This window comes from Bidens hawaiensis, unplaced genomic scaffold (assembly GCF_021521415.1).
Source record: "Bidens hawaiensis isolate Kalapana, Puna unplaced genomic scaffold, B.hawaiensis_p1.1 tig00001206_1, whole genome shotgun sequence".
NCBI classification, from domain to species: Eukaryota; Viridiplantae; Streptophyta; class Magnoliopsida; order Asterales; family Asteraceae; genus Bidens; species Bidens hawaiensis.
Genome location: NW_027491069.1, coordinates 1,370,655 through 1,431,750, shown reverse-complemented (window position 1 = coordinate 1,431,750; position 61,096 = coordinate 1,370,655). Strand labels below are relative to the sequence as shown.

Genomic DNA, 61,096 nt, shown 5'->3' with positions numbered 1-61,096 from the left:
ATTAAACTTTAACACATGGTACAATGGCCTATTATGTGTTCATCTAATCATTAAGGCTACTAATGATTGTGTAAGGCCCCGAACCCGGTGACCCTACTTTAGCGTCGGATTTACTCATAAACACAGTTCTTCAAATCAGAGTTTATTAAAACTTTTCGCGGAATATAAAACATCAATCATTTGTTACAAAACATTAAATCTTTTCCTTGATACCATAACACAAAACTTTATATTTAAAACATCTATACTTCTTTCTTCAGATGCCAGCCGTTCAATCCATGCTGTGTGTCATCCTCATGCTAACTCTATAATCAGCTCACCTGCGTGCATACTAAAAGTCAGCTACGCTGAGTGAGTTCTAGTTAATCGAACGCCATACAATACATACACATACATACATATCTGTAGATACATATCCATACTTCACTAGTTACCCTTCTGTTCTACATACATACTTGCTACCATACATACATACATATCTACAATCACTAACCTCAGTCTACCGAGAGTACGTTCATAGTTCACCGTCTATACCTGTACTCAAGGTCGTGAACACGTACAAGGTTCGCAGTCCTTACCTATGTTCACCATTTATGGTACGTACAAGGATCGCGGTCCTTCCCTATACCATAGTACATCCACAACACGTACAAGGTTCGCAGTCCTTCCCTATGTTGCAACCTAATTCATAGCACGTACGAGGTTCGCAGTCCTCCCCTATGCTACAAAATCAGCACGTATAAGGTTCACAGTCCTTTCCTATGCTGAAATACATCCACAACACGTACAAGGTTCGCAGTCCTTCCCTATGTTGCAACCTAATTCATAGCACGTACAAGGTTCGCAGTCCTCCCCTATGCTACAAATACAGCACGTATAAGGTTCACAGTCCTTTCCTATGCTGACGCCTATCTACATTACGTATAAGGTTCGCAGTCCTTATCTACGTTTACATATATCATCTACTTCACGTATAAGGCTCGCAGTCCTTAACTAAGCCATCACCAGCCGAGTCTATGTCCGACAGAAGCTAGAGGGATTTGCCATCCTAACTTACTATGTCGAACGTAGAACTCACATGTCATTCGTGTACCTAAATACACATACTTACGTTATAACATAAGAACACTCTAGGCATTCTTTACCTCATTCATTTAACAACCATACCCCTTGTCGTTACGTGCAATATCCGAAGATCGTTCACGCCCCGACAAGTATTCATTTGAAATATTCATACATCTACGATATATAATATTCGTACCATTATTTTTAACCGGACAGTACGCGCAATATCCGAAGATCGTTCGCGTACCGACAAACAATCATTCATATCTATCACACATATCACATATGACATACACTTATCACTTAGGATAAATGTATTAACAACACATCGAGTATGCACACAGCCCCGAAAACATAACAAGGAATGGGGCTAGAAACTCACCTGAACACGGTTACGTTCACCGTTAATCGTAATCACTTTCTTCAGCTGTGCACGGCTGACTGTATAACAAGTACACGTATCAAACAACTATCACTACTCATATCATCTTTCCAGTCTTAACTACTACCCACAACGAACGGGGGTCCGGGGGCAGCGCCCCTGGCAGCGGGGTCTAGGGGCGGCAGCCCCTAGCAGGGTCCAAGGGGCAGAGCCCCTGGCTGGGGTCGAGCTGTCTTAACACATTTTCCATTAGGTTTTTAATTTATTTTCTAAGCGAACTTAACTTTAGGCGAAGTTAAACCTTAAGGGAACTTAGCTTTAGGCGAAGTTAAACCTTAGGCGAACTTAGCTTTAGGCGAAGTTAAACCATAGGCGAACTTAGCTTTAGGCGAAGTTAAACCTTAGGCGAACTTAGCTTTAGGCGAAGTTAAACCTTAGGCGAACTTAGCTTTAGGCGAAGTTCATCAGGCGAACTTAGCTTGCAGGCGAAGTTCATCAGGCGAACTTAGCTTGCAGGCGAAGTTGTCGTCTGCAGGTTCTGTTCGCTCTTAAATCCTTCGTTCCTTAACCAAATAACTCGATTTGGGTACCCATGGAATCGTCTGACCAGCGCCTACAAACCCCAACTATCAAATCGACCTAACATCGATGTTTAGAGGGTGCGATTTAGGCATATAGGTTACGGGTCCTTTTTATCAATCGATTAACCCATCAAATCATAACCATTTTCAGTAAGTTTAGCTTTGTTGGATTCGTTTTTACCATACAAACTCAGATCTACCATTTCTCAAATCAAACCGAACCTATACGAACAATTTCTAACCATAAACGTACCTTGAACGAGTCGAACTTACGAACACGAGCTGGTCTTGTTGCTTTGGTTCGTCACGACGATCTAGCACCAACTAACGTTTACTCTCTCTCGGATCCTGCTCGTTTATGGTGTGTGTGTTTTGAATGTGTAGAGATTAGAATGGAAAGAGATGAGGTTTAGGGTTTTATGGTGGTTTAGGGGATATTTATATCCCTTAAAGCCCATGGACCTAAGGCCCATTCTCATTTAACCCATCTCAATTAATCTAACACTAGCCCGACTCATACCAACTCCTACTCTATTATTTATTTCCCGAACCCGAGTCAACTTTCCCTCTATTATTAAGTAATATAATTAATATCATTTTGGAAATTTCGGGATGTTACAGATTGTCTTTTAATTTCTCATTTCTTTTAACCTTTATATCAGTTTATCATGTTAACTAAACCCTAACACAAGTTCATTCCTCAAACTCAATTGACAACTTAATCAAACTTAGAATTTGGGTTCTTCGGTTCTTCATGCGTATGTCTGAACCGTTGCTCATAAAAAATAACATTCAGTAGGGTCTTACGTGTGACGAAAGAAGCAAAGTTCTGAGTTCAATTGAGTTTGAGCATTGATTAAGTTGTTGATTGAGTTTGAGGAATGAATTTGTGTTATGATTTTAGTTAACATGATAAACTGATATAAAGGGTTAAAAGAAATGAGAAACTAAAAAAATAATTACAAAATGATCGTTTTATCACTGACTTAATGACAAATTAGACGAGGTTAGCGAAAAGTACGAAAATTGCATGATTCTTGAAACGTCAAGTGTTCAATAGCAAAAAAAGATTAAAAAATATGCCAAAGTTGCGTAGTCAATCATGCCTCAAGTATGAAAATGACAGTTAACTCCAGGATTAAAAATGAGAAACTAAAAAAAAATACAAAATGACCGTTTTACCGCTGACTTAACGGACAAAATAGAAAGACGTTAGAAAAAGGTACTAAAACGGCGTTTTTTTGAAACGTGAATTATCAAGTTGCAATGAATTCGAAAACAGTACTAAAGTTGCGTAATTGAAAACCATATGTATGAAAATGACATTTAACTCTAATTTAAACTTATATGATATCAATATATCAAAAGTAGGGTCCTCAATGACAATAATAAGTTAAATAACAAGTTCATTTTCTTTGGTTTATTCGACCAGATATATGTGTGTGTGGTTCATTAAAATAAGACCCCATAATGATTCAGTACACCTCTGCCTAGTGCCACCAAATGAGGGAGTTCCATGTTCACTACTGCCACCCATGCTAGTCTTACCTTCTCATTCATTCGTGTGCCATCATGTGTCATATACACATAATCAAACCAATTTACTAGCACGTTTCATATAATTAAACAAAAAGCATACCATATGCACCCAATGCCAATAAATCACTCTACGTTAGAGATGGTCAAAAAAACCGGTTGGGGAACCGGTTTGCCGGTTTAAACCGGAAACCGGTTTTTACGAAAACCGGTTTTTTAAAAACCGGTTTGACCGGTTTACAAACTGCCGGTTCGTATTTCGGTTACAAGTTTTAGATCCAAAACCAGTTAACAAACCGGTTAATGAAAAAACCGGTTTTTTTTAATAACCGGTTATGGAAAAACCGGTTAACCGGTTTATAAAAAAACCGGTTTTTGACCGTTGTGGAAAAACCGGTTAACCGGTTTCTCCATAACCGGTTAACCGGTTAAAAACCGGTTTTTGACCGTTGTATAACGGCTATATGGCCGTTTTTTTTTTGACCGTTTTTTTTTTTTACCATTTTACCCCCACAAACATCTATATATAGTTTAGGTTGGGTATTGGTTAGATCACACTCGATTATACAACTCCAAACGCTCTAAACGTTTATTTCATACGCGATTATTTTGTTATCTCACGCTCAATTATACCACATTATCACTCCATACGCTCTTATTTTGTGTAGAAGCTAATTGTCAATGGTTGGGGCCAAATTGGGATTGTCCAACAAGATGGAACTCGACTTGTGATATGTTTGAGAAAGCCATCCAACAAAAAGAATCATTAATTGCGTTTCATCAAATTTTGTCAAGTAGGGGTAAATGTGCACCGTACGATCCTAGAAACTGGTTATTGATTGAGATCGTTACGGAGGTCCTTCAAATTTTTAAATCTTGCACAACTAGTTTATTCGGGGTTTACTATCCAACAAGCCCCATTGCATTACCAAAAATTGCTGTCATGTGCACAAAGTTGAGTGAACTTCATTGCAGGGGTGCACCTTATTTTGATATGGGTGTAAAAATGAAAGAAAAATTTAGAAAATATTTTCAAGAACTACCCGCTGTTTTGACATGTGCTGCTGCGTTAAACCCTTGCATCAATGTTGGTGGTGTTGAAGCTTTAATAGAAAAAATTTGTGATGAGCTAGAGTTAAACGACGATCAAAACCCCTATTATAGCCAAACTTTAAAGAATGCTTTCAACACCACCTTGTCAAACATGTATGATGTTTACCTTACAAAATACGGGTCGTCTTCCCAAATTCATGACTCGTTAAGAGCTGTTGCCCAATCCCAATCCCAAACCGACCTTGAAATGGGGATGTACTACATGATTTGGGAAGACGCCGGTAAACGTCAAAAGGTAAACACCCCAAGCAGTGAACTTGGAAGGTATGGTGGTACTAACTTTGTGAAACACATGACTCCGGATGAATTTAGAAGTCTTGATTTGCTGGCTTGGTGGAGAGGTAAGGAGGATGAGTTTCCGATCCTCGCCGCCATGGCCAAAGATTTACTAACGGTCCAAGCTTCCACGGTAGCTTTGGAGTCTGCTTTTTCTGTTTCTGGCAGGGTTATATCGATTAGGAGGACTCGACTCACTCCACCAGCTATAGAGATGTCGATTTGCTACAAGGATTACTTGGACTATTTAGATAGGGCACAACATCAACGCTCACTCGAGGGGGAAATGGAGTATGAGGCGGGCTTGTATGAAGACGAGGTCAATCAAGGACACACTCAACCAATGACCGATGAAGAAGCCGCGTACGACGATTACCTAAGGAATAGCTCGGGATCGGGTAGCGAAGAAAATTAGTTAAAGAAACAGCAAACATGGAGGCAAATAATGAGTAAGAAACAGCAAGTTGTTCATGTAATCGTGTCTAAGCATTCTTTAATGTTTGTATTTTTGAGTTACGAATATGCGATAACGATTTAATGTTTGTATTTTTAATGTAAAAACTATAAATGAAAGTTATGTGTTTTTAATCTTCCAAGCAAAGAACCCTAACAACGAAAGCAAAGAATGGCTTCGGTCAGTCCGTTTTGCCTTGTAGTTACCGGTTTGCCTTGTAGTTACCGGTTTGTTTATACTGTGAAAAAATAATGGTTATTTAAAAAAAAAAAAAAAAAAAAAAAAACCGGTTATTAAAAAACCGGTTAATAAAAAACCGGTTTATTAACCGGTTCTAACCGGTTTCTAAACCGGTCCTAACCGGTTAGACCGGTTAGGGTTTTGACATACAAAAACCGGTTATTAACCGGTCCGGTTATTAACCGAACCGGTTTTTTTCCGGGCAAAAAAAAACCGGTCCAGTTAATAACCGAACCGGTTTTTTTAAAAAAACCGATTTGTGCACCTCTACTGTACGTCACAACATGCACACAGTGTTCAAAAAGCATTAAAGACCGGGGACACGGTTTCTACTCACTGGAACTAGAGTTCTGGTAGTGGCTACAGTGATGGCAGCTACGATTAAAATTGAGAGAGGCAATGGTGAGATGTCAGACAACGGTGGTGGTGCGAGTGGCGATGGCAATATTTACGATTAAGAGACATTATGGAGAGTTTGTGGTGGTATTCATGAGAGAGACGAGAGTGGCGATTGAAAGAGACAATGGAGGGTTTGTAGTGGAGGTGGAGGTGCTACATTGAATCGTTGGTGGAGGGTGATGTTAAGAGAGGAGTGATTGAAAGAGAATGGGCCGGAGTGAATTTAAAGGAAAGAGTGATCGCGCTTCAATTTATTTTTTACCTAAAGTTATTGATTTGATACTGACGACAAAAGTTATCTGTAAAAAAAGTTACTTTATTCGTCTAGTGTTTGTCAATAAATGGCATAAGATTAGCAACAACTTCATATTGTTGTTGGTAAACTACGACAGATTATCTACTATGCTACACAAACTCATTAGTGGCGAAGCTTGGACTAAGACATCGGGGGGGCCGGACTCAAAATGTATACAAAAATTCACAAATGATGGGGGGCCGGACTCAAATTTTCGGCCGGAAACGCCTAAATTTACACTACGCATAAAAAATTTCGGACGAAAACAGATAAATTTACACTACTACGCGAAAAAACTGGAGGGGGGGGGGGGGCTCCCCTGGCCCCAATAAAGCTTCGTCAATGAAACTCATACCGGGCTACAACAATTCAATGAGTAATTTGAGAGGACATTTGGGGAATTTTTTTAAGAAGGGGACATTTCATTTCTTTGTTTCTATGGTAAAGACACCATTTAAGGATTATTTGATTTGTTTCTCAATTTTAACATCCTAGAACTTTCAAAACATAAACTGAAGTGGACAAGATCAATGATTGCTGAATTCTGACAGAAGAACCTTGAACTTTTTAGTTGGACACTTATCTTAAATAATTTCCTTTTGACAACTTTGACCCACGCCTTTTCTTTTTCTGGGTCGGGTCACGTTTCCTACCTCTTGTTCAAAATCTTTTTAACTTTACATTTAGTAAGGGGGGCCCTTGACATTTGAAAAATGTTACGAAATGACATGGAACTACTAAATAAACGGGGTCACCTAGTTTTTGCCATTTATATGATTCTGGTATATAAATACTATCATATCCTTTAGTTCACTTCTAATTAAATTATTTTAGATGCCTAGATGGAAGGTAGACTAAGTCTTAAAAATGGAAATACAATAAGATGGTTTTCATATTTAATTTACAACTTTTTAAGAACGTCTTCCACCAATCATCCTGCTTATCATAAGTCATAATTATTTTTAATTTTTAAAAGAAAATTTGGATTTTAATAATTCAGACTATTAACCATTGGTCATTAATAATCCTACCTAATAATGCAACTGGTGATATTCCCAACTTGTAATGTTGTTGTCAATAACAATCTCAGTTTAACAAATCATTAACTCTGTTAATTATTTTCTATTAGATTAGTGTGAAATAACCTAAATACCCCTGCTGACAAATAAATAATACACTTAATAAAAAAAAAACAACACAACAATCCTCCCTTCTTCCTCGTTGAGTGCCTAAGGCATTTTCAGTCGGCTTCAACCGCCGACGATAAATCTGAATGCCGCCCCGCCCGTCTCAAATTCGAATCACAAAAACCATATCAAATGTCTAAACACCGCACACGTCCTCCATTACCACCGAAGATAGTCGCCACCGCCCCTTGTTTTTCCAACCACGACAGAGCCGCACTCTAACGACCACATCGGGCGACGATTCCCCTCACTCACGGTCTCCTCCGCCCATGAACCAACATCCCCACCCCATCAAACCATAGCGCCCATGTATGCATCGTCTTTTCGACAAGAATCTAGAAAGCAACACAAAACATGATGGATGGGGAGACAGAGAGATCTGAGCGGTGGTGTAAAGTAAATTGTTGGCGACCGTCTGTTTCTAAACCCAACAAACCTTAGTGGTGGTGAGGTGTAAAGCTCGAGCACAGCCGCCAAGAGGGGATAGAAAAATAAGGGTGCTTGTGTTTGGTGGTGGTGCTCGTACCTTCACTTGCTGGAAAAGAAGAGTGGTGGTGGCCGGTAAAGACATCGCTAAATGCCATTGATCTAGGGTGTTGTTCCTAAATTAATATTGATCTACGGTCTCTCTATTTAGAATATCATATTATTATTTTTAGGTTTTTTATTATCTAAATTATTTATTTGCTAGTAAGGGTATTTCAATCATTTAATACTAGTTTAAAAATAATAACTAATGGTAACTAATGGTTTGTTAGACTAGGATTGCTATTAGTAAAAACATTGAAAGTTGGGATTGCCACTACTCACATTGTTAGTTGTTAGTTAAGATTATTGATGACCAATGATTAATAATAGTTTAGATTATTAAAATTCAAATTTTCTTTTTAAAATAAAAAATATATATAAAAAGTTGGTTGCATTTCATACAAGTAACAGAGGATACCTACTTTAAGATTTGGTAATGTGTTTTGGTGTACACTCAGTTTTTAGATCTGATCGGTTAGGTCACACCCGTCAAACCCATAATGATTTGGTCAAAGTCTATCTTATAAAGATTAAAGAGGAACACAAGTACATACTCTCCCACTACGGCACTATTTCTACATGCACTTGTAACCGCAACTCTCCCCATTACACGTACTTGTAATGCCAACTCTCTATTTTCCATCAACATACATATATTTATCTAGCTAGGATTGACAATTTTGGGTTGATGTATTCAATCAATTTTGAAAAAGTTGTGTACGGATTTATCTACTTAATTAAATGGGTTATGTAATGTTGAAGTTTGTTGATATGTTGACCTTTTAGTTAAATATGTCGATCACTAACCTGCTTTATCTTCTTTTTACAGCCCACGGCCCGTTAATACACTTACAACTTGAATGTTATTCACTAACCAGATATATAAACAGGTTAACTGAATCATGTTCTTGTTACACGATTTTATGCTTGTTCTTGTTACATGATATTAAGTGTGTGGTAGGATTAATGTTTTTATCAAAAATAAAGATACGGGTCAAATTTAGATTGAACAATGTCAGCGTACATGTTGGATATGCGCATAAGTTATACGCGTATAACATATGCTTATATATATTGTTTACTTGTTTCTTATAATTGTAATTTTTCATTATGTGAAATAAAATCTTCTTTCTCTGCTTTTTTTCTTTTCTTTCCATGTCATCGTTTTTCAACGATTACATGGTAGCAGAGCAGTGTTCTTAATTCTGCTCTTCGTTTCAACCGGTTTTTTTCGTTTCACCGGTTTTCTCTTTTTGCCCACTGTCTGTTCTTGATCTTTTGATCGTTTTCTTTCATCGTTCATGTGTTTTTTCGGACATTCATCTCGTTATCTTCTTGAAAAACTTCAAATTCATCTCTTTTCTACCTATTTTCATCATTCCAGGAGATTCAACCGTTCAAATCTCACCAAAAGTTCACAATATGTCATATTCTTGTTTTTAAACAGTTTCTCCAAATGTCAGATCGTTTCATCTTCATTTTCACACAAAATCTTGTCAAAATCTCCTTGCTCATCTTATACGCCATATAAGTTTACTGTATAACATATGCACATATCCAACATATACGCTGACAAACAATTTTAACCTGCTAATATAATATAATCGACATCGCTATATCTGCGTTGTCCACATTACATTAGTAGTACACATACATGTATTAAAAGAGCATGTGTAAAGAAACCAGTTATTCATTTTTAAATTAAATAAACAAATAGCATAATGGAAGGTTGTCTTCTATGTCTGAGAACATCTACCAAGTATGAGAGCATTCTTAGCCCGTTTTCTACCCTATATTCATATATATCGTATAATTACATTAAAAAACATTATATTTTCTCTCTCCTACTTAATTAAATAATAATTTTTATACATTTATCATCATATTTTTTCTCTCTTTTACTCACAACTAGTTTATGAAAATATTAAAAAATTATACAGTATCTACAGTAAAACCTAAAATTTAACTTTCTCATATAAATTTTCTCTCTATTCTACTCACAATCACTCATAACCATACAATATAATTTGCAAATTCCCCTCAAATAATTTTAGGAACGGATTGAGAATGCTCTGAAGAAACTAATTTGATAACATTAGAGTTCAAGTAGGGATGGCAATGAAACCCGAACTCGATGGGAAAACCCGAAACCCGACATAAATGGGGCGGGTAACACCCGACCCGTTAGGGTTTGGGATGGGTTTGGGATTAGTTTTTAATTTTTTCGCGGGTTTTGGACGGGTTTGGGATTTCTAATATACCCGATTACCCGATAACATAAACTCATTTACCCGATTATATAACCGATGTACCCGATATAACTTATTATATTATATATATATACTATATTCCAAATATATTATTTGTCGAAACTTGTTTATGTCAATTATTTAAGATATTTTACCTATATGGTAACCATCTTTGTAATCGATTAGTTATATTTTGTTTAAACCCCAGTAGAAACCCGATGGATTTTGAGCCGGGTGTACCCAACGGGTATATTGTCAAAACCCGATAGAAAACCCGAAACCCAACGGGTTATCCGATTAAAACCCGACGGGTTTGGGACGGACTTTTATAACTGGGTATGGATTTGGAAATACCTAAACCCGACCCAAACCCGATCCATTGCCATCCCTGAGGTCAAGGGGCTGAAACTAGAAATTAACTCGTTCTATTTTAAAATTGTTTGGGCGGAGCACCGAATGTGACGATTCACATCGAACGTACAACATACACCACTCTTGTTTAGCATCCAATCAGATGTCTCCACGTCAACGGTCAATCCTAGGTGATTAACGACCTCCAAAAAGGTGCACATGGCGTCATATGCAAGTGCCTTTTGGCATGTCTGTCCTATCATTTTCTTGTTCAATTTTTCTACTGAATGTAAATCTCGCCTGCTTATTTTTTTAGTGAAAACTCCTAATCTTATAATACTATTTTGGATAACATTATAAGATCATGAATGGTAATTGAAATAGAAATATTATAAATCAAACAGCAAACTTTGCAGGCTAATCATATACTTTCGGTAAATTCTGTTTTGGATGTTTGTTATTATTGATAATTCATGTTAGGATGCAAACTAACCAACTTGAACTTAGAAAAAAAAAAAAAAGACCGATCACCAAATCAAATATGTGATCAGCTCTATCATTTTAAATCAGGCTACAAACATATGTGCATGTTATATAAATGTGTTCATCTTTTTGCTTCTGGGTTATCTTGCTTATTCATTTTGGGTTATTCAGAATGTAGCCAAGCCGAATTCAATAAGATTCAAATGAAACTGAGTAATCATATTCGATTTTGTTCCGATTTACAATTTTGCTCAAATAAAATGAATTAAGTTTTTTTATTTTCAATTTTGTTTTTTAGCATTATTTATAAGTAAATTACAACAATCATGCCCAATAAAAATCTCATTAATAGCAAGACCACTGGTGGCCTAGTAGGGTCCGTAATGTGTGGATTGTTAGTGAATTAGGTTGTAATAATAAGATTGATTTTCTTAGAGGCCATTTAGTTGAGAGAATTGGACGGAGCTGAAAATACAAACCACAACAACAATCATACCCAGTAAATCTCACACATAGCAAAACTATTAGTAGGGTCTGGGAAGGATGGGATGTAGGCAAACCTTACTTCTATCCCTGGAGAATAGAGAGGCTGCTTCCAAGGGGCCCCCGGCTCCAAAAACAAACAACATAATAGTAGAATAGTAAATAACGTATAAAATAGACTATTGGGAAAGTGTAATATTTAGTACTAACGAGAAAAAAAAGTAGATAGAATAATTATAATAAATAGCAGTATTAGTAGGTCTCGAAATCGGATCTGACAACGAACGGCTTTGTTCTTGATAAGTGCTCGAGACGGGTGCGGTAAATCAAACGACCGAACATAAATAATATAAAGATAAAATACATAGCGATCTCGTTGTCGTTTAAAGATTTGATATATGATAAACGAACCGACCCACCCAAGGTGAGCTTTCTTTGGGTGGATGATTTACACCATGGAAAACACACACACAAACTAACAATAAAGTCTCTATTTATAGCCAAACAAAAAACATTCTGGAAGCTTTCCCGTTGAAGTTAAACGCGTGTCGAAGCTCTCGTCTCGTGTTCGGTTTTGCTCGCCGACATTAAATATTATCTTGACCATAAATACATAACGGGTTTCGTCATTTGATATCGCAAGTCACTTAAATTGGCCTTACAAGCAGTAAGATAAACAATAATAGTAACAAAAACAAATTATACTAAGGAGGTAAGGTTATGACTCTAAAACATATTTCCAAAAACAAACTATATCATCTCCCTAGAAGTCGCTAGGCAGACCCTAGCCGGCTTGGAAGTTGGGTATACTTGGAGTATTCAGAGGGTACTCGGATATGATAAATATAAAGAAAATTAATTTTTGGATATTATAAATATATCAAATATCATAAGTTTACTAATATTTATAACAAAATATGTGAATATCAATATAAATAAAAGAAATGCGTTTTTAAATAATATTCTAAAATTTTTAATTAAAAAATGATATCGTTCTTTAATATTATAGAAATATGAAGTATATTTTATTTTGTTTAAGTCAAAATCGGCTAAAGTTCACTGACTAGATGTGATTCTGGCTGAGGTTGACCACATTTGATCGATTCTTAGTAACTAGACGGAGTTAAAGAAACTCTCATCAACGACATACCTTGTAACGAGTACTCAGGAATACTCGACCTTATAAACCTACTTTTACAACATTGCCCTAAATTAATTCCATCGAAAAGTATGTTTGATTGATCATTAAATTAGAACTGGAAATTTTTGTTTTTCATACCATCAAAAAAATTCACGTTCGTGTACACTAATGATGAAATTATAAACACCGCATTAGAATGCTTGAAACAAGTGCTACTTTCATCGTTGCTGGTACACGACAAAGCTATTGCTAGAAACAAGTCGGCCGGCGAAAATATAAGAAGAAATTCAGCCCTTTAAAGGAAAAATCATTTGCTTTAGTAGATAATTTATTTTCATGAACGCCGCTATATAGCCATTCACTTTTCGCAGACCTAACAATACCTTATAAAATACTTTGCTAACCCTTGTGAATTTCTATAGCAAAATTGATCAACGAAACTCTTGAAAAGTTTTATTAATTCATATAGATTTCAATTATTTTACGAAACATTCCAGGAATAACATTCCAGTTCGGATATTCAAATTTGAACAAATGATTTTAGATGTTACTAGTAAGAATTTATAGCTACATTTTATTTAATCGTGGCTTCTGCTAATAATATATTATGAAGCTCGTTTGTAATAAATTATTAAATAATTTAAAGTGATTGCAAAAGTGAACGATTATTTGACTTTTGAAGATTGGTCTGCCGTGCCAGTTGAATTCGTTGGGACCTTGTCAACAGGATGTTTATGCCAACGAATGCCACCACCACTTATGCTTGCTTTAAAATATGCTTTTTATTTTTTTATAAAAAAAAATATAATCCTAAACAATCTCAAAATAAGATATCTTTTAACTTTATGCATTTATTTATTAAATACTAGGTTAGAACACGTGTGATACATGAGTTGATAAATACAAAATTAAACAAACATGTACTTGATTTTACAGAATTTATATATAATTTCAAACATTTTCGATTCATAAACTAAAATTAAGAAATACATAAAAATGGGGAAAAAAACCATATAACATTATGAATTTAGAAACATTATCATTCAAGTGCATGTTGATCATGTTGAATATTGAATCGCAAATCTTTTGATACAAGCTCTATTGAACCAATAACAAAGAAAATTTGTTATTTATAATATTAGGGGTAACAACAATATGAAAACGGCAAAACAAAAGAATGGAAATGCATACCACTTTGGGATAGTACAAAACCCGATAATATTGTTCTTGACCTGAAGAAAGAGCAGGCAGGTTAAAACTGAGATCATAAATACCAGTTAAGCTCACCGAAAACTAGTCAATAACTTTGTTGAGACTTAAGAGTTGGGTAAAACACTAAATTTATCATTTGAAAGAAAGAGAAAAGGAAATTTAAAAGTTGTTTGGAGTAAAAAAATATTTTTCACCATAATTTTCATGATATGCAAATTGAAACTCAAATAACTTCCATCATTGTCTCTAATACCCATCTTTGTAAGATTGAAAAATTTAGTGTAACTTACATGACAGACTTTACAATCTTCAAAAAACAGTCAAGTTTTAAGACTGAAAAGTCAACATAATATGCCTTTTTCAATCCAATAAAACCAAATGGTTTTATTGTGTATTATTTTGCTTGAAGCAAACTGTTAGATTATACTGTAAATTACATAACACACAAAAGTCATTGACTTTGACTTTTTTTTACAACTATCTAAAAATAGAAGCATTTATATGGCTAAGTTCAAGTCAAATGAATCTCTCCCCTACCTTGAGTATCGATGTACCATGATTGAAAAGCAAATTGTTAATAAAAATATAAATAACTAAAACATTTTCTATTCATACCATAAAATTGCATATATAACTATTGATACAACACATCTAGAAGAAGAAGAAGAAGAAGAAGAGGAAGAGGAAGAGGAAGAGGAAGAGGAAGAAGAGGAAGAAGAAGAAGAAGAAGAAGAAGAGGAAGAGGAAGAGGAGGAGGAAGAAGAAGAAGAAGAAGAAGAAGAAGAAGAGGAAGAAGAAGAAGAAGAAGAGGAAGAAGAAGAAGAAGAAGAAGAAGAAGAAGAGGAAGAAGAAGAAGAAGAAGAAGAAGAAGAAGAAGAAGAAGAGGAAGAAGAAGAAGAAGAAGAAGAAGAATGTTTGTCTTGCCTAAGCCAAAAAAGCTTAAAAATCTCCTTTTCGTGTAACGTAATGGTATCTGCACCAAATTACAAAACCCCATTAATCCTAAATCTCTATTTTCTAAAATAAACTCTTTTCTTTTTCTGAATACCATTAAAGGATAGATAATGTGAAAAGAATGCATATAAATAAAATAACTCACTTACGAATCAACATGATGTACTTTAGACACTTAACTCTATCAACCATTTGGTTCCATCTTTATAAGCTTCATCGATTCATCATCATCATCATCATCGTACTCAGTATATCCCACCAATAGCAGAGCTTCATCGATTGATGAATACTAATCAAGCCTCACCCCGTGAACCAAATATATGCTTTCTAATGATCAAAGTTAGTGTTCAAAAAGAATCATACTCATGATAAAAGTTTTAATGGAGATATGGAAAAGGGTTTATAATTATGATATCGAGTACCTTTTGCACGTGATCAAACCTGATAATATCATATAATCCAAGATGAATATTTCATAGAGTCCTGTTATCTTATGATGCATCTTTTCTTCTTTACATAACAAACCGTGTCATATGAAAAGTCTACCCAACCATACTCATTATAGTTTAAAAAGAAGATTCTTAAGAATATTGTTTTTGGTTACAGAAGAGGTTGATTACCTTTCCTTAAACATTCAAGAATTACGGTTTCCGTATATCGAAGGATGATTTATCTTCCATAAATTTAAGTATTTAGGCTTCCATCAATTAAGCCTCATTGAACCTGAAATAAGAATATGTATACTCAAACTCAAATTGAATCTGTAAATTGATTATGTATAATCGAATCGTTTAATGAATCTGTAAATTGAATATGTATAGACCAATCAGATTACATCAAATAATTATGATTAACGATTGTCATCATAGAATTAGCGTTGAGGATTACATATCGATTCAGATTGTCATCGGAGAATTAGGGTTGAGGATTACCTTTAATGTTGAAGACGGATCGATTATAGATGAATTCGATTGAGAAAAGAATCGATTGATAGAGCCTGAAGGATGGAAGAGTTTGACAGAGTCCGGTGGTTTGGGGAACTGTTATCTATTAATTGAATTTTAATTTGAATGAATAAAAAGAAAAAAGAAAAAAGAAATTAAAAATTTTTGCCATATGACAATTTGAAGAGGTTTGAAGGGAATTGGTGAAAATCCTATTGTTTTATTAGATAGGAAGATTGGGGGTTCGTTCTTGAATATGCATGCATTTTCGTTTCTTATCAATTATCATAAACGTGACATACTGACATCATAAGACTAGATTAATAAAAATTCTATCTGAATTATATGTGTCAATGATCTCTAGTCTAGGAATCTAGACTCAGAAACAGATTCATCTACACGATAAACTCTAAAACATGAGCCTAGTTGAGAATCAAGATCGTAGCCATTGGATGAAGGTTATTTATGTTATATGTGTGCCAGTCTCCTTAAGTCTCCAATAAAGGTTGTTTATATACTCAAAATCTTCAGGATCACATATTAGCAGCTCTAAGCTTGTTTTTGTTTGCAAGCCCAATTCCATTAGCTCCAAATCCAACTCCATGTGCAAGTCCAAGCCCAATAACAACATGACAAAAAAATAGAAATTACAATCATGAGACAAGAAACATTTTTAACAAATATATGTTTGGTATTGAATTGTACTATATATTTTAACAAAGTTTCAAGCTTTTAAGTTTGGAGAAAAAACTTTATATTTAAATGCTAGCGTATGAGAGAAAGAAGGTTTTACAATTGAATTTACAAGTTTAGTACTTGAACTTTTATCAAAATTTTTTAATTTATATAATAGTTACATATTTTACCCTTATTCAAAACTAACTACCCCCATGATTCTTTAAAAGACCATAGCTTTTTCACACGTTAATATTTTTTTAAACAAATTACATCATAAAAAAGAGCATTTTATTCTCTTTAATTTGAGTATGATATTGCTATACTTCTTTAACTTTAAAAAATTAGTATACTATGTGATTACCGGCTATGATTGGCAACAAGTCGAGTCAGACGAGCTTGGGTCATGTGTAAGACCAAATTAGGGTCGGAACGAGTCGATACAAAAAGGGTTAATTTTGTTTGGTTCGTGTCGGTACGGTTTTGAGTTGAAAGGGGCTAGGTCAGAACATGTTTCAGATTAAAACGGTGACGGGTCGAAAAGGGTTTCAGATCAAAAGAGGTTGGTTTAAAAAATTATCTATTTGAAATTAATGTATATTTCAGCTCTGTTTCTTGATTTTCGCCACCGGTTACACGCTTACGGTCTTTGCACGAATTGCACGTCTGCATTCGGGTTATGTGTGCACTATTATCAAGTGAATCACGTACCGACGCTGATTATGCGGATAATGTCAGGTTGGGCGCGCACTCGGCCGTACTGCACGGGCACCCAACTAGTTTTATTAAAAGCTTCAGCTACTGTGCCAAACACCTAAATATCTAAAAAGTTACAGCTAACAGCTACAAACTTCCAGCTACCATCCACCAGTTTCCATCTAACAGCCACTAGTTAGTTTTACCAAACATACCCTTAGTAAAAAAGTTTGAGCTGAAGCTGTTATATATTAGTAAGCATGATTAGGCTCACTAAAGTAAAAGAGACTATTAGTTACATAAACAAAATAATTTATAGATATACTTATTATTATTAATAACTTTTATATAACCTAATCAGCTTGAACAAATTAATAAGATGAACAAATAATAGGAGGCTTATGTTTACTACAAATGAATATGCAAATTGCACTGCTTCCCAAACCTATCAATATCATGTGTTGAATGATACTTATATGGCTGTTACTTAGGGTTTCATGAAAAGTGATGTGATGATAAACTTAATGTCCGATCGAAACATTTAGTAAACTTGGATTGATTTTTTTTTAAACGGCAAATTCGCACACCCCTAACCTAGTCTAGATTTACACAACTTTGCCCATAATGTTACTTGAACACTCAACGTTGGGGAACACTCAACCTTAACACCTTTAAACCATTGGGCTTCAAGTCCTTCGGTAAACACAGATTTGATGCATATTTTGGTTTCAAGCTCCAATCCCAGCTAAACAATCTCTTGCGCTATAAACTGTTTTAAGAATAATAACACTACTAGTGAACTTCTTTCTCTTATCTTTAATTGCTGATGTTGATGGTAATTTTCTTATTGAACTTGTGGTTGCATGTATGATGATGAGTTGTTTTATAGATGATAATGATGATGATGATGTTGATGTGGTGAGCTGATTGCATGTAGTAAGACGCATGTATGACTTGGTTGTAGTTGATGGTATCTTATTGAATTTAACTAAGGCAATTTCAAGATGAGTGAGTGAGTGAGGAGTTTGAATGTCCTTTAGGATTGACAAACACACAATGGTCAGTTGCTAGTAACTAAATGTCGAACCAAGTGTCAAAACGAGGTAGCAACTTTGGATTCTTTTAGCTTTCATTGTTTCTTATCATAAAGAAAGGGATTTGAAGTGAATTCATTCCTTGGATTCTCCGTATTCTGTCCTTGATACACGGTACGCTTTAGATCCGTTTGGGTATTTTCATCAATATGCCCTTAGTTGGGGTGTTTAAATTAATAAAAATCAAGGCCAATATTATATAAAGCAAAAATAAGGGACCACTCACAAGAAGCAAGAAGTACAAGATTACAAGAAATAAAAGGAATCAACCAACTAACAACTAACAATCCAAACCATCAACTCATAAAGAACAATTAACGAAATTAAAACGGCTTCACTTTTCTCATTCTAGTCCCAATCTCTTGTTCCGTTGGCTCACCCAAAGAAACAACATAGTTTCTTGATGTCGGTTATTACGTTAACAATCGGGGAAACTTTGTTGTTAAAAATAATATCATTCCTAATTAACCAAATCGTCTAACATGTTACCAACAAAAAAGCTTGAAGCCTTGAATTACCTCTGCTTCCTCCCTTTTATTTATGATCTTTAATGGATACTCAAGAATCTCCCTCACGGATTTAAGTTGATGAGGACCTGGAAGTTTCACCCAAGCGAGAATAATGGTCCAAACCCACCGCACCACCCAAAAATGAACCATCAAGTGTATTGACGATTCCGGTGCCGTTTTGCACAAAGCACACATTGTATCTATCACATTTATACGCCTTATTGATAACGCTAATTTTGTAGCTATTCGATCCAAAAGAATTCTTCACATAAAATAATTCACCTTGATTGACAAATATTTCACCCAAATAGATATTTCACCTTTCTTTCTTTTTTATATATGTATCAAATAGACAGTAAAAATGATTACATCCAATTAAAATATAACACTTTGTATCAAAATAGCTAAATTTTTGCCCAAAAATACGAATTTTACACCAATTATGACACTTGTAAATGTGTGATTGGTTTTTAGTAACGTAAAAGGAGTGGACTTTTACATAAATGTCTAAATAGTGCAAAAGACTATTATATAAATGTCTAAATAGTTGCCAAGTTGTGCGCAAAATTGGTACATGTTTCCAATGTATTGATAAAGAGTATTTAATTAAAAGATTTAGTGAAAGTCAAACTTGATCAATTTTCACAAAATGCCAATGGCTATTTTGAATATTTCATAATATATTTAGTCAACATGCCTATTCACATGATTTCCCCTTTAAGTCAAGCATTAATATGAGTAGGTAATGACCATAATTGATTAATAAGTGGCATCCAATCAATCATAACTAACTTTAGCATAAACTTCTTATTTTCAATTGTTAGGATCACATTTGTGGTTTTTGTTAAATAGACCCAAACCTTAACACACTGTCTTAGGTAATCAGGTATACATCTTTCATGAAGCAATTGTTAGGAGGGTAGGCTCATAACAAAGCTATAAGATAAATGAATGGATAAAACATATATCAAACATAAATACACAAATCAAAATTATATTTACAATGTGAATACATGCTATCAAATACACAAAAATAATCAAACATATCATTCAAATTAAACAAACATATCATTCAAAAATAATCAAACATTTAACATAAACAAACATATCATTCAAATTAAACAAACACGGACGCAAAAATAATCAAAATTTAAAATATCTGTTTAAAACACTAAACTGTCATGTATAAAATCCACATATATATGTCTCACACATAATTACAACCAAACAACTATGACCAATCCTAGTAACATAGAGATGGTTACCTTTTACTCTCTCTATTTCACAAATCAACATGAGAAGCATGGTGAATACACATGAACCATTGACCATCAATCCTCTCAAACACATTGGTTGCAAATTGACTTCCCCAGTTTTTACCAGTAGTCCTCACCATTTCAACACACGTGACATACCCGACATCACCTCTAACATGAACTTGAACATCTTTAACCTCAATACTCAATGGGAACTCATAATCTGCCCAAACATATTCCCAGCTTCCCATTACAAGCTCATAACCACTTATCCCACTCACGCCTGGATGCACAACACAAACATTATCACTTTTCGACCATAATGCTTGCATTGTGGCTAAATCACCGTTCCTAAACGAGTTGTAAAACCGAGTATTTGCAGCTAAAACTGCAGCCTTGCTATCTTCATGAAGGTGTTTGAGGTTATCCCTGATTTTTGCAGCTTGTGCGTAATTCTCCTCCTGGATTGCAATCTGCAATTCTTTCTTCAAGGTTTGTTCATCTAATACCATACTTTCACTGCTTATTGTTCCTTCTGAATCATTCATCTTCACTTGACACGGTTTTAACAAACTGTATTGTTTCCTAGACTGTAATAAAGGTTTACCGATCTTTCTGAAACCAGCTATACAAGAAAACTGCATGCTATGAAGATGCCTGTTGTTATGCAAGCTTCCCTGAGAAATAAAACACCGTCATAAGGAGGAATGTAAGAATGTAAACGAACCGAACCAAACCGAAAAAGGCCTTGTTCATGCTTGTTTGTTAAGCTTTTATCAAACAAGCGAACGATTCACGAACACCAAACCGAACGGAATTTCTTGTTCGTTCATCAAGGAAATGAATTTGCTCGTGAATGGTTAACGAACACAAACGGTGTTTTATTTGATTTGGCTCTCCAAGTATGGCCAGTGTCAACGGTTTGGTCCGGATACGAAGTTTATGCTAGTGTTTTTGTAACATTCATATTCATATATTAATTTACTTATTTACATATAAATTATCACATAATACTCATATATATTTTTGTTTCAAAGTAATAATTTTGCTTAATTAGTAAAGTCTTTAAAAAAATTAAAAACCTTTAATGAACTAAACAGATGAAAATGAACACATTGTTGAATGTTCACGAACACAATTGAACAAAGATGGCCTATGTTCATGTTCGTTCATTTATTAAACGAACGAACTTCCTGCCGAATAGTTCAATTCATTGACAGCCCTAATAATGAGTTATAACCTAAAGAGTAAAATGTAACCTAATGACTAAATCAGCAAATATGTGTTTGTGTTAATAACTAAACTATCAATCACATATACACATCATAAATCTATAATTTTATCATACAAATCTCAAACTCTGTTAGTCACATTGAAAGTCAAGATCTCCATAAACTGAGACGTAATAATTAGTTGCAGATCGTGACTAAGATCTAAAACAATTTCAGCAAACGCATAATTATTATAACAAGCAGAACAGAAATGAATCGATGGATCAATCAATATCTAGTATTTGGACTCACATTGGTAATGAAAAGGGGCGGTCGGATCGGGCGGTGCGCAGTGGACGTAATTGTCGAGAGCTCCATCAATATCATTGTAAGTAAGTTCAGGGAATCAACAGCATAGCAGTAGCAGAATGGATGAATGGCGATTTCTAGGGTTTGGATGTGCTTGATTTGAAATATAATATAATATAATATAATATAATATAATATAATATAATATAATAGGTTTGTTTGTTTGTTGATAAACCAGTCAGTCCCGTTGAAAATTCACAGCAGCAGACTTTTTTATTTTTATTACAAAGTGAAATTAAATAGACACCTTCGAGTATCACTCAAATGATAAATTTACTCCTCATAATTACGGTAAATGTAATTGAAAGTAAACTCTTTTGTTCGGAGAACACTGACGAATGTTTTTTTTAATGCTAGAGTAGAGGCTGGCTGATGTATGTTGTCAAACACACGACTCCATTTCTTGGATCATAGGGCATAGCTACTAAAGTAGTGGCATACAAATTTTAAGTGAATTACTGAATCCAATCCATCATACGTCAATCAAAGCCATCATTTTTGTAACATGTGTAATTTGAAAGGGTAACAAATTAACAATCTTTTCACGTCGCGATTATTATCTTTTAAAACTAATATTACCATAGAATTATTACTGTGCGCCGCCATATGACGACACGTTTTCAAAAGAAAAAAATATAGCATCAGTAACAGTAACTACGTTTTGGTCATTCTAACTCCAGGAAACGGATTGATACAAATGCCTGATTTACGACAAACAAAGTAGCTATTGTTTTCCATTGCTCAAACTTGTGGTATGATCTCTCATTTTGGGTTTCGCAAATATTAACTCACAATATGGCGCATCTATTTACCCCAAGAGACTTGAGTAGATTCACACCACCCGTCCACAACCGTGAAAAAGATCCCATACGCGCAGCTGCAGGAGCCGGTGGTGCATCTTCATCCCCACCCTCCCGTTCCTGGCTAGAAATCAGCGGCTCCTGTGCCTCTTCAATCCTAGCCTCGTTGTCTCTATTATCTACTCCAACTTCTGATATCTCTCCAGGCTTCTTGTCAAATAGTCCTTTAAATTGCTTACGCGCTTTCTTCTCAACTTCCTGGTATAAGCAGTGATCATAGTGTATAACACCTACTAACGTATTATTGTAACTTTGTTATTCGATATATTATTAAGTATTAACTAACCAACCTGCTCGGTCTGCTTCAGTTTAAGAAGAGCTGCTTTTGCATTGGCTTCAGATGACTTGTCTATGGTTATCATCTATTTTTTAAAATATTAAAAACAACTATCAAAACATTATATGTTCTAATTCTAAATCAAACCGACTTCATTTTTAAAATTACCTTCTTGAAATCTGCTCTTGCTTCATCAAACTCACCAAGCTCCATGTAAGCCATTCCTCTTCGGTAAAGTGCTTTCACATGAACAGGATTAGCATCTAATACCTGAAAAAAAAGAAAAAAAAAGAAAAAAAAAATCATTACTATTCATTAATATCAGCAATTAATATATTCTGATAATCTGATCATAGAAAAAACATGACTTTAAAACAAAGGAACTTACTTTATTACACATCTCAATTGCCTTTCGACAATCCCCCATCTTCAAGTAGCATGCAGCCACATTCAGATTCAACAGATTCTTTTGCACCAAAAACATTAAAATTAAATTTTAAAAACTACATAAATCACTCACGAACACTCGTAAAAATATAATGAATCCTCATACTCGTGTATTTGCAAACTCTTTTCCCTCCTCGTCATCTTGAGGATTGACGTGATTGAATTCACGTAGAACCTGCAACAAAATGCATAATCATGTCATATTACAGTCAAAAAATCACACCTTGATAAGACCATACTTTCATATTTACATAAAATGCTTTCAAAGTCGGTAGTTATAATTTATAATGCAACAGTGGTGAGAGTTTGTACCTTCTCGTATTTAGTTTTGGCAAGTGCATATTTTCCTTCTTTAAATAGCCTGTTACCCTGAATAAAAAAACAGAGACCCTGTGAATAACTTATTACTTACTCTATGATATCAGTATATTTACAACATTCCCAGTTTTATTCTTTAAAAAACAGGAATATCCACATAAGCATCGAGTATAAATGTATATTTGAATATATGTAACAGATTAACAATAGTGATTTTTTTATATTCTATACTTCAAATACTGAACTGGATAACAAGATGAGATTCAAAAATTACAGAATATATACCGTGCCTTTGGTCTTCTCAACATCGTCCATGATAGCTCGAAAATTCATGCCGGTCCAGTCCTGTAGAAGAACACATTAATGTAAGTTAGCATTTTCTCACTTTTATGGTTTGAAAGAAATGAAATACCATAAACTTGTTTACCTTTAGCATTTCAAACCCAAGAAGCTCAATAACCCATTGAACGTGAGCACCTTCAGGAACATTAGCAGGCCTATAGTCACAATAAAGAAAAAAAACAGACAAATTAAAACATCAAGATCAGAAAATCTAACAACTGTATGTAAAGCTATATGATAAGATGATAACAGAGCTGAATGAAAGCAAAATAAAACAAACCTGGTAAACTTGTCATATGCATAATCAGGGGGGCAGGTAACAATTGATACCTCTTCAGGCAACATTAACCGAACACACATCTCAAAACCTTCAGGTACCTAAATTGGTGACATGTGTCAATTGGTAAATTAACTTACTAAATCCAACTTCTTGAATTACATGTGTCATTCAAGGTTAGGGTTAACTTACAAGGCCTTCCCCTGAGGAAAACTCCAAAGGTTGGCCATTATTATCAACTCGTGTATCATAGAAAACTGTCTTTTCTTCATTAAGAAGCATGCCCTTGTAATGCACACGCAACCGACTGTCTTGAAGAGGGCAATCCATAGGAAATTCACCTGATTGTTTCAAATAAACAAGGAGCACAAATAACATCATCACATGCTAAAATGGCCACTAAATTTAGATTGCTCATGTAACTATATAATATCAAATATGTTGCAAAAGGTTAAACTTAAGGACTGAAACAGCACCTTTGCCATCTCTTACGCGCCGTTTTATAAGGCGACCATCTCCTAGCACATCACGTACCTGCATAATGATATACAGGTGGACATATTATCTCTGTTTTAAAGACCGTGGTAGGGAATAGAATGCATATCCCTTTGCATATAAATGAAAAGAAATATACTTTAAACTAAGGAAGGAAAACACATTTGCATACCTGAATAAAATGGATAAGATCCACTTCAAAGTGAACTTCTTCAATACCTTCTACCGAAGGTATTAAAGGGCTTTGACTTAAGTACTGACTTGTAACGTAAATCACTGCTTTCTCTCCACGTGACATTGTTCCTATACCCATTTCAAGACCTTTAGGTACCTAACATAAAAATACAATGAACACCATTAAGTATACAGAAATCTTATTTTGTGCATAGCTGCATTTAATGCAACAACCGTCATGTAAAATAAACAATAACTAAAACTAAGATTAGAAAACTAATTTGACCAATAAGAATATATGCCAACAAACCTCAGATTTTCCAAAAGTAAACATAATTGGTTCGCTGGTTGTAGCTAATTGAAGTGGTTGTCCATTTCCCAACTTGGCTGAAACCCTATAAAATCAGCCACATACCACAAGTATATTTATATCGTAGTCGTTTCTAAAATAATTAGATTTCCTTCAAATGTGTGTTTGTGTGTGCGCGCGTGTTTGTGTGTGTGTGAGAGAGAGAGATGACAACATATGAACCTGGCTTTTATTTCATAAAGATCTCTCGGATTTTCCCAACTCTGTGCCTCTATTATAACCTGTCCGGTGAATGACATATTGCCTTTAGAACTTTCACATTGAAACATATTACCAATTCCTAAATTCAACTCTTTTTATCTAGAAAAGAAATGCAAACAAAAGACTGAATATTACATATACTATTGTTATAAAAAAAATAAAGAGAACAAAAATGCATACCTTCTTCAAGATTCCCAAATCTTCAGTTACAACCTGAAGAACATCAGTCACAAACCAAAAAAATTTGAGTTATGATATCAAGTACTATAAATAAGAATTCCTAAACCTAAGCAACTATGTCAATTTAGTGCTAAAAAACCAATTGCAGCTCTTGCCTTGACTTTAGAAAACTCAATCAGCTCAATCTCAAAATTAAGTTCAGCATCCTTCGGAAAGCTATCTGAAACAGAAACTGGACAGTCCTCCTCGCCATAGTGCAATTCAGGCTTCATTTTTAACTGAAACAGTTAACACAAAAGCACGTGTTAAAGATCAATCTCAAATAACAATCCAGCAAGACAATTACAACACCAACTACTAAATAAACTATGATCACCACCCAATACTGAGTTACCGACCACTGCAATTTCGCCCTTCAACATTGTCGGAATTCCTTCTAGCAGCCCTAATATTATCTTGCTCTTACCCAAAACCTGCCTCGTTGGGATGCCTTTGCCTATAAGAAACAAATATCACGAGATTAACAGAGTCATTGAATAATAAGCCATAAAAAATTAATGATAAGCGAAGCATAAAGTCACGCGCACCGCCAAATTCTGAGCGAGTAGACTGGACAACCACTCCATCTAGAGTTCGAACAGTGCAATGATATATGATCTGCACAATAAGCATACTTAAAGTTCATAAGGTATAAAAAAATAGCTCAATTACTGTCACATATTATTGTGCTAGTACTAAGCACATATATTCATCATCATTAATAAGCTATTAATTAAGAGTTAACTAAACTATCAACACACTAAACCCAAATAGCAAAATGATAGAGTCAATTACTGAATTGAATACCTGATTACCATCAGAAGGCATGGCATCACCACCTCCAGGTCTAATCATGGCCTTCATCAAGCCTCCAGGAACCATCTTCTTCCTCCTAAACAAACAATACTTGATTAACACACAAACCCAATTGAGAAAACACAAATTCAAATTGAAGCTGAAATTAGACCTCTTATCGTCCTCATCGGAAGTGGGTTTCTTCTTGGTCGGCTTGTATTCTTGTTCCGCGTCTTTCACCACCGCCATCGAAGATTATGTTGTGTTTGTAATTGCTGAAGTTGAAATTTGAAGAGTGGGTAGATAAATCTTGGGTGTGATTTGAGGTGCCGATGAGTTTAGGTGAGCGAACAAGATTATTGATTATTGACGGAGAGTCAGCGTTATTAACGAGATAAATGATTTCAGTTAAGCACACAAGTTGTGACCTGGAGTGTAAAGTTTTATCATTTATGACAAGTTTAGGATAACCTTTTCTTTTCATTTTTAACAGCTTTCGAAATTATCTTTCCCAACACCATCTTTCCTAGGGTATTCTTCGGGTTATTTATTCAGATTTTGGATTATTTGGGTTAGGTTGTTCGGGTTTAAGCTCAAACAAATTGACCCAAGAATCGATCCAAATAAGTTTGGTTTGTTCGGGTTAAACGGGTCGGGTTTAACAAATTAAAAAAAAATCACCTTTAACAATATCATAAATTAAAAAACACTATATTCCAAGCCGTTATAAAACCATAATATACAGCCATATTCAACAATAACATATATTATTTAGCAAAACATAAAATTTATCATACAAGAATGCATTATACGGGATGGAGTGTTGTAGCATGTGGATCAAGACCTGTACGGATTGAAGAAACATGCTCAATACATATTGGTTTAATTACTGGGTCAAGTTATTACACAAAGGGAGACAACAATGAGAATAATGAGAAGGATTTATAGCCACACAAAAAAACCCTTAAAAAAATTAAAAAATAAATAAATAAAAAATCATAACTCAAAATTTAATAAAAAAACAAAAAAAGGGGGAAATTCCCAAAATAGGTATTTATAAAAAACAAATTTCTATTTTAGGTATTATTTGTAAAAAATTCTAGAAATAGCCCGGTATTATAAATTAGTAGTGGCGAGTAGTTTGTAGAAACCAATTAGAGCTTGCCACGTGTTCTTAAACTAACTGTAACGAGCATGCTCACTAATAATCACTCGTCACGACTAAATAAGTTTCATGTCTCGTAATCAACGTCCACGAGTAATTCATAAGGCATTTAGTCACGACGAGTAGATTATAAGGTTAAACTAGTCGTGATGAGTTAACTACTAATAACTACTCGTGTAGGGAATGTAAACCGGGTAAACTAGTCGCGACTAAAGGACGTATGAATTACTCGTGGGCGTTGATTACGAGGTATGAAACTTATTTAGTCGTGATGAGTAAATGATTAGTGAACGTGCTCGTTACGGTTAGTTTAAGGACACGCAGTAAGTTGTTATTGGTTCTACAAACTACTCGTCACAACTAGTTTATAATACCTATTTCTGGAATTTTTTGCAAATGATACCTAAAACAAGAAATTTGCTTTCACAAATACTTACTTTGGGAATTTTCCCAAAAGAAAATTAAAAACACAAAAATGCTTCCACTGTCTTTCTCATTCTAAAAAAAACCACAATGTTGAGAGAAAAAGGTCATTGCGTCTTTTTGTTTATTATTGTGTTTTATATTCATTTTCGCCATTGATTGTGTCCTTTTTACTTGACATTGTGTCTTTTTTTCTTAATATTGTGTTATATTATTCAACATTGTGTTATATTTTGTTCGGTATTGTTTTATATTTTGCGATTATTGTGTCTTTTTTTAGTTATAATTGTGTCTTTTGTTCATTTTCGTCATTGTGTCTTTTGTCTCTGCATTGTGTGTTTTCGGGGGGTTTTTTCTTTTTTTTTTGAACGAGAATGACGAGGGAAATATTTTTGTTTTTATAATTATTTCATTTTTTATTTATATTTTGAGTTATGATTTTTTTTTTTAAAAATTTTATGAGTTTTTTGTGTGACCACAAATTCTTCTCATACTTCTTATTTTTGTCTCACTTTGTATTTTAAATTTTCCCTTAAATACTATACTATTTAAGTTTTTGAATTGAAAATAAATTCTCAGCATGCTTTATGGTAATTAATGCATTGGGATGTGATAGATACAGTATTAATTAGAGTCTTGAGAACAGCCGAACAAGAATACATAAGGACACTGTGTTACTTCACTGCTAAAGTACCCTATAAGAATTAGGGATACATCCATCGATGTATTATACTTCAGGTTATTCGGGTCAACCCGAATCTTGGTATTTCAACCCGAGTATTTTATCTCGGGTTCGAGTTAGGAGTTTAATCGGTTAGAGTGAATTCGGGTCGGGTTATTTGGGTCTCGGGTCGCTTCGGGTCGGGTTTGTTATTCAGGTATGGTTAAAAAACACACCCCTAATATAGGATAGCCATCACTATGACAAAACGTCATTGAATCAGGTTTGATTCCAAAACCATAACAAAGATCTCAAACCTCACCATCACTCCCATTTAATTGGACCAAAATACGAATTGAAAATTTAGGAAATCAAATATTACATTTTAAGCAGTTTAGCTATCTGTTGGGTTTCAGTGGTGATCAGTTAAAATTTTGTTTATTAAATCCGGTTCAATAAACGTGACAAATAATAATTAATCATATTAATTAATAATTATACGAAGCAGAATATACAATTAATCAGCACAGAAAACTAAACCCGACAGCAGTGGCGGACCCAGGATTTTTCGACAATGGGGTCCCAATTTTTCGTGTTCAAAATTTTCGGGTGGGTCGTTCGGGTCAGATCAAGGCGAAGAACATAATAAAAAAACAATATCATAATAAAACACACAAAATACAATATATCCCATGGAAGGTATTCCAAATCAATTTTCTTAAGAGTATTACTTGAAGAAGATGATGGCTCAAAACTTTCTTTTAAATAATCCTCACATAATTAGCCCTAAAATCCAAGTTTTAATGAAACTAAATCACAATCTAACAACAATTTGATAATACAAGTATACAACATACAATTACCAATATAAAATCAATCAATATTATATTAGCCCTAAAATTACCTTTTGTTTTCACTTTTGAGAAAAATTTAGAGGAGAGCTGAGAGGAGTGAAGCTGGGAGGCAGGCTGAAAGGAACATAGGATGGCCGAGTGGCCGGAGAGGGCGCGGTGGCTGGCCGGAGATTCAGAGAGAGGAGGCATGCCTGCATGAATGGGAGTGTTGGGAAGCACTGTCTGCTGTGATGTTGAGAGTTGGAATGGCTGCATATGAGTTTAAACTTTAAAACCCTACTAAACTAATATTAAAAATGATTTAAAACTAAAAAAGGGGAAAAAAAACAACTAAACCAGCAGCTAGTAAGGGTCGAACTCGGGAACTTTCATCAAAAAACAGGGAACTTTCCACCAGACCAGCTCAATACTATATGTATGGGTTCCAAGTTTTAATTTTTATGGGGTCCTTCCAAAATTTAATATACCGCTTCTACTTAATTTTTAATACTCCGGTTACAGACAATACGAGTACGAGTCAAAACATTAAATATATAATTATAAACTAACAATATATTTAAGTTTACCTCGGTTAATAAATAACCGGTTGAGACACCGAAGGCTAACGAACCGAGCTAGGTGACACAACGAGATCAACGACCAACGGTGGCGGTGCACGACAGCAACGGCAGCGGTGGAGGTGTATGGCAGCGGCTGTAGGCGGCGGCAGGCTGTGGACAAGCGGTGGCACCGGCAGGCGGTGGCAGACAGATGGCGGTGACTGGTCAGGCGTTAGCAGTGATGGCGGCGGTGAAGCAGGTGGTCGGCTGTTGGATGGAGGAAGGATGAGATGGACTTGTTAGGATTAGTTGTCAGGTTATTAAAACATCATATATTTATATAGCGTCCTATTAGGTTTAACTAATCTCATTAGTTATAAACCTAATGGGCCAACAAGTCCAATTCTTACTCCAAAGCCCGCTCCATGTAATTTTTATCTCATTAAAGTGTCTAACCCGGTTAACTAACTTAAGCGGGTTAATAGTTCGTTACCTCACGGTGTAACTCTCACGGGTCATAACCCGGTTGGCCGTATTGACTTAACCGAACCGGTCCATAATTCCAACAGTCTCCCACTTGGACGGTTTCTGGTTAAGTTACTCAATACTGACAGCCAGCGGTGCTCTAGCTACACATAGCTGCCCCCAACGGGTTATAACATTTTAAATTCATTAACCAAAATAATCTTGGAACACTATTGCAAGATAACGAATTTATGGTAATCGTTGTCATCTATCCTTTCTGTATAAGACATCAATTGAAAAATGAGACATGGATTAGGTTCAATCTCATATGGTGTTCAATCATTATAGTTCTCGATCAAGAATCAAAGTGGTCCAATCAAACACACAGTTAGTTTGGGTGAGGCATCACACTTTACCAGTTTGAATCAACGAGGGCGCCAAGATGTCTAACTATTACATATCATGTAAGAGTACCGAATCCCATCTTGAATACATACAACTCCCACTGAACTTCAGATCATTCCCAACCAATGTCTTTATAGCTGGCAGTTACGCAACAGCGGTTGACACTGATCAAAGAATAACCTTTAGTAAACGAAAGTTCTAATATGTATCTTAGGTCTAAGGATACTAAATGAGTATACCAGTATCAAAACATCTTATGACTAAGATCCATGAAGATGATTTGATGCGAGTTACATCCAACGTCATTCATAATGAGGTCTGTGAGTTTGGAAGTCAACTCCTTGAGTCCAAAGTCAGAATAGTCTTAATTCAGAGTCGTTCCCACGAGTCTGGCCGACTACGGATAATTTAGAAGACAATATTCACGGATTAAACGTATTAAAACCGAACACAGTTATATTATTCAACATTTGCATTTAACCATTAATTCAAAAGAGAACTTAAAGTATAACTGTTTGAGATGTTCACACATCTAAATACTAAATCAAAACAAACTACTAGCTAATCTGAGACCGATAGCATCTTTGCGATGATCATGCTTGTCCTAAGTCATTGTTTAGTGAACGGGTCAACTAGGTTTTGATCTGTGTCTTCTTTGCTTATTATGATGTCTCCTCGTTCCAGTATATCTCGTATATAGTGGAACTTACTTAGAATGTGCTTGGCCCTGTGATGAGATCTGAGTTCTTTGGCTTGAGCAATGGCTCCTGTGTTATCACGGATTACGTCGATCGGTTTCCAAAAGCTTGGAACCAGATCGAGGTGGGCTATGAACTTCATCCAAGCAGATTGTGAGAGAGAATCATATCGGTCAGTCTGGAAGCTATCATCAGTGTAACACCTTACAGTGAGCTCTTCTTCGTCTTTCGTCCTTTTCAGGTACCTCAGAATGTTCTTCACAGCAGTCCAGTGGGCAATGCCAGGGTTCTGCTGAAAACGACTAGTCATGCTCAGTGCATACGAGACGTCAGGTCTAGTAGATAACATAGCATACATTATAGAACCAATCGCTGAATCATATGGAATCGCTTGCATGTGCCTAGTTTCAATGTCCGTTGCCGGAGATTGCGATTTGTTCAACACGGTTCCTTTAGCCATGGGGAGAGCTCCTTTCTTGGAGTTATCCATAGAGAAGCGTGTCGTTACTTTGTCTATGTACGTACTTTGACTCAGCCCTAGAAGCCGCTTAGACCTACCTCGGTAGATCTTAATTCCTAGAATATAAGCAGCTTCACCAAGATCTTTCATTGCGAAACAAGAGCCCAACCAGTTCTTAACTTCCTTAAGCATAGGGATGTTGTTTCCAATGATCAGTATATCATCCACATACAGGATGAGGAATGATATAGTGCTCCCAGTAGCCTTTCTGTAAACACAAGGCTCATCTTCATTTTTAGTAAAACCAAACTCTTTGATTTTCTCATCAAATGAAGATTCCAACTGCGAGATGCCTGTTTAAGTCCATAAATGGACTTATTCAGTTTGGACATCCTGTTAGGATATTTATGATCGACAAACCTTCAGGCTGAACCATATAGACATCTTTAAAAAGATGTCCATTAAGAAAAGCAGTTTTGACATCCATTTGCCATATCTCGTAGTCATAGTACGCGGCTATGGCAAGTAATATCCTTATCGACTTAATCATAGTAACGGGCGAGAAGGTTTCATCATAGTCAATACCCTGAGTTTGAGTAAAACATTTCGCGACTAGTCGTGCTTTATAAGTCTGTACATTTCCATGCTTGTCGGTTTTCTTTTTGAAAATCCACTTGCTCCCTACTGCCCGACACTCGGGAGGTAGCTCAACCAAGTTCCAGACTTGATTGTCATGCATAGATTGCATCTCGGCGTTCATGGCATCTTGCCATTTCTCAGATTCCAGATCTAAGATAGCAGATTTATAATTAGTAGGTTCGTCGCTTGACTCGGCTACTAAGAGGACCTCGGGACCATCTAGACGCCATAGGTATTTAGAATTTGGTACGCGAGTCCTATTACTTCTACGAACACTTGTGTTCATGTCCGATGAATCAGCAACAACAACTTGTTGATCAGACGTTCCAACTTCCTCAGCGGTAGTTTGTATTTCTTGAATTTCTTCAAGATCGACAATGTTATCTCTAGTTCCTCGATCGAGAATTTCCTTCTCGAGAAAGTGGCTCTTCCTTTTGATAGAAATCACATTTGTATCAGGATGGAAGAAATAATATCCGCTTTGGTTATAGTATCCGACGAAAACAACTTTTACGCCGCGAGAATAGAGCTTATCGTCAGAATCACTAGTGACATAAGCATCACATCCCCATACTCTATGGAAAGACAAATTGGTTTTCGCCCATGCCATATCTCATATGGGTTTTGCTTACCTTTTTAGTTTGAGCCAGACTGACAATGCGGGTGGCGGTCAAAACAAAGCTCCAAAAGGAGTGAGGCAAGTTAGTTTTACACATCATCGATCGGACCATGTTTAGAAAGGTTTGATTTCTCCTCTCGCTCACGCCATTGTGTTGGGGTGTGCCGGGTGGAGTGAGCTGTGAAACAATTCCACGCTCTTTTAGATGATGTATGAATTCTGAGCTGAGATACTCTCCGCCTCGATCCGATCGAAGCATTTTAATAGTTTTCCCGAGTTGGTTTTCCACTTCGTTTTGAAACTCTTTGAACTTTTCAAAGGTTTCATTCTTGTGTTTCATGAGATACACATAGGTATATCGACTGTAATCGTCAATAAAAGAAATGAAGTATCTTTCATGATTCCTAGACATGGTTCTTTAAGGACCGCATACATCAGAATATATGATTCCTAGCAGATCCTTTGCTCGTTCATTCTTATGAGTGAAGGAGCCTTTGGCGAGTTTGCCAGCTAAGTAGGATTCGCAGTCATCAAAAGAGTCCGGTCCTGTGGATTCAAGAATCCCTTCAAATTGGAGTCTATTAACTCGTGTCTTGCTTATGTGGCCAAGTCGGCAATGCCATAGAAATGTATCATTGATGTCAGATCTGATACGTTTAGAAAGATTATATACATTATTGTTTATTTGAACATCAACCTCATAAATATCATTTCGAGGTTTAGCCTCAAAATAAAAATATCATTCAAGTAGGCAAAAATAGCAATACTATTAAAAACGTACTTAAATCGTTGTTCAAATAGTAAATAAACTGAAATAATGTTTCTGGTCAAACCAGGTACAAACAAACAGTTATCCAAAGTAACTACAAGGCCAGACGGACAAGCAAAACGATATGTGCCAGTTGCAAGAACTGGGACTCTCTTCCCATCACCAACGATGAGTTCCATGCTGCCTTGTTTCAGTTTCTTCCAGTTTTCAGGCTCCGGCAAGACATTAACGATGTGGTAACCACATCCGGTATCAAATACCCATGTGTTGCTATAGACAGTGAAAAGTTCAATAGCGTAAATAGAAATACCTTTAGAGGAGCTTTCACCATTGGTCCTCTGCCTTTTCAGCTCAGCAAGGTAGTAGGGACAGTTACCTTTCTAGTGTCCCATTTTGTTGCACTTGTAGCACTGGCGCTCCCCAGGAGGCGGCGGTGGTATCTTTGCAACACCTTCGTTAGTGTTGGTGGCAGACCTGATAGCAACAGTAACCTTCCTCTTGCCTTTACCGTTATGACCCCGGTTCTTGGGTTTAGGCTTGACGACACCAGCAGATCGAACCATAAGAACTTGATTGTTTTTAGCGGGAATATTCATCTCAGCCATCTTGAACATTCCATGAAGCTCCGGCACTGTCTTCACCCAGCCATTCATATTGAAATTCATTACGAACTGGTCGTAAAAGCTGGGAGGAGAGTTCGGGATGAAATCCCCTGTCATTTCATCTGATAGGGGATAATCAAGTTTCCTTAGTTGTTCGATGTTCCCTTTCATCTTAACGACATGCGCACTAACAGGTGATCCCTGTTCCATTCTGCAGCTGATGAGCTGCTTCATGGTGTCATAGCGTTCTTGACGGGCTTGCTTCTGGAACATGCCCTTGAGTTGCTCAAGCATCTCATAGGCACCAAAATCTTCCAAGCCTTTAGCAAGCTCGCAAGACATAGTGGCTAGCATGATACAGGCGACTTCAGTAGAGTCATCCATTTGTTTGTCAAGAACCCTCCTGGCATCAGCAGTATTGTTTTCAGGCTCGGTTGGAACAGGTCCATCAAGAATATAGTGCTTCTTTGCCATATTGAGAACAAGTCCAAAGTTGCGGTGCCACTCAAGAAAGTTGGTGCCATTAAATTTTCTTTCTCAAGGATAGCCTTGAGGGTGAATGAGGAGTTATTATCAGTAGACATCTGTTCAATTAAGCAAAAGTAAATTTTATTAGTATTTTCGATGTTTTAATCCTATTATTAATGACCCAATAACATTAGTAAATAGGAACTTGAGAATCTGGCTTCCAGTTACTAATGGCAGCTGTAGCACACAACATTAGTAAGTGGTTAGGTAGACAGACAACGATTGTCAATTGTGAATAGAGCACAAATCTCGTTTATGAGGCCTATCAAGACAACATTTGCCTACGTAGATACGTTTAGCCTCATCTATGCCCACCTTAGTCTCTAGACAGCTGTAGCACGTAACAAGAGAGTAAAGTAATAGTCGCCCTAGTATAGTCACTTGTGAAAGAGTCGGATGTGTCAACGAAACCCTTTCACCTTGAAGGGATAGGCTAGAAATCAAGTGCGGTGCTATAGCTCCAAACACTTGAAGTTTCGCAGTATGCCTCAAGTGTGACTTATAGTAGGATGGCATAGACTATTGATTTAAATTCGGATTAATTTTAAATATTTACCGAATAGAGTAAAAGTCCAGTTTTACTTTATTGATCGAAACAACTTGATGAACCCTTTCATCTCTCAAGACCCTTAGTTTTAAATAACCTATTAAAACTAAGTTTTTCGGGATAATACCAACCAATTTTAAGTTAATAGTTTTACCTACTAAGTAATTAGTTATGGAAAATTAAATTTAGTTTAATTTTGCAAAACTTGATTGGTTAATTTATTTTAATATATTTGGTAATAGGTTGGTGGTATTATAATCCCATTATAATCGAGCAAGCAACCAAAATAGAAAACAGAATATGTAAATCTTAAATGGCCAAGCTTAGTGATTGATCTTGCTAGAGCCTATTAGCAAGATCAATCGGGTCAAGGGGTCACAACACAAAACAACCACAAAGATGGACTCTTGGTGCATCCCGTCATCTTTGGTAACTCCCACTGACTTCAAGAACTCCATGAGCTCATCTTCGGTTTCCTTCGGGTCTTCTTCATTACAAAATTACACTAATACAAGTAATGAAAAACTAAACCCTATCTATTACAATTTTGAACCATCAAGGTGGCCAAAACCATAAAATAAAACCGAAAACTAAATACAACTTTTGAACCATCCATATGGCCAAAATAAAATCATTCAACCAAACAAACAAGGTCGGGCTAGATTTACATATTCAACGAAAAATAAGTCAGGCAATATTTTGGTCAAATAAAATAAATAAAATTTTGACCAAACTAGAATTGCCCTAATATTTTATCTAGATCAAAAACGTCAACGACCTTGAAGTTTATGATGTAGATACGGTAAAAATACCGGATTCGACTCGTATGTTGTAACCAAGGCTCTGATACCACTGTTGGGTTGCAGTGGTGATCAGTTAAAATTTTGTTTATTAAATCTGGTTCAATAAACGTGACAAATAATAATTAATCATATTAATTAATAATTATACGAAGTGGAATATACAATTAATCAGCACTGAAAACTAAACCCAACAGGATCTGGTTACAGACAATACGAGTACAAGCCAAAACATTAAATATATAATTATAAACTAACAATATATTTAAGTTTACCTTGGTTAATAAATAACTGGTTGAGACACTTAAGGTTAACAAACCGAGCTAGGTGACACAACGAGATCAACGACCAACGGTGGCGGTGCACGACGGCAACGGCAGCGGTGGAGGTGTATGGCAGCGGCTGTAGGCTGCGGCGGCGGCGAACGAGCGGCGACAGGCTGCGGACAGGCGGCGGTGGCTGGTCAGGCGCCGGCTGTGATGGCGGTGGTGAAGCAGGTGGCCGGCTGTTGGATGGAGGAAGGATGAGATGGGCTTGTTAGGATTAGTTGTCAGGTTATTAAAACATCATATATTTATATAGCGTCCTATTAGGTTTAACTAATCTCATTAGTTATAAACCTAATGGGCCAACAAGTCCAATTCTAACTCCAAAGCCCGCTCCATGTAATTTTTATCTCATTAAAGTGTCTAACCCGGTTAACTAACTTAAGAGGGTTAATAGTTCGTTACCTCATTGTGTAACTCTCACGGGTCATAACCCGGTTGGCCGTATTTACTTAACCGAACCAGTCCATAATTCCAACACTATCTTGTAGTAGGTGGACAGATTTTGGATAAGTGAAGTATTTATCTAAGCTAGTGGATTAATGGAGGCAATATTATGAGTCGGGTTGATTCGTAAATTTATTTATAATATTACAATTTCAACTAAAGTGCTGCAGTGTTGGTTGTACATCATCATGCTGTTGAATTTGTAGTCTTTTCTTATGGTTGGATGTTTCATTCTTAGTGTCTTCTCATTGGACCGTATATTCCACTATATCTCTATTTTCAACTTTTGTTCCATCGTTAGCACCGGTCACATCATTTCTCATCCAGGAAAACACTGCCTCTCACCTCATAGGGTTTCAATGTCTTCGTCCTGATCCACTCATGATCGGTTCATCCCTTTCCGATCATCGGTCATCATCTATTGTTGCCGGGTTCCATTTTCGAACCCTAGGTGGCCGTGGTGTGGTGTCATGGACCATCGCCGCTGGATTGATATTGCAGACTAAGTTAATCGATATACCTGATTCAAGATATAGCTAACATTATCGTCTTAGATGTTTATTCGATTTGCATTCTTTGTTTTGCAGATATCGGAACCATGGTTACTGTTCTTAACTGCTGGTAATACTTCCTTCGTTTGTCTATTTCTTATTGTATTTTATCTAATTCAGTTTCTTCAATTTGCTTCTACTCATGCGTTAATTTTAGAAATACGTTTGTGTGTTTGTTTTGGTTCAATATTTTTGATTCCTAGGATCTTATTGTCAGTTAGTGACTGTTGGGAGCCTTTTTTAGTAAGCAAACACTCCAAGATTAAGAAGAGAATGCAGTAAATTGAGAGAGACAATTGGGACAAATTTTCTGAATAATTCTCAAAGGAAAGTACAAGGAAATTAAATATGCATGGCTATGAACACATGATGTCCATATTCCTTCTTTGTTGGAGACATGCATGCAACTACTAAACTATCATGCTCCATTACTACATGTAATCCTAAAATAATGCAAATGCAATTGAACAACTAAACTGACAAACTTGACATCTAATCTAGTAAACGACCGAGCCTTTGTATCACACGTGTGGGCCTTTGTGGTGTAGCATGCTGGGCCGGTTGGGTCATATCATCCCCTCCCTCTCGAGATGATTCATTGTCCTTAATGTCTTTGAATTCCGGGAAGCGGGCTGTGAACGGGATTTGTCTTCCCACATTGCTTCCGATGTTGATTTGTGCATCCACTTAACCAATAGTTGATGTTGTTGGTTCTGATTCAGACGTTGATCCATGACGTATTCGGGTATTTCGGCGATATCCACATCTGCATAAGCTTCGTTGATATCCCCCGGATGCGTTTGAGGTGGCCCGAAACTTTATTTTAATAAGGAAACGTGGAATACCGGTTGTATTCTTGCACCAGCAGGTAGCTCTAGCTTGTATGCAACTTTTCCCACACGTTCAATGATCTTAAATGGCCCGTAAAACCTTCTGGAAAGTTTGTGGTTTGACCTGTGGTGTAGTGAAGCTTGTTGATACTTGTGTAGGCGTAAATAGACCAAGTCGCCAACTGCAAATTCTTTATCCGATCGACTCTTGTTTGCTTGTTTAACCATGCGCGATTTGGCAGCCTCAATTGATGATTTAAGAGAGCTTAGAATCTGTTGGTGCTGAAGCAAGGCTGTTTCGATTGATCCGGTGTTGGTAGACCCTTGTATATAGTCATGAATGGCCATAACCTCACGACCATAAAGCGCTTTAAAAGGAGCCATGTTGATCGCCGAATGATGATGAGTATTGTAGGCAAACTCGGTAAGATACAGAAAGCGTTCCATGTTTTGGGAGCATCCAACACGAATGCACGGAGATACATTTCAAGGCATCGGTTAACCACTTCCGTCTGGCTATCTGTTTGAGGATGGTAGGCACTCGAATGAAGTAATTTCGTCCCCATTTGCTTATAAAGTTCTTTCCAAAATTGGCTTACAAATAATTGATCACGATCGGAAACGATGGTCTTGGGTAAACCATGGAGGCGATAAATTTCTCTCATAAAGATCGATGCCAATGATACGGCCGTATATGAAGTGGGTAACGGTATAAAGTGGGAGAACTTGGAGAGAAGGTCTACCACAACCCAAATAGTGGTCTTGCCCTTCGATGTGGGTAATCCTATAACAAAATCCATTGGAATGTCTATCCATGGGTATTCCGGGGTCGGAAGTGGCTGCAATAACCCGTACCGTTTGTGGTTCGGGGTTTTGATACATTGGCAAACGTGGCAAGATTTAATAAAACGGGTGACATCACGTTTAAGACCCAGCCAAGTAACGACCGTTGAGTGGCGTTTAGTTGATGCGTTGATGCCGGAATGACCACCCATAAACGACGAGTGAAATTCTTCCATTAACTGCTGCCTTAGGTCAGTGATAGGTGGAACTAGAATTTTGCCATTGATGTATATTAACCCATCACGATAAGCATGGTTTGGAAAACTGGATGGGTCGGCCTTAATCGTTTCGACAAAAGTTTTGCCATTGGAATTGGATAGGAAGTAAGAACGAAGTTCAGCTAACCAATTGGCGGTGGGGTAAGAGATGGCGAGCAATGATGGAATGTCGATTCGGCTCAACGCATCGGCCACATTATTATCTTTTCCCGGTTTAAAGTGTATCTCGAAGTCAAAATCCATGATTTTTATGATCCATTTTTGTTGTTCTGGGGTGTGGTTTTTTTGTGTTAGAAGGTGTTTTAGGCTGTGATGATCGGTGTAGATTCGAAAGGGGCGGCCGAGTAAATATTGACGCCATTTTTTGACTGCTTCTGTAATTGCGTAGAATTCTTGTGTGTATGTGGATTGGCGTTTCATTGTATCACACAGTTTCTTACTGAAGAAGGCAATAGGTTGGTTGTGTTGGGATAGAACTGCTCCAATTGCAAGGCCCGATGCATCCGTGGTAACATCAAAAGGCTCCGAAAAGTTAGGTAGGGCAAGAGTGATGAGGTGTTGCATGTGTTGTTTGAGTTTGAGGAATGCTTCTGTTGCATTTTGGTTCCAAGTGAATTCTTTGCCTTTCAACAGATTAGTTAGTGGTGTGGCGATTTGTGCATAATCTTTTACAAAACGGCGGTAATAGCCGGTGAGTCCAAGAAAGGCACGGAGGGTGGTGAAGGACGTCAGTGCCGGCCACTGTTGTATAGCCGACATTTTGTCCGGTTCCGGGGCGACACCGTGGGATGAGATACAGTGGCCTAGAAAGGAGATTTCGGGCACACCGAAGGTGCATTTGGAGGCTTTGGCATAATATGTGTGGTTATGGAGTTGCTGGAAGACATAGTGAAGGTGGACATAGTGTTGTTCACGGGTATGGCTATAGATGAGGATATCGTCAAAAAATACGAGGACAAATTGACGAAGTACGAGGCGGAAAAGGTCGTTCATGGCGGATTGAAAGGTGGACGGTGCGTTTGATAAACCGAATGGCATAACAAGGAATTCATAATGGTCATCTATAGTACGGAAAACGGTTTTGTGAATGTCTTCGGTTGCGACACGGAGTTGGTGGTAGCCCGATCGTAAGTCTATCTTAGAGAAGATAGTTGCACCTTGGAGTTCGTCAAGGAGTTCATCGATGGTGGGAATCGGAAATCGGTCACAGGCTGTAACTGCGTTTAAGGCGCGATAATCGACGCAAAAACGCCATGTACCGTCCTTCTTTTTAACCAAAAGGACCGGTGATGAGAAAGAGCTTTGGCTAGGGCGGATAATGCCGTTACTGAGCATTTCGGAGATCATTTGGGTCATGATTTGTTTTTGGAAATGTGGGTACCGATAGGGTCTAACGCTGGTTGGTTGGTTATCGTTGGTAAGGGGTATGTGATGATCATGGGGTCTCGAAGGTGGCAGGGAGTGAGGTTCTTGAAATATGGATTGAAACATATCGAGCAAGGCGGTGATATGTGGGTCATTAGGGATGGAGGGTGGTGCATCCGTAGTTGCCGATTGCATGGTAAAGGCATGTAGGGAGGCAATTGAGTCATGTTTAAGGAGGGTGGATAAGGAGGATGGTGAAACGGGTTTGACCAGCGGGTCTCCACAAAGTGTGATGTTTTAACCGAGGTGATTAAAGGCTATTTTGGGGACTGAGAAATCAGCGGTTATGCATCCCAACGTACTTAGCCATGAGATACCAAGTACAATATCCGCACCTTGAACTGGGAAGATGAAAAATGGAATATTGAAGCTGGATTTTTGGAGGTATAAATCAACACCGGGGCAATAACCTTGGCAGTGGATGAATTGTCCATTACCGACCATGACGGCGAATGGGTGTAAGGGTTGGACCGATAAGGCAAGAGCCGAGGCTATTCTTGGCTGGATGATGTTATGCGTGCTGCCACAATCAATTATAACTGTGACGGGTAGCCCTTCGATATAACCGGTGATGTGTAGGGTTTGGAACGAGCTTACACCAAAAAAAGCGGCATCGGATTGCGACATGAATTTGGGACCGTTGGTTTGATCGTCTTGGTTGGTGGGGTCGGTGTGATCACCCATGTTTGTGTGCTCGTCGTTGTCAACGATTAGTAAAAATTGGGGCGGTGAGCACTTGTGACCCAGGAAATATTTTTCCGGGCACCTAAAACATAAGCCTTCCTTTCGACGTAATTGGATGTCTTCCGGCGAGAGTTTAGTTATTAGCAATGGTTTGGGAGGGGCTGGTAACAGGGGTGTTGTTGTGGTGGTCGTGGGTTTAGTGTTGGAAGAGGATGGCATGGATGTAGGGGTTGTGGTTGGAATATTGTTGGAGAAGTGGGAGGAGTACGACTTATTAGGAGTATATGGTTTGGGTTTGTGGGAGTGGTGGATTTTATCTTCAATTGCACGTGCTAATCCGCAGGCATCGTGGAATGAGATAGGTTTTAAAATTGTGAGCTCGGCTTGGATCTCGGGTTTAAGCCCGGAAACGAAACAGTTTTTTAGTTTTTGTGGGGAGAGACTCGTGACTCGGTTGCTAATCCGTTCAAAGGCGGTTTGGTATTCGGGTACCGACCCTGTTTGTTGAAGTTTAAATAACGCGGCTTCGTGGTTCTTATAAGAGGATGGCCCAAAACGGATTTCGAGTTCTCGCTTGAAGTCCGTCCAAGACCCTAGTAGGTTGTTGCTGGATTGATTTTGGTACCAGGCTAAGGCGTCGCCGGTGACATGAAATGCCGAGAGGTAAACTCATACCGGTGGTGGGATGTTGTAATACGAGAAAAATTGTTCTGCTTGGAATATCCAACCCAAGGGGTTCGATCCGTCAAAGGCTGGTAGGGTGATTTTTGGGTGGCGTGGGTTTTGTTCTTGACGGTTCCGGTGGTTACGAGCTTGGTTATCGGGTGGATCATTTTGGCGATCTGGTTCGAGGTTGTCAGTTAGCTGCATAACGTGATTGACCAGGCGGACCGTGGTTTCGGTTTGTGTATCTAATTTGGTGTTTAAGTTTGCAGTTGCTTGAACAAGGGCGGCGAGTTGTGTACGGATGTCGGTTTGGGTTTCTGCTGCGGCATGGGTGATTTGGATAAGTTGGTTCAGTTGGTCGGAGATAGCCGGAGGAAGGTCGTCGTTCTCTGGCGGTTCACGGCGTGGGGGCATGTTGAAGGAGTTGAGGACGTGAATGAAAGCACCAAAATGTTGGGAGCCTTTTTTAGTAGGCAAACACTCCAAGATTAAGAAGAGAATGCAGTAAATTGAGAGAGACAACTGGGACAAATTTTCTGAATAATTTTTAAAGGAAAGTACAAGGAAATTAAATATGTATGGCTATGAACACATGATGTCCATATTCTTTCTTTGTTGGAGACATGCATGCAACTACTAAACTATCATGCTCCATTAACTACATGTAATCCTAAAATAATGCAAACGCAATTGAACAACTAAACTGACAAACTTGACATCTAATCTAGTAAACGACCGGGCCTTTGTATCACACGCGTGGGCCTTTGTGGTGTAGCATGCTGTGCCGGTTGGGCCATATCAGTGACAGTGTGTGTTGACTTGTCTTTGTATTTGTGCTTATTCGTTATCAATGCATTATCAATTCATTTGGGTTATTTAGAGATGGGGTTGAGTTAGTGATTCACTTAATTTTATGACTTTTTTCAAAAATCTCCAAAAATTAACTTAGAAAAGCTTAAAGATTTGAGCTTTAATCCTAATTTGGGTTTTGTAGATATGAAAGTTCATGTATGCATATTATTAAACTGTTTTAGCATGGTTTCGTGTTGAGGTTCATGCAGAGTTATAACTGTTCTGTTTTAATTATGTCACGATTGTTGTCTTTTAGAGTTAATGCATAAAGTGGACAGTTTGATGATGTTTATCAATTAGCTATGGAGTTACTCATGTGTTGCTTTTAATAGTCATAGTTATACTAATATAAAGTTTCATTTTAAATCATATCAATTGCCCTGCTTCTTTTATTATCATTCTAATAATTGTTTTCTCAGCATTACTATGCGTGAAACTAACAGAAAATGCTTTTCTTTTGTGGACACGGTTTTCTTATTTGTATATTGTTTGTATATCCAGTTGTAGATGGTTGATGTTGATCATGTAGATGGTTGATGTTGATCATGTTGTTAGCAGCTCTTGCGAGTTTTTTAAGTGGATTGCTCCTTTGCATTTGCTTTAATGGTTAGTTAATCTTTTCTATTCAAAACATTTTGTCTGTTTTAGTATCGTTTATTTAATAGGTGTAGGTATGCCATTATATTAAAGTTGTTGTTTCTAACTTTACCATAAAACTGGCATGCACACCCAAAAAAAAACAAGAATACTTGAGTCATCGACTAATTATAATTCTTTTCCACTTAGATACCGTCTCAATACCTCAATCATTGATGTTACACACCATTAATGTCGTTATCTTCAATTAAACAATGATAGAAACGCTAAAAATTGCGTGTCATGAGCCGGTTATAGACAAATAGTACGTCGATCAGAAGATTCTTTCAGCTTAAGCATCGGCAATGGTAGGAGTTATAAAGAAGTTCAACCTCATTGTCAAATCAAAGAAATCAATAATTGTTAGCAAAATCAGACATATCCGACATACATCATGAAGACCTTCAATCTCATCACAACGCCTCTGCAGCTGCAACAACAAGCCTCCTGCAAACAACACCCTCGACTCGAAAGCGCTAAATATAAAAAGTTCAATGCAGGAACAACCAGGTACACTATTAACAAAAGACAACATAATTATCGACACAAGCATATAAATAGGCGTAACACCTTTTTTCTTTGGTTGTGAAACTTGGCCTCGACCATAAATTATCAAATGGGCCCAAAGAAGAAAAGAATCAATTATATTTTAATTATTGTTTACACCAACTAAAACCTGTAAAATTTTAAGATATTTGTATTTCTTGATTTCTACTACAGATCTAGTTGAATAAAAAAAATGTAGAATGTAGAACATCTACTAGCAACCAGGTAAAGTGACATTCAACCTAAGAAATTAAAACAAAATCCAAACTAATGCACTACATATTGTGACAGGTCAAGTATGTTGTGGCAACAATTTTCAAGCAAATGCTTTTGGCATATCTAATAGCTCCTGCAAATATTTTTATAGTTGAAAAGACGCCACCAGCACTGCAAAGCAACTTCGTCGACTGTCAAAACACAATAAAGATCTTTATCATTATCGTTATTTCGTACCCCCGCAACGCGGGGTGGGCTCAATACTAGTTTTAAATAAAATACAATATGGATGCAAAAACAAATTTAAAATGAAAGAATTTAGGTTACGATTATAATTAAAATAAGGAAATACAAATAATGAGTAGAAGTAGAGATGTTGAACCTATGTATTAGACATTATTTTTTTCTTTAAAAAAATGTCTGTCTTTCATGATACAATAACAATAGTACGTCAAATGTCATTGAAAAACATGTGTGTTTGATGTATTCGAGTTTTTTGAAAACATAGTCTCCAAAAGTTTGTTAGGAACAAAGCGGCGTGCGGAAGCGAAACAACACAAACAAATGAGCCCAAACGACACGTAGAAATGAAAATATAAACGACACAAGAATTTAACATGGTTTGGTCCCCCGAGGGATCTACATCCATAGACTGCAACTAGGTATTTCTTATTAGGTCATAAGAAAGATTACAATTACATGTTGGGTATATATGATACATAAGATTAGGGTTAAACAAAATTAGGTACCAAAACAGGACCCTAATAAAACCGGCCCAAAGGCCTTCATAACTCAACAATCTCCTACTTGAATGCCTTGCTATAAACTTCAGCCCACCATCCAAGCAAACAATAACCTGATCATCCATTAACTCCAATAATCTTAAGTAACAGAATTCTACCAAGCCTCTAGTTCCCTGAACGAAGCTAAAACTTTAACAAAAAAGTTCTCCAAGCCTCCATTTCCCTATGGGTGTTAATCGTGTTGGGTTGGCGGGTTATCGGGTTAATAGGTTTCAGGTTGGCGGGTTGGCGTGTTGAGATTCTTCAACCCTAACCCAACCCTTATATTTATTCGTGTCGTGTCATGTCGACCCATTTAATTTTGTGTCGTGTTCGGGTTGTGTTTCGGGTCAACCCATTTTACATTCATTTATGAATATGATTAATATCTAGGGGCTTAATAATAACCTAGACAATCAATACTCTTATTCATATAAAACATTTTAACAATTTTGAGATAGATCTAATTGTTTTTGTCAATTTATCTCTCATTTCCAATTAACAAACTTTGGTTCACATATTTTGCTTAAGATAAGAATAAACGAATGGAAATAATAAGATAATAGATTGTTAGGACTAATAAAATATAAATACTGGAAGTGAAGAGTGGACAAAAATATTTAAAAAGTAATTAATTTAACTTTTAAAAGTTAATAGATATATGAAAAATTATAAATCAAATTATTTAACTTTAAAATTTAACACTTCTTATCTCTAAAATCAAAAGATTAGCTTCTATAAAATATTTAAACTGGTTAACAGGTCAACCCACTTTTTGACGGGTCGGGTTCGGGTTGACCCATTTTTTAGACAGGTCGGGTTCGGGTTGACCTATTTAAGAAACGGGTCGTGCCAGCCGACCCAAAACCATTTATTCATGTCGGGTTCGTGTCGGGTTTCGGGTCATGCCAGGAATTGACAGCCCTACATTTCCCTATGAACAAGCTAAGGTTGCAGCGGCCCTTCTCTTCAGTTACCTAAAAGGCCCAGTGAAACTTCCGAGAGCTCCAATCCGGTTACCACAGACATAGCCATGGAAAAACCTGCCAATGACTCATCCTCAATCTTAACCGGACCTCACTTACTCACACTACTGACTCCAAAGATTTCCGGAGGATAAACACTCTCCAAATCAACAGACAATACTAGGAGAGATTTTCACATTCGGATTCCCGGTCCTCTGAACCCAACGTCCCTTTGGAAACGAACCAAGAACACGCCACCTGCTCCCACCGTTACCAAAACCACGAACATGTTCAGACATCTGAATACGATCAAGCTGACATCCCCGTGGCTCTAGGCTTCATGTTTGTAAACCAAAACCCCTTAGCTCTACCTGATTCAGCGAGCCAAGACCGTATAACTCGAACGTTGGTTCCCTTATTCCGACGATACAGTGACCGTATCTTCCAAAGTCTTTAACTAAATATTCACTAATACTTCATTAAAGTGAGTAACAAAAAATAAAGCATACCAAAATCTTGAGTGCAAGAGTCTACACTGCCTTCATTGAGTCCCAATGCATCAACCCCAGATAGATTCTTAGAAGCAGAATTCCAAACCTTTTGACATCGACTCTTCAAATGTCTCACCTCTATGCAGCCTACCAAGCTGACTATGCCCAGCTCCCACTGTCTCTATTATTGCAGCCCATGCCACACTAATACACCATGAGATGAACCCCACTCGTACTTTCCCAATAAATAACCTTACCCAGCACAAGATCCCGATCCTCTCATCCATTGACACCACCGCACAAGATGTAACTTCACAATTTCAAACGAATAAGAAATAATAATCACAATTCCAAACCAACTAAAATGTACATAGTTATAACAACAGTACAACTTTCATGAAAACAAGCGGTACCAAGGGTTCTATGATCGTACACACGACCAGTTAACGAAAACCCTAACCGAAAGATCATCCAAACGAGCACTAGTACAAATGACTTGCCACTCACCTCTTTTTTCACTTGAGTCGTCACCAACACACTTGTTGGTTCTATTTTTGCTTATCCATCACCAGTACCACATCCAAGTTACCATGACAAACCAATTAACCAAAATCCAAACCGTAAACCATCGAACATTCCGATCATTACCATCTCGTCTTCAGTTATAACAATAACAAAAAAGGACAAATCAAAAACAATGAACAAACACAGCAATTGCACGAGCCTAAACTTGACGGTTGTTATATTGAACACTGTCAAATTAAACCGATTTCTCCTGTAATAACTGATAAATCAAGTAACTAAAAATAAATTGTAAACAATTACCACAGACTAGATATTGCGGACAAATATGACCCAATCCGAACGCTGAATTTTCACATAACCCGGTTCACCACTTTATGGTTGATAATCGACAACCAAACCCGAAACTTGAAACACAAAACTCTAGCCCTTAAACCGGTACTACTATGTTGGTAAAAAAGTAATTTTTTTTTGTTAAACAAACAAAATAAAAAGATCCTTTTTTTTGTTTCATGAAGCCCCAACAACCAAAAGAATCAAAACCGTTTTATTTATGCACGTCCCCCAATACAAATTAACATGGCTACATAAAGCTTTATGATATTTAACGAGAAGAAACAAAGAAACGCATGTTGCTTACTTCGATCTTGCACCCGATTACAAAAGTCGACGACGATCGATTTTCCTACTCTGGCAACTAAAACCCAATGAATCTGATCACGAACCTGACCCAGCAACACAAACCATCGACCACCTGTCTCAGATTTTCCAACGAAGTATCAAGTCAAACATTTCTCATCCATGGTCGGTTAACGAACACGACACCTGTCACAACCCCGACACCTATATCCCGGGAGGGGAGCCGTGATCGTTGAGTGATGGTATTGATGTTTATTAAAATAATTTGCAGCGGAATTTTTCATCAGAACCGTAGTTAGGAAAATTAATCAGAGTTATAAAAACACCATAATTCTTATTTCATAAACTGGGATAAAAACCCATTTTTATACAAACATAAGTTTTATAGGGATAAACCCTAATTTACAAAACACGTTTCTTTATTCTGGTGACAAGCCACTTATTTAAGATGGAAGCCCGCAGGCATCATTCTTTTGTCTCTAACAAGTCACCTGAAACATGTTTAAAAATATTTAATCAGCAGGAAATACTGGTGAGTACATTCATTTATAAATGACACATTTTACAGTTACAACATTAAGATGTTTTTACATCTGCTTGCTTACAAATTACCGAAAGGTACTTGTCACTCGACCGTATCTATGACTGTGGTCATATTACTTATTGGCTAACACTTGTCCAATAAGTAGCGTGTAATAGCCTAGTAAGCAAGCCTTGTATACAAAACCCCACAATACCAGTAGTAACCATCACGTAAGTCTACAGAGACTTAATCACTGTAATGTAGTTTAAATCCTTTGAAAATATTTAAACTATCCGTCATGAGTTTGATGGTTTTGGAAAAGCATCATGACAGTGTTGGAAAATCAATTGTCTCACGCAAATGTGAGTTATGCAAAAATTCGAATGTCTCACCTTGCAAGTTTATATTTAACAAGCCTTCTGATGTTAAGCACCTAGATTAAGCACAATGTAGTGTATCTATATTAGTATAAACCCATAATTATAACGATAATCACGAGACATGAAACTTTACACGATGGCACAATGTCATACCTTGTTAAGGTAGAGCTTTTGGATTCGTGATATAAGTTCCTTTCGATCGGAGAGGTGCCGTTACAATTACTCGGGTATAATACCAATTTTTAAGAAGAGAGAAATAATTTTTTGAACGAGTTGTGAAGTCCAGATTTCTGCCCTATTTATACTTGAATTTGAGCATCTTCACGTATCGCGAAGTTGCAGTAGGGTTGTCGAGTCAGCCCTAGCTATGCCACGTGTCTCGACACGTGTCAGGTGATGTGTCAATACTGTGTAACATTTACGTCACATCTTCGCGTATTGCGAAGAAGCTTAAGCATACTCCTTCGCGTATCGCGAAGGTGCAAAAACACTAAGGCGGCCCTTAAGCGGCTCGCGGCGATGCGAGCGTGCGAAGTGCGTCATCAAAGCGCCACATTACGCCCATCGCACTTCGCCCGAGCCCGTGCCCGAGCCCATGCGCGTCGGGTTCTTCGCACCTTCCGCTAAGACTACTGGGTGTGATTTTCCACATAAGAATATTATCATGTGAACTCTCTTCCTTATAAAGAGCTTACAAGTTTTGTAATCTAGCGATGTGGGACAAGTGTTAGAAATCCTATTTATACCATGGTGGAAGCCTTCCATTTTTTTCCCTCCACCAATGTGGGATGGAATTTTCCTTTACATTTTCCATTCTTTCTTTTATTTCTACTCTTTTCTTTCTCATTTTTTTCATTTCTTTCTTTGATTATTTTATTTCTTATGATGTTTGTTATAGTCTTCCCTCCTTATTTTAAATCTCGTCCTCGAGATCTATTGAAATAGGTGTGGGTACTTCCGCTTGATTTCTGATTCTAATTCCCAAGTATATTCTGGTCCACTGTGACATTTGAGCCAAAACAAGGTACACCTCAGTACGTATTTACCGATTAAGCAAATAAACACCTTTTGCGTAACAAACGAACGATTAACCGAACGGGTCGGGTTATGACCCAGAAATCCCGGGGGGCAGGGCATCTATAAGTGATATACGTTTAATATAAGCTAAAATATTAGTAATATGGCCTTAGTTTGATAGAAAACAAGTTAAACGAAAACATGCTCGTTTAACTACCCGCTATAGATTTAAACGCAAAAGATAGTTACAAACCAAGCATTGCATCATCCGTTAAGCCGAAAAAGACTTACCAAACACTTATTTGAAATGTTTTAAGCGATCCGTGAAAATATTTTCGATTTTTACAAACAAATAGTATGCTTTTATAATTTTACACAAAACTAGCCGAAAAACACTCATTTTCGCGCTATTTGTCGCACCCGATAAGTTTTTAGCACCAAAAACCGAACCCAAAATAAATTTGGGGTCGGGATTTCACGTAAGGGCATGAAAAACGAGACAAATGATCAAGAGGGGGGGGCCATGGACCCCACCTTTGGGACGGCCGCAATAGGGGAACCCCCCCCCCCCTCCCTCAGTTTCCTTAAATTATAAATTAAGTTTTAGATATTTTTGAAGCCATTCTCTTGTGGAAAAATCTGGATATTAACCTGGTTCTCTCAAAACCCAGCAAGAACAAAGGTAAAGAGCTTCATTTTTGGCTAAGTTTTAACTCGTTTAAACTCGATTAATACCATATAAACATAACTTAATTGCCAAAAATCATTCATAACCATGTAAAAACCATAAAAATGGTCCATAAACATGTTTTGATCATACACATGGTGAGGAACCTATTTTAATAGTTTTTTTTTTGCCATAAACACGGATTAAATGGTTGAAACGGCGTTTTTACGGTTCAAAAGTTCGTTTTTGTGCATTACCCGAAACCCTAAGTTATAGGGCGGTTCTATTAAATAAACCTGCTTGGTTTGTGATATAGGACTTTTATATAGCCTACATAGGAGCACAATAGCTTGAAAAGTTGATTAGAAAGGTCGAAACGAACCAAAACCGCTAAGGTAATGCCGAAACACTCGCTTACGGGCTGTTTAGGTTAAAGTTGTGATGTGCATATTATTAGGCCTCTAAATATTTTAGGGACATCAGGGACAATGTCATTGAGTCCCCGTTCAAATTTGGTAATTTTTCGACCACCCTTGAATATTTGGCGAATTTATTACCGAATTGGAACGTTTATTTGGGAAAAATAGCTAAAATACTTCAAAAATTATGAAATTTTTCTGAGAACTCAGATTTGATGTATTTTGATCACTTATAAATTTTGGGATCATTTAGAGAATTTTAAAGGTGTTTTGTGTATATGCGTTCGTGTGAATTTTTTATAGCCGAATTCGGGCCGAAAAGAATATTGTACGAGCTTTTTACATTCTGGAATTGATACAGGTTGTTTTGGGACATAATATTAGTATTCAGGAATTTTTGTGGAATTTTTGAAAATTGTTTGGGATAAACGAACGATTTTCAGGCAAAATATAGCTGATAAAATGAATTTTTATAAATTAATAAATCAGTAAATAATTCCAGAAATATTTTTATCAAAATCTACATATTTTAATTGATAAGTGGCTAAATTTTCATAATTTAATTATTAACGGTTAATTAATTATGCTAATTTAAAGATTAAACAAATTCAGTTTTTATAAAAACTGGCAAGTTCGCGACTAACGAACCTGCGGAAATATCAAACACCAAGAGTGATCAAAAATCATATTTTTGGATTAATTAAGTAAAAATGAACTTTTCTATGAGAAACCTGGACAATATGGATAGATTGTGCGCGTTTCTTCTCAAATCAAACTGAATAAACGGAAACGGGTCCTGTAGCTAATCCGGGATCCAAGTATGGGATATTTCTTTGTAACTTAATCATTTTATTAACCAATACATTTACCCAAGCTTATTTCCCCATAACTGTTTTCTGAACGCGTAAACGAACAACTTGGCCCAGCTGGGAAAACGGGAATCTAGGGCATGTTCGGTTTTAAGTATTAGACATTGAACAACATCACAACCTAAGCCTATTGCCTCTTTCTAGGCATTCCAGCTATACCCAGATTAGTTATACAGCCCAATTTAGTATTGAGATTATAATAATATTAAAATATTAATATTATTATAATATTGATTATAGGAACTACTAATAGCGGACCGAACAAACCACGAGCTGATACAGTACTGATTATCTACTAAACCGTGAGTTTCATGACCCCGTTCTTTAAACAGTTTTACGAACTTTTGGGGGTGAAAAGCATGTTTGATTACATATACATACCTGAAACATGTATTGATGTGAATTATCTAAGTGCTAACACACGAAAGGCCCCACGATCACAGTGATTAACTTCGAGCCGGTGGCTTGTGAATAGTACTATTGGTTTGACAAACCCAAAAGGAATCGGCCTGGTTGCCGTGTCACATAACGCGGTTTGCACATGACCATATTTATACAAACAGGCTATGTAGTGCTAGACATAGCTACCGGGGCATGTTGTGGGCGTAAGGGGAGCCACAGTGGTTGATTGAGCGTGGGAAATGGATGCACGCATCACATACAGTCAAGGCTTCACTGTAGCTTAGCATAATTACATCATTTACATACATACATACTTATTTCATGATCACAAGTGTTAACTTGTGAATACTCATTACTGTTTTCTTGAAACTCGTGAAACTCACCAACTCTAGTAGTTAACCCGTTTTAAATTGGTTTTCAGGTGTACCTAAATCGGAATGATTTGGTGATCTGTTACTTGCCCAAGGTGTGTGGTTGATGCTTTGTGAATAGAGGCAAAGGAATTAGTAGTAAGATCGTATAGTCAACGAACTAGTTTTGTTTGTATCGCCTAGACTGTAAAATATTTAAATTATAATTTAATATTATATACTGATGGATGTCGGGATGAACTTGTAGGGCAAGTGAGTTATTGTGGTCCGGAACATAATAACAGACTTGCTTGTACGAGGGAATTCGGGGAGAAGTCGCGAAACGTGTGGTTAGGTAAAAGTGGCAACATATGTGTATAAAAAGTAACGTGTAAGTGTATATATATATATATATATATATATATATATATATATATGTAACACTTATACGTGCTTATCTGAATCAAGGTTTATGAATACGTGTACGTACGATACTATTGATGACGGTAAATTTTATTATGAATATTATATTTATTTATAGTTAGTATTAATTTTAATAATAATTAAAATTTTAATAAAACTAATATTATATTCTACTATAATTAATATTAAATTTGGTTTAATTAATTAATCTCCTCGACAATAGTTAGCGATAGCAATAGATATTATTCTCATAACTAACCATTGTGCAGAGTCATGTCAAGGAATAACGACTACGTACCAGAAGAAGAACCGGTAATCTCTATTGAGGAGGATCTCGAGGAGGAATCAGAGGAGGAGGATCCAAAAGAGGAATTCAAGAAGGATCCAGAAGAGGAGGACCCAGAAAAGGAACCGGAGGAGGAGGAGGAAGAGGTGGAAGAAGAAGTTATTTGTAGAGAGCTACCCAGGAATGTGCCTGATCTGTCCGGCTACAGATGCGATAGTTATCCACCCAGGTAACCACGCAGGGATCAAGACAAAGTTAACAATCAATATCGTTCACCTGCTAGAGTAGCCAGATCACCCACTCCACCTATTCACCTGTCGCCGACAACTTCAGCCACTGCACGAGTCCGACAGACTGCTCGTATTCGAGTAACCCCGATTGACCCTACCTCGATTCCATTCAGATCTACCCACTACCGGGGAGGACCTTCACGTCCTAGGGTAGATACTTCATCTTCCCGTTCGTTGAGTATACCTACTCCTCGCCCTGATATCCCAAACGCAGGAAACAACTCTTGGATGGCTGTCCTGACTGACCGTGTGATAGACCACTCGATAGCCATAGCTAATATTAACCAGGAAAGGAGGGACGTGACCCAGTGCTTATCGACGATACAACATATAGTACGGAATTTGCAGCAGTCAGATGCCTACCACTATTGGTGTTTGGATATGGTGACAGTTCGGCTGTGGAACTGTTACTGGATGATTACGGTGTTGTTGTTTTTATGTTTGTGGTTAGCCTATCGTTTGTATGGATAGATGCAAGATGTTATGAATATGTGTACATGATCTTTTGATACTCCATGTATGTATATAGTAGTATGTTATGTTAACATGGGGCACAATTTTGTACATTATTACAAGCACTGACCCTTATAGGGTTAAGTCTAACAGTCACTTAGTGACAGATTTTGATATATACATGCAAGCACTAGCCTTTATCAGGCTAAGTCTATGTACCCTTTATTATCAATGTACAGAACATTTTGTGAAACGTCAGTATGTTATCTGATTTACCTGTACAACATTTATGTGATTATTATTACTCAGTGCTGTAGTCTGGAATTAGTATTAATTGGCTTATATTTGTTTATCATTATAGAATGGCCCTAAAGAAAGGAAATCCTATGACTGAGGCAGAAATAGCCGAGATGATTGCTCGGCAAATGCAGGCAGTAATCCCACTTATTGTAACACAGGTGACTGCCGGTGTAAACGCAAAGATGCAAACAAACCAGCAACAAATCAATAATGCTCCCCCAACCAACACTGAAACATAAACAAATAATAATCCCCCACCTAATACAAATGCCCCTACCAATGCAAATAATCCCCCACCTGATGCAAATAATGTCAACAACAATAATCCCCCACCGAACTCAAACAATAACAATAATAACCTTAATCCCCCTCGGAGAGAATATTCGATCAAAAACTTTATGGCTTGTAAACCGATCGAATTCAAAGGTATCGAAGGGCCAAACGGGCTGATTAAATGGATCGAAAAGACTGAATCTGTCCTCAATATCAGCAATTGTCCACCGGAAAACATTGTCAAGTATGTTACTTCTATTTTTACGGATCATGCATTTATGTGGTGGAACACTACATTTCAGATAAAAGGGCAAGATACAATTAACCGCATGACATGGGCTGAACTCAAAACATTGATGCTAGAACATTTATGTCCAAAGAATGAAATACAAAGGTTAGAACACGAACTTTGGAGTCTGGAAATGAAAGGAGCGGATTATTTGGGATACACGAACCGCTTCAATGAATTGGCCCACTTAGTACCATGGTTAGTAACTCCTGAAGATAAACGAATTTAACGTTATGTTTGAGGTTTAGCCCAAGAAGTGAGGAGTTTAGTGAACTCCATGGGGCACACATCGTTTGAAAATGCTGTGACCCAAGCCGGATTGGTAAGAAGCGGAGTATTGAGAATGACCAAAGAATCAGTGGGTATGAAACGAACTGACTACGGGACGAGAGCACAAGGAGGACAATCAAGCAAACGTGCACATCCAACAATAAGAAACTATGCTATAACCGGTTTAGATACGAAGCAAGACAGGTACAAGGGACCCTTGCCAAAGTGTGACAGATGTAATTACCATCATGTGGGAGAGTGCAGATTGCCGGTATGCCATAAATGTGGTCGAACTGGGCATTATGCCCCTAATTGTAGAGCAGGTGCAGAAATTGTGAACCGACCAACCCAAGCAACTCAACCTCGTCGTCCACAACTGCCTAGACCTCAACCAATCCACCAACAACCCATCCAACAGACTTCAGCCGCAACAATTTACCGTGCCTGTTACGAGTGCGGCAGTACAGAACATATTAGAAGAAACTGCCCCAAGTTGAATCCAAGAGCAGTTACTAGACCGAACCAATTATCGACTTCTGGTGCGCCTAGAGGACGCGCGTTCGTTATTGGGTCAGGAGAAGCACGACAGGACCCGAACGTAGTAACAGGTACATTTGTTGTTTTTGATCAATATGCTTCTGTATTATTTGATACTGGTGCCGATAGAAGCTTTGTTTCCACTAGTTTTGTGTCCCTGGGTAATATGCCAGTTAGTGAACTAACAAATCCCTATACTATAGAACTCGCTAACGGTAACTCTATAAATGTCAACCAAATAATCCAAAATTGTTCCATTATTCTTAATGTCCACCCATTCCTTATTGACCTACTCCTGGTAGAGTTAGGAAGTTTTGATGTTATTGTCGGCATGGACTGGTTAACCAAGAATAAGGCGTAGATTGTACATAACGACAAGACGGTTAAAATTCCCCTTCCGGAAGGTGAAATGATTATGGTACAGGGAGAGAAGTCTGGTTCGATTTTACCTCTTGTGTCTCATTTTAAAGTGTTGAAATGTTTACGCCAAGGTTGTATGACATTTTTGGCAAACGTGACTATAAAGAACCCTAATGAGAAACGCATAGAAGAGATCCCCCGTTGTACGTGAATACCCCGATGACTTTCCCGATGATCTACCTGGATTACCACCGAACCAACAGGTTGAATTTCGCGTAGACTTAATTCCAGGATCAACCCCCATTGCTAAGGCACCTTACCGGCAGGCACCCTCTGAAATGCAATAATTATCTAACCAGTTACAGGAGTTGTTAGATAAGGGTTTCATTCGTCCTAGTTATTCTCCTTGGGGAGCACCGGTATTGTTCGTAAAGAAGAAAGATGGAAATTTTAGAATGTGTATCGATTACCGGGAATTAAACAAAGTTACCATAAAAAACCGATACCCTCTTCCAGGAATAGACGACTTATTTGATCAACTTCAAGGGGCAAACTATTTTTCAAAAATCGACCTTCGATCCGGTTACCTCCAAGTTAAAATTCAAAAGGAAGATGTGTCTAAAACGGCGTTCCGAACTCGTTATGGCCACTACGAATTCTTAGTTATGCCATTTGGACTGACTAATGCTCCCGCAGTTTTTATGGATCTTATGAATCGAGTTTTAAACCGTATCTCGACAAATTCGTTATCGTGTTTATTGATGACATTTTGATATATTCGAAAACCAAGGAGGAACACGAGCAGCATTTACGAACCATATTGGAGTTGCTGAGGCAGGAAAAGTTATATGCCAAATTATCAAAGTGTGAATTTTGGCTACAAGAGGTACAATTTCTAGGGCACGTTGTTAACCGACACGGTATCCATGTAGACACGAGTAAGATTGAAGCCATCAAAAATTGGCAAGCCCCAAAGTCACCGAAAGAAATCCGTCAATTTTTGGGTTTAGCCGGGTATTATCGGTGCTTTATTGCTAACTTTTCCAGCATAGCCCAACCTCTAACTCTTTTGACTCAAAAAGATCGTGCTTATGTATGGGGAGAAGATCAAGAAGCGGCTTTTCAATTGCTGAAACAGAAACTGTGCCAAGCCCCAATACTGAGTCTTCCAAAGGGAGCTGATGATCTGGTAGTTTATTGCGACGCGTCCTGGAAAGGGTTGGGATGCGTACTAATGCAAAGAAATAAAGTCATGGCTTATGCTTCCCGGCAATTATAGGTGCACAAGAAGAATTATACTACCCATGATTTGGAACTGGGCGCGGTTATTTTCGCACTTAAGATTTGGAGGAACTATTTGTATGGCACCAAATGTATAGTATACACTGACCACAAGAGCCTACAGCATATTTTCGACCAGAAAGAACTAAACATGAGGCAGAGGAGATGGGTAGAGCTGTTGAACGATTATGACTGTGAGATTCGATACCATCCGGGCAAGGCTAATATAGTAGCAGATGCCTTGATCATAAAGGAAATGATCAAACCACTACGGGTCCGAGCACTTGGAATGATCGTCCAAACCAGTCTCACCGAGCAAATTCGTATTGCTCAAAACGAAACTCTGAAAGGAGATCACTTGAAAGATGAAAACTTGCATGGAACCGAACAAAAGCCTCTATTGGCGAGCAGAGAAGTTGGTCTGACATATTTTTTGGTTAGCAGGATAGCTTCTGATTTAGAATTTGATGTTTTAGTTTGGAGTTTGGCCCAGTGTCTTGCTGGGTTTGATTTTTGTATTATTGTGCTTTGTGTAGTATTGTAAGTTGGGCCAATCTTTCAAAGAAAGAAAGAAATAATAAGGTGTATAGCTGGAGGCAATTGATGAAAGAATGTTTGACCGGTCAAACCCACTTTCTTAAGTACCACACCAAACGTGGGACCCGAAATCTTCAACTTCCCCACCATTTATCACATGGTAGAGCACCCACTCAGTCATCCAACGCCGACTTCAACGCGGTGACCATCACGCGCCTATTTATATTTTTATAATTCGTACAATATCTCTACTCAACTAATTATTATTACTTTTTAGAAAATTCCCAAAATAATCCAATTTAGAACATTCTAATCTAGTTCTCTATCCCTATATCCATATATATCATATAATTACACTAAAAAATACTACATCTATTTAATTAAATAATATTCTTTTATACCTTTTTCATTACAGTTTTCTCTCTCCACCCTATAATTTATAAAAAAACCACTACCTTTTCCCCAAATTTACAAAAAATCACTACATTTTCTCTATCCACCCTATAATTTACACTCACAACCATTCACAACCTCACCCTATAATTTACAAACCCTCCTTACATAATTTTAGGGGCTTTGTTAGGAATGCTCTTAGGATAGAGAACCCCAATTTAATCCTTTTTTTTTTGTATATTTCAAAATAGCCCTACCAAATCTGTCTGTAACGACACATTTGTAATTCACGGGCGGATTTTAACAAACAATAATAAGACGCCACATGACAAAAGTCTTACACCCCAGCCAAGTTTGAAGCAAAATCCGTCCACATCGACAAAGTTTGAACCCAAAGATATCGAGTCCAAAGCGGTTGACGCCGACTGTTTTTACATCAAACCTGTCGCCCGATTTCTTGATAGAGGTCGTCGAAGCAATTTTTAATAATCTGATGGTCGGCATTTATGGTTTCTAAACGTTGCGCGTGACATGATTTACATACATCGATTATCAAATGAGGAGGCTAGTCGATTAATTGTAAAAAGAAGATACAGTCAGTTGTGTGTGGTGTCTTTTGGTTCCCAACGATGGCGAATAACGGTGGACGGCGAACATGAAATAATCATATCTAAATTTGAATGGGGGAGCAAATCTTATTTCATGAACAAGTAAAGAGATATCAAACCAGATCTGGATCGAAGAAGAATTATTGTCTCCGGTGGCTGGAAAAAATGATGTCCCCGGAGGAGACCAGCCTTTTGTTGGATTTAAAACATGTGTCGTCGTTGGGATTACACGAAACTCTGTAGACGCCAAGTATTTTATTGGCTGAACAAAGATTTTAAGTTGCAATTTAACTTCTTCGCCCGCGACAAAATAGAAAGGGACATTATTGGAAGATCTTGAATTTTGGGGTTATTTCAAGACATCTCTCAGGGCTAATTAGGGAATTTTTCTTTATTTTTTTAACTAAATCGATTATTTATTTATAGTTAATAAGGGTTGACGACGGAGTGGGTGGGGCTTGGTCTCAAAAGCCGCTATGAACGTCTTGCTGGGCTCTTTGGTATCAATGAGAGAGAGAAAGAGAGAGGGAGAGGGGGAGAGAGAGAGTGGGGGGAGTCATATATATATATATATATATGAGTTGAGTTCAAATAAGAAGTATTAGTTTTCTAAGAAGCATGACATTTTGGTCTTTTTACAAATTATTGAAAAAAACCCAGCTCATTCAAAATCAGATCACTTCATCTTCTTCTTTATCCCCACTCCAAGGATCCAACCACTCTCCGGCATAAATCAAACAACCTCCGCCACCACCACAAGCACCGCTGTTGCACCAAACGCCACCACCGTTAACTGCAGCGATCAACCTAATTATTCAAAATCATCATTTTGGGGATACAAACGAAGCAGCAGCTATGACAACGGTTACGCCGGAGTTTATGTCACTCACCTCCGCCACCCACCGCTACCACCTGCAACCTTCCTCACCCACCTCTTCCCTCACCATAACCTTAGCAGCCACCTGCGTTGCTCATCAGATCCCGAAGTAAATTGTTTATCCGATGGTTTCCAACGTTTATCCGGTGACGAGTCTGGCGGTGGTGGCTGCCGGAATCGATGGCCGATGCAAATTAGGGTCTCTCAAGGAAGGAGAGTGGTTGTGGTTGTGGCAGTGGTGGTGAATGGTGCTGTAGCGGTGGAGTTGGTTGCGATGGTGAACGACGGAGCTTCACTTGCCGGAAGTAGATATTGGTAATGGTTGGTTCTGACGGTGATGATGGCTTTAAAACACAGGACTACAGGAGATGATAATATGAATTTGTGATTTTTATAACTTTATGTAAGAAAGTTTTGGGAGTCTCTGATTTTTAAAAACACAATGAATATGATAATGGTTAATATTGAAAAACACAATACAAAATAAAAACTAAAATACAATAGAAAAAATAACTATTTTAAACACAATATAAAAACCGTATCATAAAACACAATGAAAAAAAAAATATACCATGTAAAAACATAATTTGTTAAATACAATAAAATAATTCAAAAACACAATGGAATAACACATTTACAAATAAAACACAATAGTAAAAAACACAATAAAAAAAATATACTATGTAAAAACATAATTTGTTAAACACAATGAAATAACTCAAAAACACAATGAAGTAACACATTTACAAATAAGTCACAACAGTAAAAACACAATAGAAAAAAACACTACGTTAAAACATGATGCAAAAAACACACTATGTTAAAACATAAATTTGATAAATACAATGAAGTAACTCAAAAACACAACGAAATAACACATTTGTAAAAACACACTATTAAAAACACAATTTGTATAAGAAATGAAGAAAAAACACAATGTCTATAACTATAACATAATGTATAAAAAAACCCACTTATTTTTTATATATTTTTTTATAACAATATGGTACTCGTATTAAAG

The 61,096-nt window shown here is 37.1% G+C and overlaps 2 protein-coding genes across 2 annotated transcripts; both read right to left on the bottom strand.

Annotated features, from left to right (window-relative positions):
- Positions 1-20,044: 20,044 nt before the first annotated feature.
- Positions 20,045-20,774, bottom strand: LOC143564591 (F-box protein SKIP8-like). Its single transcript, XM_077051821.1, has one exon. The coding sequence runs from the start codon at positions 20,745-20,747 to the stop codon at positions 20,130-20,132; it is 618 nt and encodes a 205-aa protein (XP_076907936.1). The 5' UTR covers positions 20,748-20,774; the 3' UTR covers positions 20,045-20,129.
- Positions 20,775-22,341: 1,567 nt separating this feature from the next.
- LOC143564579 (peptidyl-prolyl cis-trans isomerase PASTICCINO1-like) lies at positions 22,342-26,722 on the bottom strand. The gene is made up of 20 exons (XM_077051813.1): positions 26,631-26,722; positions 26,471-26,555; positions 26,212-26,281; positions 26,023-26,120; positions 25,780-25,902; positions 25,625-25,657; positions 25,406-25,464; positions 25,184-25,268; positions 24,872-25,030; positions 24,681-24,738; positions 24,397-24,545; positions 24,208-24,305; positions 24,013-24,082; positions 23,871-23,930; positions 23,580-23,636; positions 23,374-23,442; positions 23,209-23,286; positions 22,989-23,090; positions 22,834-22,905; positions 22,342-22,741 (listed from the first exon to the last, which is right to left on the bottom strand). Exons 1-20 carry the CDS (start codon positions 26,705-26,707, stop codon positions 22,472-22,474), a joined length of 1,872 nt encoding a protein of 623 aa, XP_076907928.1. The 5' UTR covers positions 26,708-26,722; the 3' UTR covers positions 22,342-22,471.
- Positions 26,723-61,096: the final 34,374 nt, after the last annotated feature.

Excerpts from the sequence above, each read along its gene's own strand:
- LOC143564579 (XM_077051813.1), bottom strand. The coding sequence starts at position 26,707 with ATGGCGGTGGTGAAAGACGCGGAACAAGAATACAAGCCGACCAAGAAG. Across the intron at positions 23,091-23,208 it reads CAATTGAGATGTGTAATAAA|GTATTAGATGCTAATCCTGT; the intron begins GTAAGTTCCTTT and ends CTTTTTTTTCAG. Across the intron at positions 22,742-22,833 it reads AACTGAAGCAGACCGAGCAG|GAAGTTGAGAAGAAAGCGCG; the intron begins GTTGGTTAGTTA and ends TGCTTATACCAG.
- LOC143564591 (XM_077051821.1), bottom strand. The coding sequence starts at position 20,747 with ATGCAGTTTTCTTGTATAGCTGGTTTCAGAAAGATCGGTAAACCTTTA.